A 72,089-nucleotide genomic window follows, 5' to 3' on the forward strand; every position below is an offset into this window, starting at 1 on the left:
GAGAGGTCAAATCACAGTAATGCAAACTCAGTCAGAGACATAGATTTTCACTTGCAACTTGCTTTAACATGTTTAACAGTGCATGAAATGTTGTCTAAAACAAAAAAGAATGATGCATTTTATGGCTGGATCTGGTTTTATTACATTCTGAATTGGACGTTGAAAATGAGCTTATCTCAGCCAGCAGAGAGGTCAAATCACAGTAATGCAAACTCAGTCAGAGACATAGATTTTCACTTGCAACTTGCTTTAACACGTTTAACAGTGCATGAAATGTTGTCTAAAACAAAAAAGAAGGATGCATTTTATAGCTGGATCTGGTTTTATTACATTCTGAATTGGACGTTGAAAATGAGCTTATCTCAGCCAGCAGAGAGGTCAAATCACAGTAATGCAAACTCAGTCAGAGACATAGATTTTCACTTGCAACTTGCTTTAACATGTTTAACAGTGCATGAAATGTTGTCTAAAACAAAAAAGAATGATGCATTTTATAGCTGGATCAGGTTTTATTACATTCTGAATTGGACGTTGAAAATGAGCTTATCTCAGCCAGCAGTGAGGTCAAATCACAGTAATGCAAACTCAGTCAGAGACATAGATTTTCACTTGCAACTTGCTTTAACATGTTTAACAGTGCATGAAATGTTGTCTAAAACAAAAAAGAATGATGCATTTTATGGCTGGATCTGGTTTTATTACATTCTGAATTGGACGTTGAAAATGAGCTTATCTCAGCCAGCAGAGAGGTCTAATGCAAACTCAGTCAGAAACATAGATTTTCACTTGCAACTTGCTTTAACATGTTTAACAGTGCATGAAATGTTGTCTAAAACAAAAAAGAATGATGCATTTTATAGCTGGATCTGGTTTTATTACATTCTGAATTGGACGTTGAAAATGAGCTTATCTCAGCCAGCAGAGAGGTCAAATCACAGTAATGCAAACTCAGTCAGAGACATAGATTTTCACTTGCAACTTGCTTTAACATGTTTAATAGTGCATGAAATGTTGTCTAAAACAAAAAAGAATGATGCATTTTATAGCTGGATCAGGTTTTATTACATTCTGAATTGGACGTTGAAAATGAGCTTATCTCAGCCAGCAGTGAGGTCAAATCACAGTAATGCAAACTCAGTCAGAGACATAGATTTTCACTTGCAACTTGCTTTAACATGTTTAACAGTGCATGAAATGTTGTCTAAAACAAAAAAGAATGATGCATTTTATGGCTAGATCTGGTTTTATTACATTCTGAATTGGACGTTGAAAATGAGCTTATCTCAGCCAGCAGAGAGGTCTAATGCAAACTCAGTCAGAAACATAGATTTTCACTTGCAACTTGCTTTAACATGTTTAACAGTGCATGAAATGTTGTCTAAAACAAAAAAGAATGATGCATTTTATGGCTGGATCTGGTTTTATTACATTCTGAATTGGACGTTGAAAATGAGCTTATCTCAGCCAGCAGAGAGGTCAAATCACAGTAATGCAAACTCAGTCAGAGACATAGATTTTCACTTGCAACTTGCTTTAACATGTTTAACAGTGCATGAAATGTTGTCTAAAACAAAAAAGAATGATGCATTTTATAGCTGGATCTGGTTTTATTACATTCTGAATTGGACGTTGAAAATGAGCTTATCTCAGCCAGCAGAGAGGTCAAATCACAGTAATGCAAACTCAGTCAGAGACATAGATTTTCACTTGCAACTTGCTTTAACATGTTTAACAGTGCATGAAATGTTGTCTAAAACAAAAAAGAATGATGCATTTTATGGCTGGATCTGGTTTTATTACATTCTGAATTGGACGTTGAAAATGAGCTTATCTCAGCCAGCAGATAGGTCAAATCACAGTAATGCAAACTCAGTCAGAGACATAGATTTTCACTTGCAACTTGCTTTAACATGTTTAACAGTGCATGAAATGTTGTCTAAAACAAAAAAGAATGATGCATTTTATGGCTGGATCTGTTTTTATCACTTTCTGAATTGGACGTTGAAAATGAGCTTATCTCAGCCAGCAGAGAGGTCAAATCACAGTAATGCAAACTCAGTCAGAGACATAGATTTTCACTTGCAACTTGCTTTAACATGTTTAACAGTGCATGAAATGTTGTCTAAAACAAAAAAGAATGATGCATTTTATGGCTGGATCTGGTTTTATTACATTCTGAATTGGACGTTGAAAATGAGCTTATCTCAGCCAGCAGAGAGGTCAAATCACAGTAATGCAAACTCAGTCAGAGACATAGATTTTCACTTGCAACTTGCTTTAACATGTTTAACAGTGCATGAAATGTTGTCTAAAACAAAAAAGAATGATGCGTTTTATAGCTGGATCTGGTTTTATTACATTCTGAATTGGACGTTGAAAATGAGCTTATCTCAGCCAGCAGAGAGGTCAAATAGCAGTAATGCAAACTCAGTCAGAGACATAGATTTTCACTTGCAACTTGCTTTAACATGTTTAACAGTGCATGAAATGTTGTCTAAACCAAAAAAGAATGATGCATTTTATGGCTGGATCTGGTTTTATTACATTCTGAATTGGACGTTGAAAATGAGCTTATCTCAGCCAGCAGAGAGGTCAAATCACAGTAATGCAAACTCAGTCAGAGACATAGATTTTCAATTACAACTTGCTTTAACATGTTTAACAGTGCATGAAATGTTGTCTAAAACAAAAAAGAATGATGCATTTTATGGCTGGATCTGTTTTTATCACTTTCTGAATTGGACGTTGAAAATGAGCTTATCTCAGCCAGCAGATAGGTCAAATCACAGTAATGCAAACTCAGTCAGAGACATAGATTTTCACTTGCAACTTGCTTTAACATGTTTAATAGTGCATGAAATGTTGTCTAAAACAAAAACGAATGATGCATTTTATGGCTGGATCTGGTTTTATTACATTCTGAATTGGACGTTGAAAATGAGCTTATCTCAGCCAGCAGAGAGGTCAAATCACAGTAATGCAAACTCAGTCAGAGACATAGATTTTCACTTGCAACTTGCTTTAACATGTTTAACAGTGCATGAAATGTTGTCTAAAACAAAAAAGAATGATCCATTTTATGGCTGGATCAGGTTTTATTATATTCTGAATTGGACGTTGAAAATGAGCTTATCTCAGCCAGCAGAGAGGTCAAATCACAGTAATGCAAACTCAGTCAGAGACATAGATTTTCACTTGCAACTTGCTTTAACATGTTTAACAGTGCATGAAATGTTGTCTAAAACAAAAAAGAATGATCCATTTTATGGCTGGATCTGTTTTTATCACTTTCTGAATTGGACGTTGAAAATGAGCTTATCTCAGCCAGCAGAGAGGTCAAATCACAGTAATGCAAACTCAGTCAGAGACATAGATTTTCACTTGCAACTTGCTTTAACATGTTTAACAGTGCATGAAATGTTGTCTAAAACAAAAAAGAATGATCCATTTTATAGCTGGATCTGGTTTTATTACATTCTGAATTGGACGTTGAAAATGAGCTTATCTCAGCCAGCAGAGAGGTCAAATCACAGTAATGCAAACTCAGTCAGAGACATAGATTTTCACTTGCAACTTGCTTTAACATGTTTAACAGTGCATGAAATGTTGTCTAAAACAAAAAAGAATGATGCATTTTATAGCTGGATCAGGTTTTATTACATTCTGAATTGGACGTTGAAAATGAGCTTATCTCAGCCAGCAGTGAGGTCAAATCACAGTAATGCAAACTCAGTCAGAGACATAGATTTTCACTTGCAACTTGCTTTAACATGTTTAACAGTGCATGAAATGTTGTCTAAAACAAAAAAAGAATGATGCATTTTATGGCTGGATCTGGTTTTATTACATTCTGAATTGGACGTTGAAAATGAGCTTATCTCAGCCAGCAGAGAGGTCTAATGCAAACTCAGTCAGAAACATAGATTTTCACTTGCAACTTGCTTTAACATGTTTAACAGTGCATGAAATGTTGTCTAAAACAAAAAAGAATGATGCATTTTATGGCTGGATCTGGTTTTATTACATTCTGAATTGGACGTTGAAAATGAGCTTATCTCAGCCAGCAGAGAGGTCAAATCACAGTAATGCAAACTCAGTCAGAGACATAGATTTTCACTTGCAACTTGCTTTAACATGTTTAACAGTGCATGAAATGTTTTCTAAAACAAAAAAGAATGATGCATTTTATGGCTGGATCTGGTTTTATTACATTCTGAATTGGACGTTGAAAATGAGCTTATCTCAGCCAGCAGAGAGGTCAAATCACAGTAATGCAAACTCAGTCAGAGACATAGATTTTCACTTGCAACTTGCTTTAACATGTTTAACAGTGCATGAAATGTTGTCTAAAACAAAAAAGAATGATCCATTTTATGGCTGGATCTGTTTTTATCACTTTCTGAATTGGACGTTGAAAATGAGCTTATCTCAGCCAGCAGAGAGGTCAAATCACAGTAATGCAAACTCAGTCAGAGACATAGATTTTCACTTGCAACTTGCTTTAACATGTTTAACAGTGCATGAAATGTTGTCTAAAACAAAAAAGAATGATCCATTTTATAGCTGGATCTGGTTTTATTACATTCTGAATTGGACGTTGAAAATGAGCTTATCTCAGCCAGCAGAGAGGTCAAATCACAGTAATGCAAACTCAGTCAGAGACATAGATTTTCACTTGCAACTTGCTTTAACATGTTTAACAGTGCATGAAATGTTGTCTAAAACAAAAAAGAATGATGCATTTTATAGCTGGATCAGGTTTTATTACATTCTGAATTGGACGTTGAAAATGAGCTTATCTCAGCCAGCAGTGAGGTCAAATCACAGTAATGCAAACTCAGTCAGAGACATAGATTTTCACTTGCAACTTGCTTTAACATGTTTAACAGTGCATGAAATGTTGTCTAAAACAAAAAAGAATGATGCATTTTATGGCTGGATCTGGTTTTATTACATTCTGAATTGGACGTTGAAAATGAGCTTATCTCAGCCAGCAGAGAGGTCTAATGCAAACTCAGTCAGAAACATAGATTTTCACTTGCAACTTGCTTTAACATGTTTAACAGTGCATGAAATGTTGTCTAAAACAAAAAAGAATGATGCATTTTATGGCTGGATCTGGTTTTATTACATTCTGAATTGGACGTTGAAAATGAGCTTATCTCAGCCAGCAGAGAGGTCAAATCACAGTAATGCAAACTCAGTCAGAGACATAGATTTTCACTTGCAACTTGCTTTAACATGTTTAACAGTGCATGAAATGTTTTCTAAAACAAAAAAGAATGATGCATTTTATGGCTGGATCTGGTTTTATTACATTCTGAATTGGACGTTGAAAATGAGCTTATCTCAGCCAGCAGAGAGGTCAAATCACAGTAATGCAAACTCAGTCAGAGACATAGATTTTCACTTGCAACTTGCTTTAACATGTTTAACAGTGCATGAAATGTTGTCTAAAACAAAAAAGAATGATGCATTTTATGGCTGGATCTGGTTTTATTACATTCTGAATTGGACGTTGAAAATGAGCTTATCTCAGCCAGCAGAGAGGTCAAATCACAGTAATGCAAACTCAGTCAGAGACATAGATTTTCACTTGCAACTTGCTTTAACATGTTTAACAGTGCATGAAATGTTGTCTAAAACAAAAAAGAATGATGCATTTTATAGCTGGATCTGGTTTTATTACATTCTGAATTGGACGTTGAAAATGAGCTTATCTCAGCCAGCAGAGAGGTCAAATCACAGTAATGCAAACTCAGTCAGAGACATAGATTTTCACTTGCAACTTGCTTTAACATGTTTAACAGTGCATGAAATGTTGTCTAAAACAAAAAAGAATGATGCATTTTATAGCTGGATCAGGTTTTATTACATTCTGAATTGGACGTTGAAAATGAGCTTATCTCAGCCAGCAGTGAGGTCAAATCACAGTAATGCAAACTCAGTCAGAGACATAGATTTTCACTTGCAATTTGCTTTAACATGTTTAACAGTGCATGAAATGTTGTCTAAAACAAAAAAGAATGATGCATTTTATGGCTGGATCTGGTTTTATTACATTCTGAATTGGACGTTGAAAATGAGCTTATCTCAGCCAGCAGAGAGGTCAAATCACAGTAATGCAAACTCAGTCAGAGACATAGATTTTCACTTGCAACTTGCTTTAACATGTTTAACAGTGCATGAAATGTTGTCTAAAACAAAAAAGAATGATGCATTTTATGGCTGGATCTGGTTTTATTACATTCTGAATTGGACGTTGAAAATGAGCTTATCTCAGCCAGCAGAGAGGTCAAATCACAGTAATGCAAACTCAGTCAGAGACATAGATTTTCACTTGCAACTTGCTTTAACATGTTTAACAGTGCATGAAATGTTTTCTAAAACAAAAAAGAATGATGCATTTTATGGCTGGATCTGGTTTTATTACATTCTGAATTGGACGTTGAAAATGAGCTTATCTCAGCCAGCAGAGAGGTCAAATCACAGTAATGCAAACTCAGTCAGAGACATAGATTTTCACTTGCAACTTGCTTTATAACATGTTTAACAGTGCATGAAATGTTGTCTAAAACAAAAAAGAATGATGCATTTTATGGCTGGATCTGGTTTTATTACATTCTGAATTGGACGTTGAAAATGAGCTTATCTCAGCCAGCAGAGAGGTCAAATCACAGTAATGCAAACTCAGTCAGAGACATAGATTTTCACTTGCAACTTGCTTTAACATGTTTAACAGTGCATGAAATGTTGTCTAAAACAAAAAAGAATGATGCATTTTATAGCTGGATCTGGTTTTATTACATTCTGAATTGGACGTTGAAAATGAGCTTATCTCAGCCAGCAGAGAGGTCAAATCACAGTAATGCAAACTCAGTCAGAGACATAGATTTTCACTTGCAACTTGCTTTAACATGTTTAACAGTGCATGAAATGTTGTCTAAAACAAAAAAGAATGATGCATTTTATGGCTGGATCTGGTTTTATCACTTTCTGAATTGGACGTTGAAAATGAGCTTATCTCAGCCAGCAGAGAGGTCAAATCACAGTAATGCAAACTCAGTCAGAGACATAGATTTTCACTTGCAAYTTGCTTTAACATGTTTAACAGTGCATGAAATGTTGTCTAAAACAAAAAAGAATGATGCATTTTATGGCTGGATCTGGTTTTATTACATTCTGAATTGGACGTTGAAAATGAGCTTATCTCAGCCAGCAGAGAGGTCAAATCACAGTAATGCAAACTCACTCATAGACATAGATTTTCACTTGCAACTTGCTTTAACATGTTTAACAGTGCATGAAATGTTGTCTAAAACAAAAAAGAATGATGCATTTTATGGCTGGATCTGGTTTTATTACATTCTGAATTGGACGTTGAAAATGAGCTTATCTCAGCCAGCAGAGAGGTCAAATCACAGTAATGCAAACTCAGTCAGAGACATAGATTTTCACTTGCAACTTGCTTTAACATGTTTAACAGTGCATGAAATGTTGTCTAAAACAAAAAAGAATGATGCATTTTATGGCTGGATCTGGTTTTATTACATTCTGAATTGGACGTTAAAAATGAGCTTATCTCAGCCAGCAGAGAGGTCAAATCACAGTAATGCAAACTCACTCATAGACATAGATTTTCACTTGCAACTTGCTTTAACATGTTTAACAGTGCATGAAATGTTGTCTAAAACAAAAAAGAATGATGCATTTTATGGCTGGATCTGGTTTTATTACATTCTGAATTGGACGTTGAAAATGAGCTTATCTCAGCCAGCAGAGAGGTCAAATCACAGTAATGCAAACTCAGTCAGAGACATAGATTTTCACTTGCAACTTGCTTTAACATGTTTAACAGTGCATGAAATGTTGTCTAAAACAAAAAAGAATGATGCATTTTATAGCTGGATCTGGTTTTATTACATTCTGAATTGGACGTTGAAAATGAGCTTATCTCAGCCAGCAGAGAGGTCAAATCACAGTAATGCAAACTCAGTCAGAGACATAGATTTTCACTTGCAACTTGCTTTAACATGTTTAACAGTGCATGAAATGTTGTCTAAAACAAAAAAGAATGATGCATTTTATGGCTGGATCTGGTTTTATCACTTTCTGAATTGGACGTTGAAAATGAGCTTATCTCAGCCAGCAGAGAGGTCAAATCACAGTAATGCAAACTCAGTCAGAGACATAGATTTTCACTTGCAACTTGCTTTAACATGTTTAACAGTGCATGAAATGTTGTCTAAAACAAAAAAGAATGATGCATTTTATGGCTGGATCTGGTTTTATTACATTCTGAATTGGACGTTGAAAATGAGCTTATCTCAGCCAGCAGAGAGGTCAAATCACAGTAATGCAAACTCACTCATAGACATAGATTTTCACTTGCAACTTGCTTTAACATGTTTAACAGTGCATGAAATGTTGTCTAAAAAAAAAAGAATGATGCATTTTATGGCTGGATCTGGTTTTATTACATTCTGAATTGGACGTTGAAAATGAGCTTATCTCAGCCAGCAGAGAGGTCAAATCACAGTAATGCAAACTCAGTCAGAGACATAGATTTTCACTTGCAACTTGCTTTAACATGTTTAACAGTGCATGAAATGTTGTCTAAAACAAAAAAGAATGATGCATTTTATAGCTGGATCTGGTTTTATTACATTCTGAATTGGACGTTGAAAATGAGCTTATCTCAGCCAGCAGAGAGGTCAAATCACAGTAATGCAAACTCAGTCAGAGACATAGATTTTCACTTGCAACTTGCTTTAACATGTTTAACAGTGCATGAAATGTTGTCTAAAACAAAAAAGAATGATGCATTTTATGGCTGGATCTGGTTTTATTACATTCTGAATTGGACGTTGAAAATGAGCTTATCTCAGCCAGCAGAGAGGTCAAATCACAGTAATGCAAACTCAGTCAGAGACATAGATTTTCACTTGCAACTTGCTTTAACATGTTTAACAGTGCATGAAATGTTGTCTAAAACAAAAAAGAATGATGCATTTTATAGCTGGATCTGGTTTTATTACATTCTGAATTGGACGTTGAAAATGAGCTTATCTCAGCCAGCAGAGAGGTCAAATCACAGTAATGCAAACTCAGTCAGAGACATAGATTTTCACTTGCAACTTGCTTTAACATGTTTAACAGTGCATGAAATGTTGTCTAAAACAAAAAAGAATGATGCATTTTATAGCTGGATCAGGTTTTATTACATTCTGAATTGGACGTTGAAAATGAGCTTATCTCAGCCAGCAGTGAGGTCAAATCACAGTAATGCAAACTCAGTCAGAGACATAGATTTTCACTTGCAACTTGCTTTAACATGTTTAACAGTGAATGAAATGTTGTCTAAAACAAAAAAGAATGATGCATTTTATGGCTGGATCTGGTTTTATTACATTCTGAATTGGACGTTGAAAATGAGCTTATCTCAGCCAGCAGAGAGGTCAAATCACAGTAATGCAAACTCAGTCAGAGACATAGATTTTCACTTGCAACTTGCTTTAACATGTTTAACAGTGCACGAAATGTTGTCTAAACCAAAAAAGAATGATGCATTTTATAGCTGGATCTGGTTTTATTACATTCTGAATTGGACGTTGAAAATGAGCTTATCTCAGCCAGCAGAGAGGTCAAATCACAGTAATGCAAACTCAGTCAGAGACATAGATTTTCACTTGCAACTTGCTTTAACATGTTTAACAGTGCATGAAATGTTGTCTAAAACAAAAAAGAATGATGCATTTTATGGCTGGATCTGGTTTTATTACATTCTGAATTGGACGTTGAAAATGAGCTTATCTCAGCCAGCAGAGAGGTCAAATAGCAGTAATGCAAACTCAGTCAGAGACATAGATTTTCACTTGCAACTTGCTTTAACATGTTTAACAGTGCATGAAATGTTGTCTAAACCAAAAAAGAATGATGCATTTTATAGCTGGATCTGGTTTTATTACATTCTGAATTGGACGTTGAAAATGAGCTCATCTCAGCCAGCAGAGAGGTCAAATCACAGTAATGCAAACTCAGTCAGAGACATAGATTTTCACTTACAACTTGTTTTAACATCTTTAACAGTGCATGAAATGTTGTCTAAAACAAAAAAGAATGATGCATTTTATGGCTGGATCTGTTTTTATCACTTTCTGTATTGGACGTTGAAAATGAGCTTATCTCAGCCAGCAGATAGGTCAAATCACAGTAATGCAAACTCAGTCAGAGACATAGATTTTCACTTGCAACTTGCTTTAACATGTTTAACAGTGCATGAAATGTTGTCTAAAACAAAAAAGAATGATGCATTTTATGGCTGGATCTGGTTTTATTACATTCTGAATTGGACGTTGAAAATGAGCTTATCTCAGCCAGCAGAGAGGTCAAATCACAGTAATGCAAACTCAGTCAGAGACATAGATTTTCACTTGCAACTTGCTTTAACATGTTTAACAGTGCATGAAATGTTGTCTAAAACAAAAAAGAATGATGCATTTTATAGCTGGATCTGGTTTTATCACTTTCTGAATTGGACGTTGAAAATGAGCTTATCTCAGCCAGCAGAGAGGTCAAATCACAGTAATGCAAACTCAGTCAGAGACATAGATTTTCACTTGCAACTTGCTTTAACATGTTTAACAGTGCATGAAATGTTGTCTAAAACAAAAAAGAATGATGCATTTTATGGCTGGATCTGGTTTTATTACATTCTGAATTGGACGTTGAAAATGAGCTTATCTCAGCCAGCAGAGAGGTCAAATCACAGTAATGCAAACTCACTCATAGACATAGATTTTCACTTGCAACTTGCTTTAACATGTTTAACAGTGCATGAAATGTTGTCTAAAAAAAAAAGAATGATGCATTTTATGGCTGGATCTGGTTTTATTACATTCTGAATTGGACGTTGAAAATGAGCTTATCTCAGCCAGCAGAGAGGTCAAATCACAGTAATGCAAACTCAGTCAGAGACATAGATTTTCACTTGCAACTTGCTTTAACATGTTTAACAGTGCATGAAATGTTGTCTAAAACAAAAAAGAATGATGCATTTTATAGCTGGATCTGGTTTTATTACATTCTGAATTGGACGTTGAAAATGAGCTTATCTCAGCCAGCAGAGAGGTCAAATCACAGTAATGCAAACTCAGTCAGAGACATAGATTTTCACTTGCAACTTGCTTTAACATGTTTAACAGTGCATGAAATGTTGTCTAAAACAAAAAAGAATGATGCATTTTATGGCTGGATCTGGTTTTATTACATTCTGAATTGGACGTTGAAAATGAGCTTATCTCAGCCAGCAGAGAGGTCAAATCACAGTAATGCAAACTCAGTCAGAGACATAGATTTTCACTTGCAACTTGCTTTAACATGTTTAACAGTGCATGAAATGTTGTCTAAAACAAAAAAGAATGATGCATTTTATAGCTGGATCTGGTTTTATTACATTCTGAATTGGACGTTGAAAATGAGCTTATCTCAGCCAGCAGAGAGGTCAAATCACAGTAATGCAAACTCAGTCAGAGACATAGATTTTCACTTGCAACTTGCTTTAACATGTTTAACAGTGCATGAAATGTTGTCTAAAACAAAAAAGAATGATGCATTTTATAGCTGGATCAGGTTTTATTACATTCTGAATTGGACGTTGAAAATGAGCTTATCTCAGCCAGCAGTGAGGTCAAATCACAGTAATGCAAACTCAGTCAGAGACATAGATTTTCACTTGCAACTTGCTTTAACATGTTTAACAGTGCATGAAATGTTGTCTAAAACAAAAAAGAATGATGCATTTTATGGCTGGATCTGGTTTTATTACATTCTGAATTGGACGTTGAAAATGAGCTTATCTCAGCCAGCAGAGAGGTCAAATCACAGTAATGCAAACTCAGTCAGAGACATAGATTTTCACTTGCAACTTGCTTTAACATGTTTAACAGTGCATGAAATGTTGTCTAAACCAAAAAAGAATGATGCATTTTATAGCTGGATCTGGTTTTATTACATTCTGAATTGGACGTTGAAAATGAGCTTATCTCAGCCAGCAGAGAGGTCAAATCACAGTAATGCAAACTCAGTCAGAGACATAGATTTTCACTTGCAACTTGCTTTAACATGTTTAACAGTGCATGAAATGTTGTCTAAAACAAAAAAGAATGATGCATTTTATGGCTGGATCTGGTTTTATTACATTCTGAATTGGACGTTGAAAATGAGCTTATCTCAGCCAGCAGAGAGGTCAAATAGCAGTAATGCAAACTCAGTCAGAGACATAGATTTTCACTTGCAACTTGCTTTAACATGTTTAACAGTGCATGAAATGTTGTCTAAAACAAAAAAGAATGATGCATTTTATGGCTGGATCTGGTTTTATTACATTCTGAATTGGACGTTGAAAATGAGCTTATCTCAGCCAGCAGAGAGGTCAAATCACAGTAATGCAAACTCAGTCAGAGACATAGATTTTCACTTGCAACTTGCTTTAACATGTTTAACAGTGCATGAAATGTTGTCTAAAACAAAAAAGAATGATGCATTTTATAGCTGGATCTGGTTTTATTACATTCTGAATTGGACGTTGAAAATGAGCTTATCTCAGCCAGCAGAGAGGTCAAATCACAGTAATGCAAACTCAGTCAGAGACATAGATTTTCACTTGCAACTTGCTTTAACATGTTTAACAGTGCATGAAATGTTGTCTAAAACAAAAAAGAATGATGCATTTTATGGCTGGATCTGGTTTTATTACATTCTGAATTGGACGTTGAAAATGAGCTTATCTCAGCCAGCAGAGAGGTCAAATCACAGTAATGCAAACTCAGTCAGAGACATAGATTTTCACTTGCAACTTGCTTTAACACGTTTAACAGTGCATGAAATGTTGTCTAAAACAAAAAAGAAGGATGCATTTTATAGCTGGATCTGGTTTTATTACATTCTGAATTGGACGTTGAAAATGAGCTTATCTCAGCCAGCAGAGAGGTCAAATCACAGTAATGCAAACTCAGTCAGAGACATAGATTTTCACTTGCAACTTGCTTTAACATGTTTAACAGTGCATGAAATGTTGTCTAAAACAAAAAAGAATGATGCATTTTATAGCTGGATCAGGTTTTATTACATTCTGAATTGGACGTTGAAAATGAGCTTATCTCAGCCAGCAGTGAGGTCAAATCACAGTAATGCAAACTCAGTCAGAGACATAGATTTTCACTTGCAACTTGCTTTAACATGTTTAACAGTGCATGAAATGTTGTCTAAAACAAAAAAGAATGATGCATTTTATGGCTGGATCTGGTTTTATTACATTCTGAATTGGACGTTGAAAATGAGCTTATCTCAGCCAGCAGAGAGGTCTAATGCAAACTCAGTCAGAAACATAGATTTTCACTTGCAACTTGCTTTAACATGTTTAACAGTGCATGAAATGTTGTCTAAAACAAAAAAGAATGATGCATTTTATAGCTGGATCTGGTTTTATTACATTCTGAATTGGACGTTGAAAATGAGCTTATCTCAGCCAGCAGAGAGGTCAAATCACAGTAATGCAAACTCAGTCAGAGACATAGATTTTCCCTTGCAACTTGCTTTAACATGTTTAATAGTGCATGAAATGTTGTCTAAAACAAAAAAGAATGATGCATTTTATAGCTGGATCAGGTTTTATTACATTCTGAATTGGACGTTGAAAATGAGCTTATCTCAGCCAGCAGTGAGGTCAAATCACAGTAATGCAAACTCAGTCAGAGACATAGATTTTCACTTGCAACTTGCTTTAACATGTTTAACAGTGCATGAAATGTTGTCTAAAACAAAAAAGAATGATGCATTTTATGGCTAGATCTGGTTTTATTACATTCTGAATTGGACGTTGAAAATGAGCTTATCTCAGCCAGCAGAGAGGTCTAATGCAAACTCAGTCAGAAACATAGATTTTCACTTGCAACTTGCTTTAACATGTTTAACAGTGCATGAAATGTTGTCTAAAACAAAAAAGAATGATGCATTTTATGGCTGGATCTGGTTTTATTACATTCTGAATTGGACGTTGAAAATGAGCTTATCTCAGCCAGCAGATAGGTCAAATCACAGTAATGCAAACTCAGTCAGAGACATAGATTTTCACTTGCAACTTGCTTTAACATGTTTAACAGTGCATGAAATGTTGTCTAAAACAAAAAAGAATGATGCATTTTATAGCTGGATCTGGTTTTATTACATTCTGAATTGGACGTTGAAAATGAGCTTATCTCAGCCAGCAGAGAGGTCAAATCACAGTAATGCAAACTCAGTCAGAGACATAGATTTTCACTTGCAACTTGCTTTAACATGTTTAACAGTGCATGAAATGTTGTCTAAAACAAAAAAGAATGATGCATTTTATGGCTGGATCTGGTTTTATTACATTCTGAATTGGACGTTGAAAATGAGCTTATCTCAGCCAGCAGAGAGGTCAAATCACAGTAATGCAAACTCAGTCAGAGACATAGATTTTCACTTGCAACTTGCTTTAACATGTTTAACAGTGCATGAAATGTTGTCTAAAACAAAAAAGAATGATGCATTTTATAGCTGGATCTGGTTTTATTACATTCTGAATTGGACGTTGAAAATGAGCTTATCTCAGCCAGCAGAGAGGTCTAATGCAAACTCAGTCAGAAACATAGATTTTCACTTGCAACTTGCTTTAACATGTTTAACAGTGCATGAAATGTTGTCTAAAACAAAAAAGAATGATGCATTTTATGGCTGGATCTGGTTTTATTACATTCTGAATTGGACGTTGAAAATGAGCTTATCTCAGCCAGCAGAGAGGTCAAATCACAGTAATGCAAACTCAGTCAGAGACATAGATTTTCACTTGCAACTTGCTTTAACATGTTTAACAGTGCATGAAATGTTTTCTAAAACAAAAAAGAATGATGCATTTTATGGCTGGATCTGGTTTTATTACATTCTGAATTGGACGTTGAAAATGAGCTTATCTCAGCCAGCAGAGAGGTCAAATCACAGTAATGCAAACTCAGTCAGAGACATAGATTTTCACTTGCAACTTGCTTTAACATGTTTAACAGTGCATGAAATGTTGTCTAAAACAAAAAAGAATGATGCATTTTATGGCTGGATCTGGTTTTATTACATTCTGAATTGGACGTTGAAAATGAGCTTATCTCAGCCAGCAGAGAGGTCAAATCACAGTAATGCAAACTCAGTCAGAGACATAGATTTTCACTTGCAACTTGCTTTAACATGTTTAACAGTGCATGAAATGTTGTCTAAAACAAAAAAGAATGATGCATTTTATAGCTGGATCTGGTTTTATTACATTCTGAATTGGACGTTGAAAATGAGCTTATCTCAGCCAGCAGAGAGGTCAAATCACAGTAATGCAAACTCAGTCAGAGACATAGATTTTCACTTGCAACTTGCTTTAACATGTTTAACAGTGCATGAAATGTTGTCTAAAACAAAAAAGAATGATGCATTTTATGGCTGGATCTGGTTTTATCACTTTCTGAATTGGACGTTGAAAATGAGCTTATCTCAGCCAGCAGAGAGGTCAAATCACAGTAATGCAAACTCAGTCAGAGACATAGATTTTCACTTGCAACTTGCTTTAACATGTTTAACAGTGCATGAAATGTTGTCTAAAACAAAAAAGAATGATGCATTTTATGGCTGGATCTGGTTTTATTACATTCTGAATTGGACGTTGAAAATGAGCTTATCTCAGCCAGCAGATAGGTCAAATCACAGTAATGCAAACTCACTCATAGACATAGATTTTCACTTGCAACTTGCTTTAACATGTTTAACAGTGCATGAAATGTTGTCTAAAACAAAAAAGAATGATGCATTTTATGGCTGGATCTGGTTTTATTACATTCTGAATTGGACGTTGAAAATGAGCTTATCTCAGCCAGCAGAGAGGTCAAATCACAGTAATGCAAACTCAGTCAGAGACATAGATTTTCACTTGCAACTTGCTTTAACATGTTTAACAGTGCATGAAAGGTTGTCTAAAACAAAAAAGAATGATGCATTTTATGGCTGGATCTGGTTTTATTACATTCTGAATTGGACGTTGAAAATGAGCTTATCTCAGCCAGCAGAGAGGTCAAATCACAGTAATGCAAACTCAGTCAGAGACATAGATTTTCACTTGCAACTTGCTTTAACATGTTTAACAGTGCATGAAATGTTGTCTAAAACAAAAAAGAATGATGCATTTTATGGCTGGATCTGGTTTTATTACATTCTGAATTGGACGTTGAAAATGAGCTTATCTCAGCCAGCAGATAGGTCAAATCACAGTAATGCAAACTCACTCATAGACATAGATTTTCACTTGCAACTTGCTTTAACATGTTTAACAGTGCATGAAATGTTGTCTAAAACAAAAAAGAATGATGCATTTTATGGCTGGATCTGGTTTTATTACATTCTGAATTGGACGTTGAAAATGAGCTTATCTCAGCCAGCAGAGAGGTCAAATCACAGTAATGCAAACTCAGTCAGAGACATAGATTTTCACTTGCAACTTGCTTTAACATGTTTAACAGTGCATGAAATGTTGTCTAAAACAAAAAAGAATGATGCATTTTATGGCTGGATCTGGTTTTATTACATTCTGAATTGGACGTTGAAAATGAGCTTATCTCAGCCAGCAGAGAGGTCAAATCACAGTAATGCAAACTCAGTCAGAGACATAGATTTTCACTTGCAACTTGCTTTAACATGTTTAACAGTGCATGAAATGTTGTCTAAAACAAAAAAGAATGATGCATTTTATAGCTGGATCTGGTTTTATTACATTCTRAATTGGACGTTGAAAATGAGCTTATCTCAGCCAGCAGAGAGGTCAAATCACAGTAATGCAAACTCAGTCAGAGACATAGATTTTCACTTGCAACTTGCTTTAACATGTTTAACAGTGCATGAAATGTTGTCTAAAACAAAAAAGAATGATGCATTTTATAGCTGGATCAGGTTTTATTACATTCTGAATTGGACGTTGAAAATGAGCTTATCTCAGCCAGCAGTGAGGTCAAATCACAGTAATGCAAACTCAGTCAGAGACATAGATTTTCACTTGCAACTTGCTTTAACATGTTTAACAGTGCATGAAATGTTGTCTAAAACAAAAAAGAATGATGCATTTTATGGCTGGATCTGGTTTTATTACATTCTGAATTGGACGTTGAAAATGAGCTTATCTCAGCCAGCAGAGAGGTCAAATCACAGTAATGCAAACTCAGTCAGAGACATAGATTTTCACTTGCAACTTGCTTTAACATGTTTAACAGTGCATGAAATGTTTTCTAAAACAAAAAAGAATGATGCATTTTATGGCTGGATCTGGTTTAATTACATTCTGAATTGGACGTTGAAAATGAGCTTATCTCAGCCAGCAGAGAGGTCAAATCACAGTAATGCAAACTCAGTCAGAGACATAGATTTTCACTTGCAGCTTGCTTTAACATGTTTAACAGTGCATGAAATGTTGTCTAAAACAAAAAAGAATGATGCATTTTATGGCTGGATCTGGTTTTATTACATTCTGAATTGGACGTTGAAAATGAGCTTATCTCAGCCAGCAGAGAGGTCAAATCACAGTAATGCAAACTCAGTCAGAGACATAGATTTTCACTTGCAACTTGCTTTAACATGTTTAACAGTGCATGAAATGTTGTCTAAAACAAAAAAGAATGATGCATTTTATAGCTGGATCTGGTTTTATTACATTCTGAATTGGACGTTGAAAATGAGCTTATCTCAGCCAGCAGAGAGGTCAAATCACAGTAATGCAAACTCAGTCAGAGACATAGATTTTCACTTGCAACTTGCTTTAACATGTTTAACAGTGCATGAAATGTTGTCTAAAACAAAAAAGAATGATGCATTTTATGGCTGGATCTGGTTTTATCACTTTCTGAATTGGACGTTGAAAATGAGCTTATCTCAGCCAGCAGAGAGGTCAAATCACAGTAATGCAAACTCAGTCAGAGACATAGATTTTCACTTGCAACTTGCTTTAACATGTTTAACAGTGCATGAAATGTTGTCTAAAACAAAAAAGAATGATGCATTTTATGGCTGGATCTGGTTTTATWACATTCTGAATTGGACGTTGAAAATGAGCTTATCTCAGCCAGCAGAGAGGTCAAATCACAGTAATGCAAACTCACTCAKAGACATARATTTTCACTTGCAACTTGCTTTAACATGTTTAACAGTGCATGAAATGTTGTCTAAAACAAAAAAGAATGATGCATTTTATGGCTGGATATGGTTTTATTACATTCTGAATTGGACGTTGAAAATGAGCTTATCTCAGCCAGCAGAGAGGTCAAATCACAGTAATGCAAACTCAGTCAGAGACATAGATTTTCACTTGCAACTTGCTTTAACATGTTTAACAGTGCATGAAATGTTGTCTAAAACATAAAAGAATGATGCATTTTATAGCTGGATCTGGTTTTATTACATTCTGAATTGGACGTTGAAAATGAGCTTATCTCAGCCAGCAGAGAGGTCAAATCACAGTAATGCAAACTCAGTCAGAGACATAGATTTTCACTTGCAACTTGCTTTAACATGTTTAACAGTGCATGAAATGTTGTCTAAAACAAAAAAGAATGATGCATTTTATGGCTGGATCTGGTTTTATTACATTCTGAATTGGACGTTGAAAATGAGCTTATCTCAGCCAGCAGAGAGGTCAAATCACAGTAATGCAAACTCAGTCAGAGACATAGATTTTCACTTGCAACTTGCTTTAACATGTTTAACAGTGCATGAAATGTTGTCTAAAACAAAAAAGAATGATGCATTTTATAGCTGGATCTGGTTTTATTACATTCTGAATTGGACGTTGAAAATGAGCTTATCTCAGCCAGCAGAGAGGTCAAATCACAGTAATGCAAACTCAGTCAGAGACATAGATTTTCACTTGCAACTTGATTTAACATGTTTAACAGTGCATGAAATGTTGTCTAAAACAAAAAAGAATGATGCATTTTATAGCTGGATCAGGTTTTATTACATTCTGAATTGGACGTTGAAAATGAGCTTATCTCAGCCAGCAGTGAGGTCAAATCACAGTAATGCAAACTCAGTCAGAGACATAGATTTTCACTTGCAACTTGCTTTAACATGTTTAACAGTGCATGAAATGTTGTCTAAAACAAAAAAGAATGATGCATTTTATGGCTGGATCTGGTTTTATTACATTCTGAATTGGACGTTGAAAATGAGCTTATCTCAGCCAGCAGAGAGGTCAAATCACAGTAATGCAAACTCAGTCAGAGACATAGATTTTCACTTGCAACTTGCTTTAACATGTTTAACAGTGCATGAAATGTTGTCTAAAACAAAAAAGAATGATGCATTTTATGGCTGGATCTGGTTTTATTACATTCTGAATTGGACGTTGAAAATGAGCTTATCTCAGCCAGCAGAGAGGTCAAATCACAGTAATGCAAACTCAGTCAGAGACATAGATTTTCACTTGCAACTTGCTTTAACATGTTTAACAGTGCATGAAATGTTGTCTAAAACAAAAAAGAATGATGCATTTTATGGCTGGATCTGGTTTTATTACATTCTGAATTGGACGTTGAAAATGAGCTTATCTCAGCCAGCAGAGAGGTCAAATAGCAGTAATGCAAACTCAGTCAGAGACATAGATTTTCACTTGCAACTTGCTTTAACATGTTTAACAGTGCATGAAATGTTGTCTAAACCAAAAAAGAATGATGCATTTTATAGCTGGATCTGGTTTTATTACATTCTGAATTGGAYGTTGAAAATGAGCTTATCTCAGCCAGCAGAGAGGTCAAATCACAGTAATGCAAACTCAGTCAGAGACATAGATTTTCACTTACAACTTGCTTTAACATGTTTAACAGTGCATGAAATGTTGTCTAAAACAAAAAAGAATGATGCATTTTATGGCTGGATCTGTTTTTATCACTTTCTGAATTGGACGTTGAAAATGAGCTTATCTCAGCCAGCAGATAGGTCAAATCACAGTAATGCAAACTCAGTCAGAGACATAGATTTTCACTTGCAACTTGCTTTAACATGTTTAACAGTGCATGAAATGTTGTCTAAAACAAAAAAGAATGATGCATTTTATGGCTGGATCTGGTTTTATTACATTCTGAATTGGACGTTGAAAATGAGCTTATCTCAGCCAGCAGAGAGGTCAAATCACAGTAATGCAAACTCAGTCAGAGACATAGATTTTCACTTGCAACTTGCTTTAACATGTTTAACAGTGCATGAAATGTTKTCTAAAACAAAAAAGAATGATGCATTTTATGGCTGGATCTGGTTTAATTACATTCTGAATTGGACGTTGAAAATGAGCTTATCTCAGCCAGCAGAGAGGTCAAATCACAGTAATGCAAACTCAGTCAGAGACATAGATTTTCACTTGCARCTTGCTTTAACATGTTTAACAGTGCATGAAATGTTGTCTAAAACAAAAAAGAATGATGCATTTTATGGCTGGATCTGGTTTTATTACATTCTGAATTGGACGTTGAAAATGAGCTTATCTCAGCCAGCAGAGAGGTCAAATCACAGTAATGCAAACTCAGTCAGAGACATAGATTTTCACTTGCAACTTGCTTTAACATGTTTAACAGTGCATGAAATGTTGTCTAAAACAAAAAAGAATGATGCATTTTATAGCTGGATCTGGTTTTATTACATTCTGAATTGGACGTTGAAAATGAGCTTATCTCAGCCAGCAGAGAGGTCAAATCACAGTAATGCAAACTCAGTCAGAGACATAGATTTTCACTTGCAACTTGCTTTAACATGTTTAACAGTGCATGAAATGTTGTCTAAAACAAAAAAGAATGATGCATTTTATGGCTGGATCTGGTTTTATCACTTTCTGAATTGGACGTTGAAAATGAGCTTATCTCAGCCAGCAGAGAGGTCAAATCACAGTAATGCAAACTCAGTCAGAGACATAGATTTTCACTTGCAACTTGCTTTAACATGTTTAACAGTGCATGAAATGTTGTCTAAACCAAAAAAGAATGATGCATTTTATAGCTGGATCTGGTTTTATTACATTCTGAATTGGACGTTGAAAATGAGCTTATCTCAGCCAGCAGAGAGGTCAAATCACAGTAATGCAAACTCAGTCAGAGACATAGATTTTCACTTACAACTTGCTTTAACATGTTTAACAGTGCATGAAATGTTGTCTAAAACAAAAAAGAATGATGCATTTTATGGCTGGATCTGTTTTTATCACTTTCTGTATTGGACGTTGAAAATGAGCTTATCTCAGCCAGCAGATAGGTCAAATCACAGTAATGCAAACTCAGTCAGAGACATAGATTTTCACTTGCAACTTGCTTTAACATGTTTAACAGTGCATGAAATGTTGTCTAAAACAAAAAAGAATGATGCATTTTATGGCTGGATCTGGTTTTATTACATTCTGAATTGGACGTTGAAAATGAGCTTATCTCAGCCAGCAGAGAGGTCAAATCACAGTAATGCAAACTCAGTCAGAGACATAGATTTTCACTTGCAACTTGCTTTAACATGTTTAACAGTGCATGAAATGTTGTCTAAAACAAAAAAGAATGATGCATTTTATAGCTGGATCTGGTTTTATTACATTCTGAATTGGACGTTGAAAATGAGCTTATCTCAGCCAGCAGTGAGGTCAAATCACAGTAATGCAAACTCAGTCAGAGACATAGATTTTCACTTGCAACTTGCTTTAACATGTTTAACAGTGCATGAAATGTTGTCTAAAACAAAAAAGAATGATGCATTTTATGGCTGGATCTGGTTTTATTACATTCTGAATTGGACGTTGAAAATGAGCTTATCTCAGCCAGCAGAGAGGTCTAATGCAAACTCAGTCAGAAACATAGATTTTCACTTGCAACTTGCTTTAACATGTTTAACAGTGCATGAAATGTTGTCTAAAACAAAAAAGAATGATGCATTTTATAGCTGGATCTGGTTTTATTACATTCTGAATTGGACGTTGAAAATGAGCTTATCTCAGCCAGCAGAGAGGTCAAATCACAGTAATGCAAACTCAGTCAGAGACATAGATTTTCACTTGCAACTTGCTTTAACATGTTTAATAGTGCATGAAATGTTGTCTAAAACAAAAAAGAATGATGCATTTTATAGCTGGATCAGGTTTTATTACATTCTGAATTGGACGTTGAAAATGAGCTTATCTCAGCCAGCAGTGAGGTCAAATCACAGTAATGCAAACTCAGTCAGAGACATAGATTTTCACTTGCAACTTGCTTTAACATGTTTAACAGTGCATGAAATGTTGTCTAAAACAAAAAAGAATGATGCATTTTATGGCTAGATCTGGTTTTATTACATTCTGAATTGGACGTTGAAAATGAGCTTATCTCAGCCAGCAGAGAGGTCTAATGCAAACTCAGTCAGAAACATAGATTTTCACTTGCAACTTGCTTTAACATGTTTAACAGTGCATGAAATGTTGTCTAAAACAAAAAAGAATGATGCATTTTATGGCTGGATCTGGTTTTATTACATTCTGAATTGGACGTTGAAAATGAGCTTATCTCAGCCAGCAGATAGGTCAAATCACAGTAATGCAAACTCAGTCAGAGACATACATTTTCACTTGCAACTTGCTTTAACATGTTTAACAGTGCATGAAATGTTGTCTAAAACAAAAAAGAATGATGCATTTTATAGCTGGATCTGGTTTTATTACATTCTGAATTGGACGTTGAAAATGAGCTTATCTCAGCCAGCAGAGAGGTCAAATCACAGTAATGCAAACTCAGTCAGAGACATAGATTTTCACTTGCAACTTGCTTTAACATGTTTAACAGTGCATGAAATGTTGTCTAAAACAAAAAAGAATGATGCATTTTATGGCTGGATCTGGTTTTATTACATTCTGAATTGGACGTTGAAAATGAGCTTATCTCAGCCAGCAGAGAGGTCAAATCACAGTAATGCAAACTCAGTCAGAGACATAGATTTTCACTTGCAACTTGCTTTAACATGTTTAACAGTGCATGAAATGTTGTCTAAAACAAAAAAGAATGATGCATTTTATAGCTGGATCTGGTTTTATTACATTCTGAATTGGACGTTGAAAATGAGCTTATCTCAGCCAGCAGAGAGGTCAAATCACAGTAATGCAAACTCAGTCAGAGACATAGATTTTCACTTGCAACTTGATTTAACATGTTTAACAGTGCATGAAATGTTGTCTAAAACAAAAAAGAATGATGCATTTTATAGCTGGATCAGGTTTTATTACATTCTGAATTGGACGTTGAAAATGAGCTTATCTCAGCCAGCAGTGAGGTCAAATCACAGTAATGCAAACTCAGTCAGAGACATAGATTTTCACTTGCAACTTGCTTTAACATGTTTAACAGTGCATGAAATGTTGTCTAAAACAAAAAAGAATGATGCATTTTATGGCTGGATCTGGTTTTATTACATTCTGAATTGGACGTTGAAAATGAGCTTATCTCAGCCAGCAGAGAGGTCAAATCACAGTAATGCAAACTCAGTCAGAGACATAGATTTTCACTTGCAACTTGCTTTAACATGTTTAACAGTGCATGAAATGTTGTCTAAAACAAAAAAGAATGATGCATTTTATGGCTGGATCTGGTTTTATTACATTCTGAATTGGACGTTGAAAATGAGCTTATCTCAGCCAGCAGAGAGGTCAAATCACAGTAATGCAAACTCAGTCAGAGACATAGATTTTCACTTGCAACTTGCTTTAACATGTTTAACAGTGCATGAAATGTTGTCTAAAACAAAAAAGAATGATGCATTTTATGGCTGGATCTGGTTTTATTACATTCTGAATTGGACGTTGAAAATGAGCTTATCTCAGCCAGCAGAGAGGTCAAATAGCAGTAATGCAAACTCAGTCAGAGACATAGATTTTCACTTGCAACTTGCTTTAACATGTTTAACAGTGCATGAAATGTTGTCTAAACCAAAAAAGAATGATGCATTTTATAGCTGGATCTGGTTTTATTACATTCTGAATTGGACGTTGAAAATGAGCTTATCTCAGCCAGCAGTGAGGTCAAATCACAGTAATGCAAACTCAGTCAGAGACATAGATTTTCACTTGCAACTTGCTTTAACATGTTTAACAGTGCATGAAATGTTGTCTAAAACAAAAAAGAATGATGCATTTTATGGCTGGATCTGGTTTTATTACATTCTGAATTGGACGTTGAAAATGAGCTTATCTCAGCCAGCAGTGAGGTCAAATCACAGTAATGCAAACTCAGTCAGAGACATAGATTTTCACTTGCAACTTGCTTTAACATGTTTAACAGTGCATGAAATGTTGTCTAAAACAAAAAAGAATGATGCATTTTATGGCTAGATCTGGTTTTATTACATTCTGAATTGGACGTTGAAAATGAGCTTATCTCAGCCAGCAGAGAGGTCTAATGCAAACTCAGTCAGAAACATAGATTTTCACTTGCAACTTGCTTTAACATGTTTAACAGTGCATGAAATGTTGTCTAAAACAAAAAAGAATGATGCATTTTATGGCTGGATCTGGTTTTATTACATTCTGAATTGGACGTTGAAAATGAGCTTATCTCAGCCAGCAGATAGGTCAAATCACAGTAATGCAAACTCAGTCAGAGACATAGATTTTCACTTGCAACTTGCTTTAACATGTTTAACAGTGCATGAAATGTTGTCTAAAACAAAAAAGAATGATGCATTTTATAGCTGGATCTGGTTTTATTACATTCTGAATTGGACGTTGAAAATGAGCTTATCTCAGCCAGCAGAGAGGTCAAATCACAGTAATGCAAACTCAGTCAGAGACATAGATTTTCACTTGCAACTTGCTTTAACATGTTTAACAGTGCATGAAATGTTGTCTAAAACAAAAAAGAATGATGCATTTTATGGCTGGATCTGGTTTTATTACATTCTGAATTGGACGTTGAAAATGAGCTTATCTCAGCCAGCAGAGAGGTCAAATCACAGTAATGCAAACTCAGTCAGAGACATAGATTTTCACTTGCAACTTGCTTTAACATGTTTAACAGTGCATGAAATGTTGTCTAAAACAAAAAAGAATGATGCATTTTATAGCTGGATCTGGTTTTATTACATTCTGAATTGGACGTTGAAAATGAGCTTATCTCAGCCAGCAGAGAGGTCAAATCACAGTAATGCAAACTCAGTCAGAGACATAGATTTTCACTTGCAACTTGATTTAACATGTTTAACAGTGCATGAAATGTTGTCTAAAACAAAAAAGAATGATGCATTTTATAGCTGGATCAGGTTTTATTACATTCTGAATTGGACGTTGAAAATGAGCTTATCTCAGCCAGCAGTGAGGTCAAATCACAGTAATGCAAACTCAGTCAGAGACATAGATTTTCACTTGCAACTTGCTTTAACATGTTTAACAGTGCATGAAATGTTGTCTAAAACAAAAAAGAATGATGCATTTTATGGCTGGATCTGGTTTTATTACATTCTGAATTGGACGTTGAAAATGAGCTTATCTCAGCCAGCAGAGAGGTCAAATCACAGTAATGCAAACTCAGTCAGAGACATAGATTTTCACTTGCAACTTGCTTTAACATGTTTAACAGTGCATGAAATGTTGTCTAAAACAAAAAAGAATGATGCATTTTATGGCTGGATCTGGTTTTATTACATTCTGAATTGGACGTTGAAAATGAGCTTATCTCAGCCAGCAGAGAGGTCAAATCACAGTAATGCAAACTCAGTCAGAGACATAGATTTTCACTTGCAACTTGCTTTAACATGTTTAACAGTGCATGAAATGTTGTCTAAAACAAAAAAGAATGATGCATTTTATGGCTGGATCTGGTTTTATTACATTCTGAATTGGACGTTGAAAATGAGCTTATCTCAGCCAGCAGAGAGGTCAAATAGCAGTAATGCAAACTCAGTCAGAGACATAGATTTTCACTTGCAACTTGCTTTAACATGTTTAACAGTGCATGAAATGTTGTCTAAACCAAAAAAGAATGATGCATTTTATAGCTGGATCTGGTTTTATTACATTCTGAATTGGACGTTGAAAATGAGCTTATCTCAGCCAGCAGTGAGGTCAAATCACAGTAATGCAAACTCAGTCAGAGACATAGATTTTCACTTGCAACTTGCTTTAACATGTTTAACAGTGCATGAAATGTTGTCTAAAACAAAAAAGAATGATGCATTTTATGGCTGGATCTGGTTTTATTACATTCTGAATTGGACGTTGAAAATGAGCTTATCTCAGCCAGCAGAGAGGTCAAATCACAGTAATGCAAACTCAGTCAGAGACATAGATTTTCACTTGCAACTTGCTTTAACATGTTTAACAGTGCATGAAATGTTGTCTAAAACAAAAAAGAATGATGCATTTTATGGCTGGATCTGGTTTTATTACATTCTGAATTGGACGTTGAAAATGAGCTTATCTCAGCCAGCAGAGAGGTCAAATCACAGTAATGCAAACTCAGTCAGAGACATAGATTTTCACTTGCAACTTGCTTTAACATGTTTAACAGTGCATGAAATGTTGTCTAAAACAAAAAAGAATGATGCATTTTATGGCTGGATCTGGTTTTATTACATTCTGAATTGGACGTTGAAAATGAGCTTATCTCAGCCAGCAGAGAGGTCAAATCACAGTAATGCAAACTCAGTCAGAGACATAGATTTTCACTTGCAACTTGCTTTAACATGTTTAACAGTGCATGAAATGTTGTCTAAAACAAAAAAGAATGATGCATTTCATGGCTGGATCTGGTTTTATTACATTCTGAATTGGACGTTGAAAATGAGCTTATCTCAGCCAGCAGAGAGGTCAAATCACAGTAATGCAAACTCAGTCAGAGACATAGATTTTCACTTGCAACTTGCTTTAACACGTTTAACAGTGCATGAAATGTTGTCTAAAACAAAAAAGAAGGATGCATTTTATAGCTGGATCTGGTTTTATTACATTCTGAATTGGACGTTGAAAATGAGCTTATCTCAGCCAGCAGAGAGGTCAAATCACAGTAATGCAAACTCAGTCAGAGACATAGATTTTCACTTGCAACTTGCTTTAACATGTTTAACAGTGCATGAAATGTTGTCTAAAACAAAAAAGAATGATGCATTTTATAGCTGGATCAGGTTTTATTACATTCTGAATTGGACGTTGAAAATGAGCTTATCTCAGCCAGCAGTGAGGTCAAATCACAGTAATGCAAACTCAGTCAGAGACATAGATTTTCACTTGCAACTTGCTTTAACATGTTTAACAGTGCATGAAATGTTGTCTAAAACAAAAAAGAATGATGCATTTTATGGCTGGATCTGGTTTTATTACATTCTGAATTGGACGTTGAAAATGAGCTTATCTCAGCCAGCAGAGAGGTCTAATGCAAACTCAGTCAGAAACATAGATTTTCACTTGCAACTTGCTTTAACATGTTTAACAGTGCATGAAATGTTGTCTAAAACAAAAAAGAATGATGCATTTTATAGCTGGATCTGGTTTTATTACATTCTGAATTGGACGTTGAAAATGAGCTTATCTCAGCCAGCAGAGAGGTCAAATCACAGTAATGCAAACTCAGTCAGAGACATAGATTTTCACTTGCAACTTGCTTTAACATGTTTAATAGTGCATGAAATGTTGTCTAAAACAAAAAAGAATGATGCATTTTATAGCTGGATCAGGTTTTATTACATTCTGAATTGGACGTTGAAAATGAGCTTATCTCAGCCAGCAGTGAGGTCAAATCACAGTAATGCAAACTCAGTCAGAGACATAGATTTTCACTTGCAACTTGCTTTAACATGTTTAACAGTGCATGAAATGTTGTCTAAAACAAAAAAGAATGATGCATTTTATGGCTAGATCTGGTTTTATTACATTCTGAATTGGACGTTGAAAATGAGCTTATCTCAGCCAGCAGAGAGGTCTAATGCAAACTCAGACAGAAACATAGATTTTCACTTGCAACTTGCTTTAACATGTTTAACAGTGCATGAAATGTTGTCTAAAACAAAAAAGAATGATGCATTTTATGGCTGGATCTGGTTTTATTACATTCTGAATTGGACGTTGAAAATGAGCTTATCTCAGCCAGCAGAGAGGTCAAATCACAGTAATGCAAACTCAGTCAGAGACATAGATTTTCACTTGCAACTTGCTTTAACATGTTTAACAGTGCATGAAATGTTGTCTAAAACAAAAAAGAATGATGCATTTTATAGCTGGATCTGGTTTTATTACATTCTGAATTGGACGTTGAAAATGAGCTTATCTCAGCCAGCAGAGAGGTCAAATCACAGTAATGCAAACTCAGTCAGAGACATAGATTTTCACTTGCAACTTGCTTTAACATGTTTAATAGTGCATGAAATGTTGTCTAAAACAAAAAAGAATGATGCATTTTATGGCTGGATCTGGTTTTATTACATTCTGAATTGGACGTTGAAAATGAGCTTATCTCAGCCAGCAGAGAGGTCAAATAGCAGTAATGCAAACTCAGTCAGAGACATAGATTTTCACTTGCAACTTGCTTTAACATGTTTAACAGTGCATGAAATGTTGTCTAAAACAAAAAAGAATGATGCATTTTATAGCTGGATCTGGTTTTATTACATTCTGAATTGGACGTTGAAAATGAGCTTATCTCAGCCAGCAGAGAGGTCAAATCACAGTAATGCAAACTCAGTCAGAGACATAGATTTTCACTTACAACTTGCTTTAACATGTTTAACAGTGCATGAAATGTTGTCTAAAACAAAAAAGAATGATGCATTTTATGGCTGGATCTGTTTTTATCACTTTCTGTATTGGACGTTGAAAATGAGCTTATCTCAGCCAGCAGATAGGTCAAATCACAGTAATGCAAACTCAGTCAGAGACATAGATTTTCACTTGCAACTTGCTTTAACATGTTTAACAGTGCATGAAATGTTGTCTAAAACAAAAAAGAATGATGCATTTTATGGCTGGATCTGGTTTTATTACATTCTGAATTGGACGTTGAAAATGAGCTTATCTCAGCCAGCAGAGAGGTCAAATCACAGTAATGCAAACTCAGTCAGAGACATAGATTTTCACTTGCAACTTGCTTTAACATGTTTAACAGTGCATGAAATGTTGTCTAAAACAAAAAAGAATGATGCATTTTATAGCTGGATCTGGTTTTATTACATTCTGAATTGGACGTTGAAAATGAGCTTATCTCAGCCAGCAGAGAGGTCAAATCACAGTAATGCAAACTCAGTCAGAGACATAGATTTTCACTTGCAACTTGCTTTAACATGTTTAACAGTGCATGAAATGTTGTCTAAAACAAAAAAGAATGATGCATTTTATGGCTGGATCTGTTTTTATYACTTTCTGWATTGGACGTTGAAAATGAGCTTATCTCAGCCAGCAGAKAGGTCAAATCACAGTAATGCAAACTCAGTCAGAGACATAGATTTTCACTTGCAACTTGCTTTAACATGTTTAACAGTGCATGAAATGTTGTCTAAAACAAAAAAGAATGATGCATTTTATGGCTGGATCTGGTTTTATTACATTCTGAATTGGACGTTGAAAATGAGCTTATCTCAGCCAGCAGAGAGGTCAAATCACAGTAATGCAAACTCAGTCAGAGACATAGATTTTCACTTGCAACTTGCTTTAACATGTTTAACAGTGCATGAAATGTTGTCTAAAACAAAAAAGAATGATGCATTTTATAGCTGGATCTGGTTTTATTACATTCTGAATTGGACGTTGAAAATGAGCTTATCTCAGCCAGCAGAGAGGTCAAATCACAGTAATGCAAACTCAGTCAGAGACATAGATTTTCACTTGCAACTTGCTTTAACATGTTTAACAGTGCATGAAATGTTGTCTAAAACAAAAAAGAATGATGCATTTTATGGCTGGATCTGGTTTTATCACTTTCTGAATTGGACGTTGAAAATGAGCTTATCTCAGCCAGCAGAGAGGTCAAATCACAGTAATGCAAACTCAGTCAGAGACATAGATTTTCACTTGCAACTTGCTTTAACATGTTTAACAGTGCATGAAATGTTGTCTAAAACAAAAAAGAATGATGCATTTTATGGCTGGATCTGGTTTTATTACATTCTGAATTGGACGTTGAAAATGAGCTTATCTCAGCCAGCAGAGAGGTCAAATCACAGTAATGCAAACTCACTCATAGACATAGATTTTCACTTGCAACTTGCTTTAACATGTTTAACAGTGCATGAAATGTTGTCTAAAACAAAAAAGAATGATGCATTTTATGGCTGGATCTGGTTTTATTACATTCTGAATTGGACGTTGAAAATGAGCTTATCTCAGCCAGCAGAGAGGTCAAATCACAGTAATGCAAACTCAGTCAGAGACATAGATTTTCACTTGCAACTTGCTTTAACATGTTTAACAGTGCATGAAATGTTGTCTAAAACAAAAAAGAATGATGCATTTTATAGCTGGATCTGGTTTTATTACATTCTGAATTGGACGTTGAAAATGAGCTTATCTCAGCCAGCAGAGAGGTCAAATCACAGTAATGCAAACTCAGTCAGAGACATAGATTTTCACTTGCAACTTGCTTTAACATGTTTAACAGTGCATGAAATGTTGTCTAAAACAAAAAAGAATGATGCATTTTATGGCTGGATCTGGTTTTATTACATTCTGAATTGGACGTTGAAAATGAGCTTATCTCAGCCAGCAGAGAGGTCAAATCACAGTAATGCAAACTCAGTCAGAGACATAGATTTTCACTTGCAACTTGCTTTAACATGTTTAACAGTGCATGAAATGTTGTCTAAAACAAAAAAGAATGATGCATTTTATAGCTGGATCTGGTTTTATTACATTCTGAATTGGACGTTGAAAATGAGCTTATCTCAGCCAGCAGAGAGGTCAAATCACAGTAATGCAAACTCAGTCAGAGACATAGATTTTCACTTGCAACTTGCTTTAACATGTTTAACAGTGCATGAAATGTTGTCTAAAACAAAAAAGAATGATGCATTTTATAGCTGGATCTGGTTTTATTACATTCTGAATTGGACGTTGAAAATGAGCTTATCTCAGCCAGCAGAGAGGTCAAATCACAGTAATGCAAACTCAGTCAGAGACATAGATTTTCACTTGCAACTTGCTTTAACATGTTTAACAGTGCATGAAATGTTGTCTAAAACAAAAAAGAATGATGCATTTTATGGCTGGATCTGGTTTTATTACATTCTGAATTGGACGTTGAAAATGAGCTTATCTCAGCCAGCAGAGAGGTCAAATCACAGTAATGCAAACTCAGTCAGAGACATAGATTTTCACTTGCAACTTGCTTTAACATGTTTAACAGTGCATGAAATGTTGTCTAAAACAAAAAAGAATGATACATTTTATAGCTGGATCTGGTTTTATTACATTCTGAATTGGACGTTGAAAATGAGCTTATCTCAGCCAGCAGAGAGGTCAAATCACAGTAATGCAAACTCAGTCAGAGACATAGATTTTCACTTGCAACTTGATTTAACATGTTTAACAGTGCATGAAATGTTGTCTAAAACAAAAAAGAATGATGCATTTTATAGCTGGATCAGGTTTTATTACATTCTGAATTGGACGTTGAAAATGAGCTTATCTCAGCCAGCAGTGAGGTCAAATCACAGTAATGCAAACTCAGTCAGAGACATAGATTTTCACTTGCAACTTGCTTTAACATGTTTAACAGTGCATGAAATGTTGTCTAAAACAAAAAAGAATGATGCATTTTATGGCTGGATCTGGTTTTATTACATTCTGAATTGGACGTTGAAAATGAGCTTATCTCAGCCAGCAGAGAGGTCAAATCACAGTAATGCAAACTCAGTCAGAGACATAGATTTTCACTTGCAACTTGCTTTAACATGTTTAACAGTGCATGAAATGTTGTCTAAAACAAAAAAGAATGATGCATTTTATGGCTGGATCTGGTTTTATTACATTCTGAATTGGACGTTGAAAATGAGCTTATCTCAGCCAGCAGAGAGGTCAAATCACAGTAATGCAAACTCAGTCAGAGACATAGATTTTCACTTGCAACTTGCTTTAACATGTTTAACAGTGCATGAAATGTTGTCTAAAACAAAAAAGAATGATGCATTTTATGGCTGGATCTGGTTTTATTACATTCTGAATTGGACGTTGAAAATGAGCTTATCTCAGCCAGCAGAGAGGTCAAATAGCAGTAATGCAAACTCAGTCAGAGACATAGATTTTCACTTGCAACTTGCTTTAACATGTTTAACAGTGCATGAAATGTTGTCTAAACCAAAAAAGAATGATGCATTTTATAGCTGGATCTGGTTTTATTACATTCTGAATTGGACGTTGAAAATGAGCTTATCTCAGCCAGCAGTGAGGTCAAATCACAGTAATGCAAACTCAGTCAGAGACATAGATTTTCACTTGCAACTTGCTTTAACATGTTTAACAGTGCATGAAATGTTGTCTAAAACAAAAAAGAATGATGCATTTTATGGCTGGATCTGGTTTTATTACATTCTGAATTGGACGTTGAAAATGAGCTTATCTCAGCCAGCAGTGAGGTCAAATCACAGTAATGCAAACTCAGTCAGAGACATAGATTTTCACTTGCAACTTGCTTTAACATGTTTAACAGTGCATGAAATGTTGTCTAAAACAAAAAAGAATGATGCATTTTATGGCTAGATCTGGTTTTATTACATTCTGAATTGGACGTTGAAAATGAGCTTATCTCAGCCAGCAGAGAGGTCTAATGCAAACTCAGTCAGAAACATAGATTTTCACTTGCAACTTGCTTTAACATGTTTAACAGTGCATGAAATGTTGTCTAAAACAAAAAAGAATGATGCATTTTATGGCTGGATCTGGTTTTATTACATTCTGAATTGGACGTTGAAAATGAGCTTATCTCAGCCAGCAGATAGGTCAAATCACAGTAATGCAAACTCAGTCAGAGACATAGATTTTCACTTGCAACTTGCTTTAACATGTTTAACAGTGCATGAAATGTTGTCTAAAACAAAAAAGAATGATGCATTTTATAGCTGGATCTGGTTTTATTACATTCTGAATTGGACGTTGAAAATGAGCTTATCTCAGCCAGCAGAGAGGTCAAATCACAGTAATGCAAACTCAGTCAGAGACATAGATTTTCACTTGCAACTTGCTTTAACATGTTTAACAGTGCATGAAATGTTGTCTAAAACAAAAAAGAATGATGCATTTTATGGCTGGATCTGGTTTTATTACATTCTGAATTGGACGTTGAAAATGAGCTTATCTCAGCCAGCAGAGAGGTCAAATCACAGTAATGCAAACTCAGTCAGAGACATAGATTTTCACTTGCAACTTGCTTTAACATGTTTAACAGTGCATGAAATGTTGTCTAAAACAAAAAAGAATGATGCATTTTATAGCTGGATCTGGTTTTATTACATTCTGAATTGGACGTTGAAAATGAGCTTATCTCAGCCAGCAGAGAGGTCAAATCACAGTAATGCAAACTCAGTCAGAGACATAGATTTTCACTTGCAACTTGMTTTAACATGTTTAACAGTGCATGAAATGTTGTCTAAAACAAAAAAGAATGATGCATTTTATAGCTGGATCAGGTTTTATTACATTCTGAATTGGACGTTGAAAATGAGCTTATCTCAGCCAGCAGTGAGGTCAAATCACAGTAATGCAAACTCAGTCAGAGACATAGATTTTCACTTGCAACTTGCTTTAACATGTTTAACAGTGCATGAAATGTTGTCTAAAACAAAAAAGAATGATGCATTTTATGGCTGGATCTGGTTTTATTACATTCTGAATTGGACGTTGAAAATGAGCTTATCTCAGCCAGCAGAGAGGTCAAATCACAGTAATGCAAACTCAGTCAGAGACATAGATTTTCACTTGCAACTTGCTTTAACATGTTTAACAGTGCATGAAATGTTGTCTAAAACAAAAAAGAATGATGCATTTTATGGCTGGATCTGGTTTTATTACATTCTGAATTGGACGTTGAAAATGAGCTTATCTCAGCCAGCAGAGAGGTCAAATCACAGTAATGCAAACTCAGTCAGAGACATAGATTTTCACTTGCAACTTGCTTTAACATGTTTAACAGTGCATGAAATGTTGTCTAAAACAAAAAAGAATGATGCATTTTATGGCTGGATCTGGTTTTATTACATTCTGAATTGGACGTTGAAAATGAGCTTATCTCAGCCAGCAGAGAGGTCAAATAGCAGTAATGCAAACTCAGTCAGAGACATAGATTTTCACTTGCAACTTGCTTTAACATGTTTAACAGTGCATGAAATGTTGTCTAAAMCAAAAAAGAATGATGCATTTTATAGCTGGATCTGGTTTTATTACATTCTGAATTGGACGTTGAAAATGAGCTTATCTCAGCCAGCAGWGAGGTCAAATCACAGTAATGCAAACTCAGTCAGAGACATAGATTTTCACTTGCAACTTGCTTTAACATGTTTAACAGTGCATGAAATGTTGTCTAAAACAAAAAAGAATGATGCATTTTATGGCTGGATCTGGTTTTATTACATTCTGAATTGGACGTTGAAAATGAGCTTATCTCAGCCAGCAGAGAGGTCAAATCACAGTAATGCAAACTCAGTCAGAGACATAGATTTTCACTTGCAACTTGCTTTAACATGTTTAACAGTGCATGAAATGTTGTCTAAAACAAAAAAGAATGATGCATTTTATGGCTGGATCTGGTTTTATTACATTCTGAATTGGACGTTGAAAATGAGCTTATCTCAGCCAGCAGAGAGGTCAAATCACAGTAATGCAAACTCAGTCAGAGACATAGATTTTCACTTGCAACTTGCTTTAACATGTTTAACAGTGCATGAAATGTTGTCTAAAACAAAAAAGAATGATGCATTTTATGGCTGGATCTGGTTTTATTACATTCTGAATTGGACGTTGAAAATGAGCTTATCTCAGCCAGCAGAGAGGTCAAATCACAGTAATGCAAACTCAGTCAGAGACATAGATTTTCACTTGCAACTTGCTTTAACATGTTTAACAGTGCATGAAATGTTGTCTAAAACAAAAAAGAATGATGCATTTYATGGCTGGATCTGGTTTTATTACATTCTGAATTGGACGTTGAAAATGAGCTTATCTCAGCCAGCAGAGAGGTCAAATCACAGTAATGCAAACTCAGTCAGAGACATAGATTTTCACTTGCAACTTGCTTTAACACGTTTAACAGTGCATGAAATGTTGTCTAAAACAAAAAAGAAKGATGCATTTTATAGCTGGATCTGGTTTTATTACATTCTGAATTGGACGTTGAAAATGAGCTTATCTCAGCCAGCAGAGAGGTCAAATCACAGTAATGCAAACTCAGTCAGAGACATAGATTTTCACTTGCAACTTGCTTTAACATGTTTAACAGTGCATGAAATGTTGTCTAAAACAAAAAAGAATGATGCATTTTATAGCTGGATCAGGTTTTATTACATTCTGAATTGGACGTTGAAAATGAGCTTATCTCAGCCAGCAGTGAGGTCAAATCACAGTAATGCAAACTCAGTCAGAGACATAGATTTTCACTTGCAACTTGCTTTAACATGTTTAACAGTGCATGAAATGTTGTCTAAAACAAAAAAGAATGATGCATTTTATGGCTGGATCTGGTTTTATTACATTCTGAATTGGACGTTGAAAATGAGCTTATCTCAGCCAGCAGAGAGGTCTAATGCAAACTCAGTCAGAAACATAGATTTTCACTTGCAACTTGCTTTAACATGTTTAACAGTGCATGAAATGTTGTCTAAAACAAAAAAGAATGATGCATTTTATAGCTGGATCTGGTTTTATTACATTCTGAATTGGACGTTGAAAATGAGCTTATCTCAGCCAGCAGAGAGGTCAAATCACAGTAATGCAAACTCAGTCAGAGACATAGATTTTCACTTGCAACTTGCTTTAACATGTTTAATAGTGCATGAAATGTTGTCTAAAACAAAAAAGAATGATGCATTTTATAGCTGGATCAGGTTTTATTACATTCTGAATTGGACGTTGAAAATGAGCTTATCTCAGCCAGCAGTGAGGTCAAATCACAGTAATGCAAACTCAGTCAGAGACATAGATTTTCACTTGCAACTTGCTTTAACATGTTTAACAGTGCATGAAATGTTGTCTAAAACAAAAAAGAATGATGCATTTTATGGCTAGATCTGGTTTTATTACATTCTGAATTGGACGTTGAAAATGAGCTTATCTCAGCCAGCAGAGAGGTCTAATGCAAACTCAGTCAGAAACATAGATTTTCACTTGCAACTTGCTTTAACATGTTTAACAGTGCATGAAATGTTGTCTAAAACAAAAAAGAATGATGCATTTTATGGCTGGATCTGGTTTTATTACATTCTGAATTGGACGTTGAAAATGAGCTTATCTCAGCCAGCAGAGAGGTCAAATCACAGTAATGCAAACTCAGTCAGAGACATAGATTTTCACTTGCAACTTGCTTTAACATGTTTAACAGTGCATGAAATGTTGTCTAAAACAAAAAAGAATGATGCATTTTATAGCTGGATCTGGTTTTATTACATTCTGAATTGGACGTTGAAAATGAGCTTATCTCAGCCAGCAGAGAGGTCAAATCACAGTAATGCAAACTCAGTCAGAGACATAGATTTTCACTTGCAACTTGCTTTAACATGTTTAATAGTGCATGAAATGTTGTCTAAAACAAAAAAGAATGATGCATTTTATGGCTGGATCTGGTTTTATTACATTCTGAATTGGACGTTGAAAATGAGCTTATCTCAGCCAGCAGAGAGGTCAAATAGCAGTAATGCAAACTCAGTCAGAGACATAGATTTTCACTTGCAACTTGCTTTAACATGTTTAACAGTGCATGAAATGTTGTCTAAAACAAAAAAGAATGATGCATTTTATAGCTGGATCTGGTTTTATTACATTCTGAATTGGACGTTGAAAATGAGCTTATCTCAGCCAGCAGAGAGGTCAAATCACAGTAATGCAAACTCAGTCAGAGACATAGATTTTCACTTACAACTTGCTTTAACATGTTTAACAGTGCATGAAATGTTGTCTAAAACAAAAAAGAATGATGCATTTTATGGCTGGATCTGTTTTTATCACTTTCTGTATTGGACGTTGAAAATGAGCTTATCTCAGCCAGCAGATAGGTCAAATCACAGTAATGCAAACTCAGTCAGAGACATAGATTTTCACTTGCAACTTGCTTTAACATGTTTAACAGTGCATGAAATGTTGTCTAAAACAAAAAAGAATGATGCATTTTATGGCTGGATCTGGTTTTATTACATTCTGAATTGGACGTTGAAAATGAGCTTATCTCAGCCAGCAGAGAGGTCAAATCACAGTAATGCAAACTCAGTCAGAGACATAGATTTTCACTTGCAACTTGCTTTAACATGTTTAACAGTGCATGAAATGTTGTCTAAAACAAAAAAGAATGATGCATTTTATAGCTGGATCTGGTTTTATTACATTCTGAATTGGACGTTGAAAATGAGCTTATCTCAGCCAGCAGAGAGGTCAAATCACAGTAATGCAAACTCAGTCAGAGACATAGATTTTCACTTGCAACTTGCTTTAACATGTTTAACAGTGCATGAAATGTTGTCTAAAACAAAAAAGAATGATGCATTTTATGGCTGGATCTGTTTTTATCACTTTCTGTATTGGACGTTGAAAATGAGCTTATCTCAGCCAGCAGAGAGGTCAAATCACAGTAATGCAAACTCAGTCAGAGACATAGATTTTCACTTGCAACTTGCTTTAACATGTTTAACAGTGCATGAAATGTTGTCTAAAACAAAAAAGAATGATGCATTTTATAGCTGGATCTGGTTTTATTACATTCTGAATTGGACGTTGAAAATGAGCTTATCTCAGCCAGCAGAGAGGTCAAATCACAGTAATGCAAACTCAGTCAGAGACATAGATTTTCACTTGCAACTTGCTTTAACATGTTTAACAGTGCATGAAATGTTGTCTAAAACAAAAAAGAATGATGCATTTTATGGCTGGATCTGGTTTTATTACATTCTGAATTGGACGTTGAAAATGAGCTTATCTCAGCCAGCAGAGAGGTCAAATCACAGTAATGCAAACTCAGTCAGAGACATAGATTTTCACTTGCAACTTGCTTTAACATGTTTAACAGTGCATGAAATGTTGTCTAAAACAAAAAAGAATGATGCATTTTATAGCTGGATCTGGTTTTATTACATTCTGAATTGGACGTTGAAAATGAGCTTATCTCAGCCAGCAGAGAGGTCAAATCACAGTAATGCAAACTCAGTCAGAGACATAGATTTTCACTTGCAACTTGCTTTAACATGTTTAACAGTGCATGAAATGTTGTCTAAAACAAAAAAGAATGATGCATTTTATAGCTGGATCAGGTTTTATTACATTCTGAATTGGACGTTGAAAATGAGCTTATCTCAGCCAGCAGTGAGGTCAAATCACAGTAATGCAAACTCAGTCAGAGACAAAGATTTTCACTTGCAACTTGCTTTAACATGTTTAACAGTGCATGAAATGTTGTCTAAAACAAAAAAGAATGATGCATTTTATGGCTGGATCTGGTTTTATTACATTCTGAATTGGACGTTGAAAATGAGCTTATCTCAGCCAGCAGAGAGGTCAAATCACAGTAATGCAAACTCAGTCAGAGACATAGATTTTCACTTGCAACTTGCTTTAACATGTTTAACAGTGCATGAAATGTTGTCTAAACCAAAAAAGAATGATGCATTTTATAGCTGGATCTGGTTTTATTACATTCTGAATTGGACGTTGAAAATGAGCTTATCTCAGCCAGCAGAGAGGTCAAATCACAGTAATGCAAACTCAGTCAGAGACATAGATTTTCACTTACAACTTGCTTTAACATGTTTAACAGTGCATGAAATGTTGTCTAAAACAAAAAAGAATGATGCATTTTATGGCTGGATCTGTTTTTATCACTTTCTGTATTGGACGTTGAAAATGAGCTTATCTCAGCCAGCAGATAGGTCAAATCACAGTAATGCAAACTCAGTCAGAGACATAGATTTTCACTTGCAACTTGCTTTAACATGTTTAACAGTGCATGAAATGTTGTCTAAAACAAAAAAGAATGATGCATTTTATGGCTGGATCTGGTTTTATTACATTCTGAATTGGACGTTGAAAATGAGCTTATCTCAGCCAGCAGAGAGGTCAAATCACAGTAATGCAAACTCAGTCAGAGACATAGATTTTCACTTGCAACTTGCTTTAACATGTTTAACAGTGCATGAAATGTTGTCTAAAACAAAAAAGAATGATGCATTTTATAGCTGGATCAGGTTTTATTACATTCTGAATTGGACGTTGAAAATGAGCTTATCTCAGCCAGCAGAGAGGTCAAATCACAGTAATGCAAACTCAGTCAGAGACATAGATTTTCACTTGCAACTTGCTTTAACATGTTTAACAGTGCATGAAATGTTGTCTAAAACAAAAAAGAATGATGCATTTTATGGCTGGATCTGGTTTTATTACATTCTGAATTGGACGTTGAAAATGAGCTTATCTCAGCCAGCAGAGAGGTCAAATCACAGTAATGCAAACTCAGTCAGAGACATAGATTTTCACTTGCAACTTGCTTTAACACGTTTAACAGTGCATGAAATGTTGTCTAAAACAAAAAAGAATGATGCATTTTATGGCTGGATCTGGTTTTATTACATTCTGAATTGGACGTTGAAAATGAGCTTATCTCAGCCAGCAGAGAGGTCTAATGCAAACTCAGTCAGAAACATAGATTTTCACTTGCAACTTGCTTTAACATGTTTAACAGTGCATGAAATGTTGTCTAAAACAAAAAAGAATGATGCATTTTATAGCTGGATCTGGTTTTATTACATTCTGAATTGGACGTTGAAAATGAGCTTATCTCAGCCAGCAGAGAGGTCAAATCACAGTAATGCAAACTCAGTCAGAGACATAGATTTTCACTTGCAACTTGCTTTAACATGTTTAATAGTGCATGAAATGTTGTCTAAAACAAAAAAGAATGATGCATTTTATAGCTGGATCAGGTTTTATTACATTCTGAATTGGACGTTGAAAATGAGCTTATCTCAGCCAGCAGTGAGGTCAAATCACAGTAATGCAAACTCAGTCAGAGACATAGATTTTCACTTGCAACTTGCTTTAACATGTTTAACAGTGCATGAAATGTTGTCTAAAACAAAAAAGAATGATGCATTTTATGGCTAGATCTGGTTTTATTACATTCTGAATTGGACGTTGAAAATGAGCTTATCTCAGCCAGCAGAGAGGTCTAATGCAAACTCAGTCAGAAACATAGATTTTCACTTGCAACTTGCTTTAACATGTTTAACAGTGCATGAAATGTTGTCTAAAACAAAAAAGAATGATGCATTTTATGGCTGGATCTGGTTTTATTACATTCTGAATTGGACGTTGAAAATGAGCTTATCTCAGCCAGCAGATAGGTCAAATCACAGTAATGCAAACTCAGTCAGAGACATAGATTTTCACTTGCAACTTGCTTTAACATGTTTAACAGTGCATGAAATGTTGTCTAAAACAAAAAAGAATGATGCATTTTATAGCTGGATCTGGTTTTATTACATTCTGAATTGGACGTTGAAAATGAGCTTATCTCAGCCAGCAGAGAGGTCAAATCACAGTAATGCAAACTCAGTCAGAGACATAGATTTTCACTTGCAACTTGCTTTAACATGTTTAACAGTGCATGAAATGTTGTCTAAAACAAAAAAGAATGATGCATTTTATGGCTGGATCTGGTTTTATTACATTCTGAATTGGACGTTGAAAATGAGCTTATCTCAGCCAGCAGAGAGGTCAAATCACAGTAATGCAAACTCAGTCAGAGACATAGATTTTCACTTGCAACTTGCTTTAACATGTTTAACAGTGCATGAAATGTTGTCTAAAACAAAAAAGAATGATGCATTTTATAGCTGGATCTGGTTTTATTACATTCTGAATTGGACGTTGAAAATGAGCTTATCTCAGCCAGCAGAGAGGTCTAATGCAAACTCAGTCAGAAACATAGATTTTCACTTGCAACTTGCTTTAACATGTTTAACAGTGCATGAAATGTTGTCTAAAACAAAAAAGAATGATGCATTTTATGGCTGGATCTGGTTTTATTACATTCTGAATTGGACGTTGAAAATGAGCTTATCTCAGCCAGCAGAGAGGTCAAATCACAGTAATGCAAACTCAGTCAGAGACATAGATTTTCACTTGCAACTTGCTTTAACATGTTTAACAGTGCATGAAATGTTTTCTAAAACAAAAAAGAATGATGCATTTTATGGCTGGATCTGGTTTTATTACATTCTGAATTGGACGTTGAAAATGAGCTTATCTCAGCCAGCAGAGAGGTCAAATCACAGTAATGCAAACTCAGTCAGAGACATAGATTTTCACTTGCAACTTGCTTTAACATGTTTAACAGTGCATGAAATGTTGTCTAAAACAAAAAAGAATGATGCATTTTATGGCTGGATCTGGTTTTATTACATTCTGAATTGGACGTTGAAAATGAGCTTATCTCAGCCAGCAGAGAGGTCAAATCACAGTAATGCAAACTCAGTCAGAGACATAGATTTTCACTTGCAACTTGCTTTAACATGTTTAACAGTGCATGAAATGTTGTCTAAAACAAAAAAGAATGATGCATTTTATAGCTGGATCTGGTTTTATTACATTCTGAATTGGACGTTGAAAATGAGCTTATCTCAGCCAGCAGAGAGGTCAAATCACAGTAATGCAAACTCAGTCAGAGACATAGATTTTCACTTATAACTTGCTTTAACATGTTTAACAGTGCATGAAATGTTGTCTAAAACAAAAAAGAATGATGCATTTTATGGCTGGATCTGGTTTTATCACTTTCTGAATTGGACGTTGAAAATGAGCTTATCTCAGCCAGCAGAGAGGTCAAATCACAGTAATGCAAACTCAGTCAGAGACATAGATTTTCACTTGCAACTTGCTTTAACATGTTTAACAGTGCATGAAATGTTGTCTAAAACAAAAAAGAATGATGCATTTTATGGCTGGATCTGGTTTTATTACATTCTGAATTGGACGTTGAAAATGAGCTTATCTCAGCCAGCAGATAGGTCAAATCACAGTAATGCAAACTCACTCATAGACATAGATTTTCACTTGCAACTTGCTTTAACATGTTTAACAGTGCATGAAATGTTGTCTAAAACAAAAAAGAATGATGCATTTTATGGCTGGATCTGGTTTTATTACATTCTGAATTGGACGTTGAAAATGAGCTTATCTCAGCCAGCAGAGAGGTCAAATCACAGTAATGCAAACTCAGTCAGAGACATAGATTTTCACTTGCAACTTGCTTTAACATGTTTAACAGTGCATGAAAGGTTGTCTAAAACAAAAAAGAATGATGCATTTTATGGCTGGATCTGGTTTTATTACATTCTGAATTGGACGTTGAAAATGAGCTTATCTCAGCCAGCAGAGAGGTCAAATCACAGTAATGCAAACTCAGTCAGAGACATAGATTTTCACTTGCAACTTGCTTTAACATGTTTAACAGTGCATGAAATGTTGTCTAAAACAAAAAAGAATGATGCATTTTATGGCTGGATCTGGTTTTATTACATTCTGAATTGGACGTTGAAAATGAGCTTATCTCAGCCAGCAGATAGGTCAAATCACAGTAATGCAAACTCACTCATAGACATAGATTTTCACTTGCAACTTGCTTTAACATGTTTAACAGTGCATGAAATGTTGTCTAAAACTGTTACGGTTAATTAAGATGGAAACACTAGGGTTAAAGCAACATTTAAAACTTATGACTCTTTATGAATGGTGGTGGCAATGGACCAGACAAACAACCAAATTATGCCAAAATAAGTGTTTATTTTACAAAGTGGATAACTGATAAACAAAGTATATACAAAATAAAGAAAACAAGAATAAATAAATGGTTGTACTAAAGGGGAGGAGGAACAAAAGTGGCGCCAAAGAAAAGAAAATAATATAACAAAACACAGCTCTATCTAGAAACCACAATCTCTATACTATCTAATAAAAGAAAGAGAAAGAAAAGTCTTCTAAACTACACTTCTAAACACAAACGTAAACAAAACTTACAATTAGTGGCGCACACTTCTAAACTAGTGTGTATAATACATTGGTATCTCCTACGTGTAGCAACATGTAGGTCACGTGACATCTACCCTGTTCCTCGAATCCCATGGATGTCGTATATCTGGTAATCAGAGGGAAAACACAATTAGAACTCTTTTAAAGATTGATTTCAGCACAAATGATTATAACACACATAGCACAAGAAACTATCACATAATCCAGCAAAACACACAGTCAACCAACATAACAAACACACAACAGTGAGCATGCAAAAAGCAAGCTAGCTTTCAACGGCACCGGCTTCCTTTTAAAGTGGGGAAGTCTGCTTGTGATTGGTCAATGATGATGTCATTGCAAATAGTAATGATGACTGGCATCTTGCTTGGCCAATAGGCAGATGAGCTGGGCGGACCTAAAGAAAATGATAGGTAGAGAAGGAGGGAGAGAGAAAAAAAAAAAATACAAACAAACACAGGCACAGATACTGAGCCGTAACACCCTGGCACTTAAAAACAAACCCCGTTTGTAACGTAAAGTTCAATGAGACTTTACACTCTAGAAAGGGCGTCTGCCATGACGTTGTCAATGCCTTTCTTATGACAAATCTCCAAGTTATAGTTCTGCACTAATAAAGACCATCTCATCAAACGTTGATTGTGATTGTACATCCTCGATAAGAACACAAGGGGATTGTGATCTGTATATACAAGCACAGGCAAGTTACTGGAGCCAACATAAACTTCAAAATGTTGTAAGGCGAACAACAAAGCAAGAGTTTCTTTCTCAATAGTAGAGTAATTAAGCTGATGCTTATTGAACTTTCGAGAAAAGTAACTTATCGGATGATCTATGCCATTTCCATCCTCTTGGATCAGTACAGCACCAGTACCAACAGCACTAGCATCAATTTCCAGTTTAAATGGTGCAGCGAAATCTGGAGCAGAAAGAACAGGTGTGCTACATAACAGAGTTTTCACACAGTCAAAAGCATTTTGACACGCATCAGACCAAGCGTATGGTGTAGAGGGACTAAGCAAAGACGTTAAAGGGTTAACTACCGTAGAGAAATTCTTGCAGAAATTTCGATAGTACCCAGCCATTCCCAAGAACCGTCGCAGTTCTCGGCGAGTGGTAGGAACTGGAAATTTCGATATAGCAACCACTTTAGCTTCTACTGGACGTACTTTTCCCTGTCCAACCTCCTTTCCAAGATATGTTACTGTGGCTTGACCAAATTCGCACTTGGCCAAGTTCAGTGTAAGAGATGCCTTTAACAGTCTTGTAAAAACTGCTTTTAACAACGAAATGTGTTCACGCCAAGTCATGGAATAGACTACCACATCATCAAGGTAAGCACTACAATTTGGTAAATCACCTAGAACTAAGTTTACAAGACGTTGAAATGTTGCAGGTGCATTTCGAAGTCCAAAGGCCATAGATGTATATTGTGCAAACGAGTCAGGTGTAACAAATGCAGAAATATCTGAAGCTTTGTCAGTAAGAGGAATTTGCCAGTAGCCTTTGAGCATGTCCAATTTTGTAACAAAACGTGCTGTGCCGACATTGTCTACACAATCTTCCATTCGTGGTAACGGGTAACTATCCGCAACAGTAACAGAGTTAACTTTTCTATAATCTGTACAAAATCTGTACGTACCATCAGGTTTTGGTACTAACAGACATGGCGAACTCCACGGACTATGACTAGGTTTTGCCAAATTATTCTCTAACAAGTAGTTTACTTCCTTGCGCATCAGTGATCGTTTATTCAAGTTTGAACGATAAGCATGCTGCTTAATAGGATGGGCTGTACCCACATCAATATCATGTTTCAACACATTTGTTTGTGTTGGAACATCGTGAAACACACCATTGAATTGAGATATTAAAGCAATAATATCTTTTCTCTGGTCACAAGACAGATGCTTCAGATATGAATTGAGATCACTTAAAATCTCTGAATTTTTCAGCCTCACACATTGTTGAGTGTGACGAAGTACTACATCATCATCAGCATCCCGATTCTCTTCAAAAGATGACTGCGTGACTGTAATAGTAGGAACAGCAGGTTCAGTGTTTGACACAAATGAGTCTTTTCCGAATGTCTCTTTTGCATGATACGCTTTAAGCATATTTATGTGACACACACGAGTTTTACGTTTCCGATCAGGCGTAAGAATAATGTAATCTGTTTCGCTGATTTTCTTTTGAACTACGTAGGGACCTGAAAAACGTGCCGAAAGTGAAGAGCCAGACACCGGTAGGAGTACTAGCACTTTATCACCCGCAGTGAATGATCGTACAACCGCTTTCTTATCATATTTACGTTTCATGCCTTTCTGTGCAGTAGTTAGTGCATCTTTAGCAAGGGTACACGCAGTGTGTAAGCGTTCACGAAATTTACTGACATAATCTAGTATGTTCGTTTCTGCACTGGAATCAACCGATTGCATTCGTTCTTTCAAGACTTTTAAAGGACCTCTTACCTGATGAGCAAAAACCAATTCGGCAGGACTGAATCCAAGAGATTCTTGTACCGTTTCTCGAGTAGCGAACAACATCAGAGGAACACCTTCATCCCAATCTTTCGTTGTACTCAGACAGTATTTTCGCAACATAGACTTTAACGTCTGATGGAAGCGTTCAAGTGCACCCTGGCTTTCAGGATGGTATGCGCTTGACACTCGATGTGTGATCGCAAGTGACTGTAAAGTCTGTTCAAAAAGTTTGGAGAGAAAATTTGTTCCCTGATCAGTCTGGATAACCTGAGGTAAACCAAAGGTAGAGAAAAACTTGATTAGTGCTTTGATGATTACAGGTGCTGTGATTTTTCTAAGAGGTATAGCCTCTGGAAATCTAGTTGCAACACACATTATTGTCAGCAAAAACTGATTACCTGACCTTGTCTTAGGCAACGGTCCAACACAATCCACAAGTATGTGCTGAAATGGTTCGCTCACTACTGGAATAGGAATCAAGGGTGCAGGTGTAATTGTTTGATTCGGCTTCCCTACTACTTGGCATGTGTGGCAAGCGCGACAATACTTCACCACATCTTTCTTTAAACCAGGCCAAAAGAAGTGCCTTAGAATCCTATCGTAAGTTTTTGTGATCCCTAAATGACCAGCAAACTGATGATCATGTGCAAGATATAACACATGCTGTCGGTAAGGAGTCGGAACAACAATTTGATACACTGCATCCCACTCCAAATCATCATCTGCACTCGGAGACCATTTTCGCATCAATAACTCTTTGTCCATGAAAAATTTACTCTTCGCCTTTTTGTTCTCAACACCTGAAACAGCAGCATTAATAAGTGACACAAGAGACTGGTCTTCTTTTTGAGCCATAGTAATTCTCTCACGAGACACAGGTAACTGTAACAGATTGTTGTCAGTCACATCAACATCAGCCTTTCCTGCCGGATTTTTCAATGAATCCTCAATAGTGAAATTTTCACCAGCCAAGAGAGGAGAGAAAAATGAGTCAGCCAATTCAACTACATTTCCCATCTTGCGTGACTGTGCGCGTGTGACTGCGCATGCGGGAAAAATTTCTGGATCTGAACAAGAGTCTAATTGGATACTCACATCTGGCTTATCTAGAACCTCCAACACAGGCGTTACCTTTCCTCCAGCCAAATCATTGCCAAGGATGAAGTCAATGCCTTTTACAGGTAGTGACGACCGTACTGCAACTCGAACAAATCCTGTACACAAATCACTTGTTAAGTGTATACGATGCAGCGGTGCTGTAATACAAGTCATCTCAATTCCTTGAACTATTACATTAGATCCACAGTAAGTGTCGCCAGACAACTGTAGTTTGTCTGCTACAATAAAAGACTGCAGCGCACCAGTGTCCCTAAGTATTTTCACTTTCACCCTTTCATCACCATTTTCTGATAAGGAAATAAATCCTTCTAAAATGAAAGGTTTGTACTTGTCATCAATGTCATTGTTTTTGTTATTGTCAGGAATCTTAAAAGCAGTGTGAGTGTTTAAAAACCCTACGCTTTTAACTTGTGATTGTTGTTTTCTTTTTAAAACCAAGCAATCGGAAATGACATGACCTTGTTTTCGGCAATAAAAACAGGCGCGTTCCTCAGGAACGGTGCTCTTTTTAGAACGACTAGGTTGAGATTGAGCAATCTGTGATTTGTCTGAACGCACAGGTGCAAAGACATTTTTGTGTGTTAAAATGAACTCATCAGCCAAAACAGCTGCATGTGAAAGAGAATTAACTTTCTGTTCATTCAAGTACACAACAACACGGTCGGGCAAGCAATTTTTAAACTCCTCTAACAACATTAGTTCTTGCAGTGACTCCATATCATCCACTTTGCTAGCTGTGCACCATTTATCAAATAGTAGCCTTTTCTCTCGCGCAAATTCAACAAAAGTCTGTGTACCATTCTTTCTACAACCCCTAAAACGCTGTCTGTAAGCTTCTGGAACTAGCTCATACGCTCTTAGAATAGCAGACTTCACACAATCATACTTTAGACTATCTTCTAAAGATAAAGTTGAGCATACCTCCTGAGCTTTACCAAGCAATTTACATTGCAATAACAATGACCAAACATCCTTAGGCCAGTGCAAAGAAGTAGCTATTCTCTCAAATGCAGTAAAGTATGAATCTACTTCTGATTCTCTGAATTGTGGTACCAAAACAATGTGCTTACCAATGTCAAAGGCGTGTGGAGCAGTATCAGTCGGAGTTGAAACATCAGTGGCAGGGGGGGGCAAGGCAGTGGCAGGGGTCGAGTTAGACGGTGGAGCAGAACAGGAGGAAATCTTCATCGCCTCCAGATCTAGTTCCCGTAGCTTGATCTGCATTTCAGCCTCAATCTCAAGTTTGCGTATTTCCAAACGCAAATTAACTTCAGCCTGCCTAGCTTGCTCTTTATCATGAGCTTCCAGTTGCAAGCGTGCCAAACGGACTTTCAGTCTCGCATCACTCCTTGAAACAGAGGACATTGGGGAGAATGGCTCAAAGGGTGGCAATCCAGCCTTTGCCTCCGCATCGACCTTAGCTTGACCCTGCAGATCCTCCTCAGCACCCACACTAAGATGTTCGACCGCCACGTCATCAAGAATTACTTTATCAACATTCTCACTCACCTTTTCCACTGGTAGCACATTTTTTTCATACAAATTCTCTAGTATGCAATCCCTTAATTCTGCCTTACGACTGTGTTTACTAACTTCAATCTGGTAGTGGTCAGCCACCAGCAACAAGTCCTGCTTTCTGCATCTGCTAATCTGCTCTACTGTTGGGTTTTTTATAAAGTTTTGTACACTAAACACTTCCATTACCTAGATAAGGCAAACTAGTATTACGATTTTTCTCTGCTTGAAATATACGCACTACTCACTCTAGCACAATTGTCACCACCAAACACAAATAATCATAACTTCCGGTCTCTAAAATTCTCTAAAGCATGTCAAATTAGTGTTTAGAGATCTCGGACGAGCCCCCAATTAAATGTTACGGTTAATTAAGATGGAAACACTAGGGTTAAAGCAACATTTAAAACTTATGACTCTTTATGAATGGTGGTGGCAATGGACCAGACAAACAACCAAATTATGCCAAAATAAGTGTTTATTTTACAAAGTGGATAACTGATAAACAAAGTATATACAAAATAAAGAAAACAAGAATAAATAAATGGTTGTACTAAAGGGGAGGAGGAACAAAAGTGGCGCCAAAGAAAAGAAAATAATATAACAAAACACAGCTCTATCTAGAAACCACAATCTCTATACTATCTAATAAAAGAAAGAGAAAGAAAAGTCTTCTAAACTACACTTCTAAACACAAACGTAAACAAAACTTACAATTAGTGGCGCACACTTCTAAACTAGTGTGTATAATACATTGGTATCTCCTACGTGTAGCAACATGTAGGTCACGTGACATCTACCCTGTTCCTCGAATCCCATGGATGTCGTATATCTGGTAATCAGAGGGAAAACACAATTAGAACTCTTTTAAAGATTGATTTCAGCACAAATGATTATAACACACATAGCACAAGAAACTATCACATAATCCAGCAAAACACACAGTCAACCAACATAACAAACACACAACAGTGAGCATGCAAAAAGCAAGCTAGCTTTCAACGGCACCGGCTTCCTTTTAAAGTGGGGAAGTCTGCTTGTGATTGGTCAATGATGATGTCATTGCAAATAGTAATGATGACTGGCATCTTGCTTGGCCAATAGGCAGATGAGCTGGGCGGACCTAAAGAAAATGATAGGTAGAGAAGGAGGGAGAGAGAAAAAAAAAAAAATACAAACAAACACAGGCACAGATACTGAGCCGTAACAAAAACAAAAAAGAATGATGCATTTTATGGCTGGATCTGGTTTTATTACATTCTGAATTGGACGTTGAAAATGAGCTTATCTCAGCCAGCAGAGAGGTCAAATCACAGTAATGCAAACTCAGTCAGAGACATAGATTTTCACTTGCAACTTGCTTTAACATGTTTAACAGTGCATGAAATGTTGTCTAAAACAAAAAAGAATGATGCATTTTATGGCTGGATCTGGTTTTATTACATTCTGAATTGGACGTTGAAAATGAGCTTATCTCAGCCAGCAGAGAGGTCAAATCACAGTAATGCAAACTCAGTCAGAGACATAGATTTTCACTTGCAACTTGCTTTAACATGTTTAACAGTGCATGAAATGTTGTCTAAAACAAAAAAGAATGATGCATTTTATAGCTGGATCTGGTTTTATCACTTTCTGAATTGGACGTTGAAAATGAGCTTATCTCAGCCAGCAGAGAGGTCAAATCACAGTAATGCAAACTCAGTCAGAGACATAGATTTTCACTTGCAACTTGCTTTAACATGTTTAACAGTGCATGAAATGTTGTCTAAAACAAAAAAGAATGATGCATTTTATGGCTGGATCTGGTTTTATAACATTCTGAATTGGACGTTGAAAATGAGCTTATCTCAGCCAGCAGAGAGGTCAAATCACAGTAATGCAAACTCACTCATAGACATAGATTTTCACTTGCAACTTGCTTTAACATGTTTAACAGTGCATGAAATGTTGTCTAAAACAAAAAAGAATGATGCATTTTATGGCTGGATATGGTTTTATTACATTCTGAATTGGACGTTGAAAATGAGCTTATCTCAGCCAGCAGAGAGGTCAAATCACAGTAATGCAAACTCAGTCAGAGACATAGATTTTCACTTGCAACTTGCTTTAACATGTTTAACAGTGCATGAAATGTTGTCTAAAACATAAAAGAATGATGCATTTTATAGCTGGATCTGGTTTTATTACATTCTGAATTGGACGTTGAAAATGAGCTTATCTCAGCCAGCAGAGAGGTCAAATCACAGTAATGCAAACTCAGTCAGAGACATAGATTTTCACTTGCAACTTGCTTTAACATGTTTAACAGTGCATGAAATGTTGTCTAAAACAAAAAAGAATGATGCATTTTATGGCTGGATCTGGTTTTATTACATTCTGAATTGGACGTTGAAAATGAGCTTATCTCAGCCAGCAGAGAGGTCAAATCACAGTAATGCAAACTCAGTCAGAGACATAGATTTTCACTTGCAACTTGCTTTAACATGTTTAACAGTGCATGAAATGTTGTCTAAAACAAAAAAGAATGATGCATTTTATAGCTGGATCTGGTTTTATTACATTCTGAATTGGACGTTGAAAATGAGCTTATCTCAGCCAGCAGAGAGGTCAAATCACAGTAATGCAAACTCAGTCAGAGACATAGATTTTCACTTGCAACTTGATTTAACATGTTTAACAGTGCATGAAATGTTGTCTAAAACAAAAAAGAATGATGCATTTTATAGCTGGATCAGGTTTTATTACATTCTGAATTGGACGTTGAAAATGAGCTTATCTCAGCCAGCAGTGAGGTCAAATCACAGTAATGCAAACTCAGTCAGAGACATAGATTTTCACTTGCAACTTGCTTTAACATGTTTAACAGTGCATGAAATGTTGTCTAAAACAAAAAAGAATGATGCATTTTATGGCTGGATCTGGTTTTATTACATTCTGAATTGGACGTTGAAAATGAGCTTATCTCAGCCAGCAGAGAGGTCAAATCACAGTAATGCAAACTCAGTCAGAGACATAGATTTTCACTTGCAACTTGCTTTAACATGTTTAACAGTGCATGAAATGTTGTCTAAAACAAAAAAGAATGATGCATTTTATGGCTGGATCTGGTTTTATTACATTCTGAATTGGACGTTGAAAATGAGCTTATCTCAGCCAGCAGAGAGGTCAAATCACAGTAATGCAAACTCAGTCAGAGACATAGATTTTCACTTGCAACTTGCTTTAACATGTTTAACAGTGCATGAAATGTTGTCTAAAACAAAAAAGAATGATGCATTTTATGGCTGGATCTGGTTTTATTACATTCTGAATTGGACGTTGAAAATGAGCTTATCTCAGCCAGCAGAGAGGTCAAATAGCAGTAATGCAAACTCAGTCAGAGACATAGATTTTCACTTGCAACTTGCTTTAACATGTTTAACAGTGCATGAAATGTTGTCTAAACCAAAAAAGAATGATGCATTTTATAGCTGGATCTGGTTTTATTACATTCTGAATTGGATGTTGAAAATGAGCTTATCTCAGCCAGCAGAGAGGTCAAATCACAGTAATGCAAACTCAGTCAGAGACATAGATTTTCACTTACAACTTGCTTTAACATGTTTAACAGTGCATGAAATGTTGTCTAAAACAAAAAAGAATGATGCATTTTATGGCTGGATCTGTTTTTATCACTTTCTGAATTGGACGTTGAAAATGAGCTTATCTCAGCCAGCAGATAGGTCAAATCACAGTAATGCAAACTCAGTCAGAGACATAGATTTTCACTTGCAACTTGCTTTAACATGTTTAACAGTGCATGAAATGTTGTCTAAAACAAAAAAGAATGATGCATTTTATGGCTGGATCTGGTTTTATTACATTCTGAATTGGACGTTGAAAATGAGCTTATCTCAGCCAGCAGAGAGGTCAAATCACAGTAATGCAAACTCAGTCAGAGACATAGATTTTCACTTGCAGCTTGCTTTAACATGTTTAACAGTGCATGAAATGTTTTCTAAAACAAAAAAGAATGATGCATTTTATAGCTGGATCTGGTTTTATTACATTCTGAATTGGACGTTGAAAATGAGCTTATCTCAGCCAGCAGAGAGGTCAAATCACAGTAATGCAAACTCAGTCAGAGACATAGATTTTCACTTGCAACTTGCTTTAACATGTTTAACAGTGCATGAAATGTTGTCTAAAACAAAAAAGAATGATGCATTTTATGGCTGGATCTGGTTTTATCACTTTCTGAATTGGACGTTGAAAATGAGCTTATCTCAGCCAGCAGAGAGGTCAAATCACAGTAATGCAAACTCAGTCAGAGACATAGATTTTCACTTGCAACTTGCTTTAACATGTTTAACAGTGCATGAAATGTTGTCTAAAACAAAAAAGAATGATGCATTTTATGGCTGGATCTGGTTTTATAACATTCTGAATTGGACGTTGAAAATGAGCTTATCTCAGCCAGCAGAGAGGTCAAATCACAGTAATGCAAACTCACTCATAGACATAGATTTTCACTTGCAACTTGCTTTAACATGTTTAACAGTGCATGAAATGTTGTCTAAAACAAAAAAGAATGATGCATTTTATGGCTGGATATGGTTTTATTACATTCTGAATTGGACGTTGAAAATGAGCTTATCTCAGCCAGCAGAGAGGTCAAATCACAGTAATGCAAACTCAGTCAGAGACATAGATTTTCACTTGCAACTTGCTTTAACATGTTTAACAGTGCATGAAATGTTGTCTAAAACATAAAAGAATGATGCATTTTATAGCTGGATCTGGTTTTATTACATTCTGAATTGGACGTTGAAAATGAGCTTATCTCAGCCAGCAGAGAGGTCAAATCACAGTAATGCAAACTCAGTCAGAGACATAGATTTTCACTTGCAACTTGCTTTAACATGTTTAACAGTGCATGAAATGTTGTCTAAAACAAAAAAGAATGATGCATTTTATGGCTGGATCTGGTTTTATTACATTCTGAATTGGACGTTGAAAATGAGCTTATCTCAGCCAGCAGAGAGGTCAAATCACAGTAATGCAAACTCAGTCAGAGACATAGATTTTCACTTGCAACTTGCTTTAACATGTTTAACAGTGCATGAAATGTTGTCTAAAACAAAAAAGAATGATGCATTTTATGGCTGGATCTGGTTTTATTACATTCTGAATTGGACGTTGAAAATGAGCTTATCTCAGCCAGCAGAGAGGTCAAATCACAGTAATGCAAACTCAGTCAGAGACATAGATTTTCACTTGCAACTTGATTTAACATGTTTAACAGTGCATGAAATGTTGTCTAAAACAAAAAAGAATGATGCATTTTATAGCTGGATCAGGTTTTATTACATTCTGAATTGGACGTTGAAAATGAGCTTATCTCAGCCAGCAGTGAGGTCAAATCACAGTAATGCAAACTCAGTCAGAGACATAGATTTTCACTTGCAACTTGCTTTAACATGTTTAACAGTGCATGAAATGTTGTCTAAAACAAAAAAGAATGATGCATTTTATGGCTGGATCTGGTTTTATTACATTCTGAATTGGACGTTGAAAATGAGCTTATCTCAGCCAGCAGAGAGGTCAAATCACAGTAATGCAAACTCAGTCAGAGACATAGATTTTCACTTGCAACTTGCTTTAACATGTTTAACAGTGCATGAAATGTTGTCTAAAACAAAAAAGAATGATGCATTTTATGGCTGGATCTGGTTTTATTACATTCTGAATTGGACGTTGAAAATGAGCTTATCTCAGCCAGCAGAGAGGTCAAATCACAGTAATGCAAACTCAGTCAGAGACATAGATTTTCACTTGCAACTTGCTTTAACATGTTTAACAGTGCATGAAATGTTGTCTAAAACAAAAAAGAATGATGCATTTTATGGCTGGATCTGGTTTTATTACATTCTGAATTGGACGTTGAAAATGAGCTTATCTCAGCCAGCAGAGAGGTCAAATAGCAGTAATGCAAACTCAGTCAGAGACATAGATTTTCACTTGCAACTTGCTTTAACATGTTTAACAGTGCATGAAATGTTGTCTAAACCAAAAAAGAATGATGCATTTTATAGCTGGATCTGGTTTTATTACATTCTGAATTGGACGTTGAAAATGAGCTTATCTCAGCCAGCAGTGAGGTCAAATCACAGTAATGCAAACTCAGTCAGAGACATAGATTTTCACTTGCAACTTGCTTTAACATGTTTAACAGTGCATGAAATGTTGTCTAAAACAAAAAAGAATGATGCATTTTATGGCTGGATCTGGTTTTATTACATTCTGAATTGGACGTTGAAAATGAGCTTATCTCAGCCAGCAGAGAGGTCAAATCACAGTAATGCAAACTCAGTCAGAGACATAGATTTTCACTTGCAACTTGCTTTAACATGTTTAACAGTGCATGAAATGTTGTCTAAAACAAAAAAGAATGATGCATTTTATGGCTGGATCTGGTTTTATTACATTCTGAATTGGACGTTGAAAATGAGCTTATCTCAGCCAGCAGAGAGGTCAAATCACAGTAATGCAAACTCAGTCAGAGACATAGATTTTCACTTGCAACTTGCTTTAACATGTTTAACAGTGCATGAAATGTTGTCTAAAACAAAAAAGAATGATGCATTTTATGGCTGGATCTGGTTTTATTACATTCTGAATTGGACGTTGAAAATGAGCTTATCTCAGCCAGCAGAGAGGTCAAATAGCAGTAATGCAAACTCAGTCAGAGACATAGATTTTCACTTGCAACTTGCTTTAACATGTTTAACAGTGCATGAAATGTTGTCTAAACCAAAAAAGAATGATGCATTTTATAGCTGGATCTGGTTTTATTACATTCTGAATTGGATGTTGAAAATGAGCTTATCTCAGCCAGCAGAGAGGTCAAATCACAGTAATGCAAACTCAGTCAGAGACATAGATTTTCACTTACAACTTGCTTTAACATGTTTAACAGTGCATGAAATGTTGTCTAAAACAAAAAAGAATGATGCATTTTATGGCTGGATCTGTTTTTATCACTTTCTGAATTGGACGTTGAAAATGAGCTTATCTCAGCCAGCAGATAGGTCAAATCACAGTAATGCAAACTCAGTCAGAGACATAGATTTTCACTTGCAACTTGCTTTAACATGTTTAACAGTGCATGAAATGTTGTCTAAAACAAAAAAGAATGATGCATTTTATGGCTGGATCTGGTTTTATTACATTCTGAATTGGACGTTGAAAATGAGCTTATCTCAGCCAGCAGAGAGGTCAAATCACAGTAATGCAAACTCAGTCAGAGACATAGATTTTCACTTGCAACTTGCTTTAACATGTTTAACAGTGCATGAAATGTTTTCTAAAACAAAAAAGAATGATGCATTTTATGGCTGGATCTGGTTTAATTACATTCTGAATTGGACGTTGAAAATGAGCTTATCTCAGCCAGCAGAGAGGTCAAATCACAGTAATGCAAACTCAGTCAGAGACATAGATTTTCACTTGCAGCTTGCTTTAACATGTTTAACAGTGCATGAAATGTTGTCTAAAACAAAAAAGAATGATGCATTTTATGGCTGGATCTGGTTTTATTACATTCTGAATTGGACGTTGAAAATGAGCTTATCTCAGCCAGCAGAGAGGTCAAATCACAGTAATGCAAACTCAGTCAGAGACATAGATTTTCACTTGCAACTTGCTTTAACATGTTTAACAGTGCATGAAATGTTGTCTAAAACAAAAAAGAATGATGCATTTTATAGCTGGATCTGGTTTTATTACATTCTGAATTGGACGTTGAAAATGAGCTTATCTCAGCCAGCAGAGAGGTCAAATCACAGTAATGCAAACTCAGTCAGAGACATAGATTTTCACTTGCAACTTGCTTTAACATGTTTAACAGTGCATGAAATGTTGTCTAAAACAAAAAAGAATGATGCATTTTATGGCTGGATCTGGTTTTATCACTTTCTGAATTGGACGTTGAAAATGAGCTTATCTCAGCCAGCAGAGAGGTCAAATCACAGTAATGCAAACTCAGTCAGAGACATAGATTTTCACTTGCAACTTGCTTTAACATGTTTAACAGTGCATGAAATGTTGTCTAAAACAAAAAAGAATGATGCATTTTATGGCTGGATCTGGTTTTATAACATTCTGAATTGGACGTTGAAAATGAGCTTATCTCAGCCAGCAGAGAGGTCAAATCACAGTAATGCAAACTCACTCATAGACATAGATTTTCACTTGCAACTTGCTTTAACATGTTTAACAGTGCATGAAATGTTGTCTAAAACAAAAAAGAATGATGCATTTTATGGCTGGATATGGTTTTATTACATTCTGAATTGGACGTTGAAAATGAGCTTATCTCAGCCAGCAGAGAGGTCAAATCACAGTAATGCAAACTCAGTCAGAGACATAGATTTTCACTTGCAACTTGCTTTAACATGTTTAACAGTGCATGAAATGTTGTCTAAAACATAAAAGAATGATGCATTTTATAGCTGGATCTGGTTTTATTACATTCTGAATTGGACGTTGAAAATGAGCTTATCTCAGCCAGCAGAGAGGTCAAATCACAGTAATGCAAACTCAGTCAGAGACATAGATTTTCACTTGCAACTTGCTTTAACATGTTTAACAGTGCATGAAATGTTGTCTAAAACAAAAAAGAATGATGCATTTTATGGCTGGATCTGGTTTTATTACATTCTGAATTGGACGTTGAAAATGAGCTTATCTCAGCCAGCAGAGAGGTCAAATCACAGTAATGCAAACTCAGTCAGAGACATAGATTTTCACTTGCAACTTGCTTTAACATGTTTAACAGTGCATGAAATGTTGTCTAAAACAAAAAAGAATGATGCATTTTATAGCTGGATCTGGTTTTATTACATTCTGAATTGGACGTTGAAAATGAGCTTATCTCAGCCAGCAGAGAGGTCAAATCACAGTAATGCAAACTCAGTCAGAGACATAGATTTTCACTTGCAACTTGATTTAACATGTTTAACAGTGCATGAAATGTTGTCTAAAACAAAAAAGAATGATGCATTTTATAGCTGGATCAGGTTTTATTACATTCTGAATTGGACGTTGAAAATGAGCTTATCTCAGCCAGCAGTGAGGTCAAATCACAGTAATGCAAACTCAGTCAGAGACATAGATTTTCACTTGCAACTTGCTTTAACATGTTTAACAGTGCATGAAATGTTGTCTAAAACAAAAAAGAATGATGCATTTTATGGCTGGATCTGGTTTTATTACATTCTGAATTGGACGTTGAAAATGAGCTTATCTCAGCCAGCAGAGAGGTCAAATCACAGTAATGCAAACTCAGTCAGAGACATAGATTTTCACTTGCAACTTGCTTTAACATGTTTAACAGTGCATGAAATGTTGTCTAAAACAAAAAAGAATGATGCATTTTATGGCTGGATCTGGTTTTATTACATTCTGAATTGGACGTTGAAAATGAGCTTATCTCAGCCAGCAGAGAGGTCAAATCACAGTAATGCAAACTCAGTCAGAGACATAGATTTTCACTTGCAACTTGCTTTAACATGTTTAACAGTGCATGAAATGTTGTCTAAAACAAAAAAGAATGATGCATTTTATGGCTGGATCTGGTTTTATTACATTCTGAATTGGACGTTGAAAATGAGCTTATCTCAGCCAGCAGAGAGGTCAAATAGCAGTAATGCAAACTCAGTCAGAGACATAGATTTTCACTTGCAACTTGCTTTAACATGTTTAACAGTGCATGAAATGTTGTCTAAACCAAAAAAGAATGATGCATTTTATAGCTGGATCTGGTTTTATTACATTCTGAATTGGACGTTGAAAATGAGCTTATCTCAGCCAGCAGAGAGGTCAAATCACAGTAATGCAAACTCAGTCAGAGACATAGATTTTCACTTACAACTTGCTTTAACATGTTTAACAGTGCATGAAATGTTGTCTAAAACAAAAAAGAATGATGCATTTTATGGCTGGATCTGTTTTTATCACTTTCTGAATTGGACGTTGAAAATGAGCTTATCTCAGCCAGCAGATAGGTCAAATCACAGTAATGCAAACTCAGTCAGAGACATAGATTTTCACTTGCAACTTGCTTTAACATGTTTAACAGTGCATGAAATGTTGTCTAAAACAAAAAAGAATGATGCATTTTATGGCTGGATCTGGTTTTATTACATTCTGAATTGGACGTTGAAAATGAGCTTATCTCAGCCAGCAGAGAGGTCAAATCACAGTAATGCAAACTCAGTCAGAGACATAGATTTTCACTTGCAACTTGCTTTAACATGTTTAACAGTGCATGAAATGTTGTCTAAAACAAAAAAGAATGATGCATTTTATAGCTGGATCTGGTTTTATTACATTCTGAATTGGACGTTGAAAATGAGCTTATCTCAGCCAGCAGAGAGGTCAAATCACAGTAATGCAAACTCAGTCAGAGACATAGATTTTCACTTGCAACTTGCTTTAACATGTTTAACAGTGCATGAAATGTTGTCTAAAACAAAAAAGAATGATGCATTTTATGGCTGGATCTGGTTTTATTACATTCTGAATTGGACGTTGAAAATGAGCTTATCTCAGCCAGCAGAGAGGTCAAATCACAGTAATGCAAACTCAGTCAGAGACATAGATTTTCACTTGCAACTTGCTTTAACATGTTTAACAGTGCATGAAATGTTGTCTAAAACAAAAAAGAATGATGCATTTTATAGCTGGATCTGGTTTTATTACATTCTGAATTGGACGTTGAAAATGAGCTTATCTCAGCCAGCAGAGAGGTCAAATCACAGTAATGCAAACTCAGTCAGAGACATAGATTTTCACTTGCAACTTGCTTTAACATGTTTAACAGTGCATGAAATGTTGTCTAAAACAAAAAAGAATGATGCATTTTATAGCTGGATCAGGTTTTATCACATTCTGAATTGGACGTTGAAAATGAGCTTATCTCAGCCAGCAGTGAGGTCAAATCACAGTAATGCAAACTCAGTCAGAGACATAGATTTTCACTTGCAACTTGCTTTAACATGTTTAACAGTGCATGAAATGTTGTCTAAAACAAAAAAGAATGATGCATTTTATGGCTGGATCTGGTTTTATTACATTCTGAATTGGACGTTGAAAATGAGCTTATCTCAGCCAGCAGAGAGGTCTAATGCAAACTCAGTCAGAAACATAGATTTTCACTTGCAACTTGCTTTAACATGTTTAACAGTGCATGAAATGTTGTCTAAAACAAAAAAGAATGATGCATTTTATAGCTGGATCTGGTTTTATTACATTCTGAATTGGACGTTGAAAATGAGCTTATCTCAGCCAGCAGAGAGGTCAAATCACAGTAATGCAAACTCAGTCAGAGACATAGATTTTCACTTGCAACTTGCTTTAACATGTTTAATAGTGCATGAAATGTTGTCTAAAACAAAAAAGAATGATGCATTTTATAGCTGGATCAGGTTTTATTACATTCTGAATTGGACGTTGAAAATGAGCTTATCTCAGCCAGCAGTGAGGTCAAATCACAGTAATGCAAACTCAGTCAGAGACATAGATTTTCACTTGCAACTTGCTTTAACATGTTTAACAGTGCATGAAATGTTGTCTAAAACAAAAAAGAATGATGCATTTTATGGCTGGATCTGGTTTTATTACATTCTGAATTGGACGTTGAAAATGAGCTTATCTCAGCCAGCAGAGAGGTCTAATGCAAACTCAGTCAGAAACATAGATTTTCACTTGCAACTTGCTTTAACATGTTTAACAGTGCATGAAATGTTGTCTAAAACAAAAAAGAATGATGCATTTTATGGCTGGATCTGGTTTTATTACATTCTGAATTGGACGTTGAAAATGAGCTTATCTCAGCCAGCAGATAGGTCAAATCACAGTAATGCAAACTCAGTCAGAGACATAGATTTTCACTTGCAACTTGCTTTAACATGTTTAACAGTGCATGAAATGTTGTCTAAAACAAAAAAGAATGATGCATTTTATGGCTGGATCTGTTTTTATCACTTTCTGAATTGGACGTTGAAAATGAGCTTATCTCAGCCAGCAGAGAGGTCAAATCACAGTAATGCAAACTCAGTCAGAGACATAGATTTTCACTGGCAACTTGCTTTAACATGTTTAACAGTGCATGAAATGTTGTCTAAAACAAAAAAGAATGATGCATTTTATGGCTGGATCTGGTTTTATTACATTCTGAATTGGACGTTGAAAATGAGCTTATCTCAGCCAGCAGAGAGGTCAAATCACAGTAATGCAAACTCAGTCAGAGACATAGATTTTCACTTGCAACTTGCTTTAACATGTTTAACAGTGCATGAAATGTTGTCTAAAACAAAAAAGAATGATGCATTTTATAGCTGGATCTGGTTTTATTACATTCTGAATTGGACGTTGAAAATGAGCTTATCTCAGCCAGCAGAGAGGTCAAATCACAGTAATGCAAACTCAGTCAGAGACATAGATTTTCACTTGCAACTTGCTTTAACATGTTTAACAGTGCATGAAATGTTGTCTAAAACAAAAAAGAATGATGCATTTTATGGCTGGATCTGTTTTTATCACTTTCTGAATTGGACGTTGAAAATGAGCTTATCTCAGCCAGCAGAGAGGTCAAATCACAGTAATGCAAACTCAGTCAGAGACATAGATTTTCACTTGCAACTTGCTTTAACATGTTTAACAGTGCATGAAATGTTGTCTAAAACAAAAAAGAATGATGCATTTTATAGCTGGATCTGGTTTTATTACATTCTGAATTGGACGTTGAAAATGAGCTTATCTCAGCCAGCAGAGAGGTCAAATCACAGTAATGCAAACTCAGTCAGAGACATAGATTTTCACTTGCAACTTGCTTTAACATGTTTAATAGTGCATGAAATGTTGTCTAAAACAAAAAAGAATGATGCATTTTATAGCTGGATCAGGTTTTATTACATTCTGAATTGGACGTTGAAAATGAGCTTATCTCAGCCAGCAGTGAGGTCAAATCACAGTAATGCAAACTCAGTCAGAGACATAGATTTTCACTTGCAACTTGCTTTAACATGTTTAACAGTGCATGAAATGTTGTCTAAAACAAAAAAGAATGATGCATTTTATGGCTGGATCTGGTTTTATTACATTCTGAATTGGACGTTGAAAATGAGCTTATCTCAGCCAGCAGAGAGGTCTAATGCAAACTCAGTCAGAAACATAGATTTTCACTTGCAACTTGCTTTAACATGTTTAACAGTGCATGAAATGTTGTCTAAAACAAAAAAGAATGATGCATTTTATGGCTGGATCTGGTTTTATTACATTCTGAATTGGACGTGAAAATGAGCTTATCTCAGCCAGCAGATAGGTCAAATCACAGTAATGCAAACTCAGTCAGAGACATAGATTTTCACTTGCAACTTGCTTTAACATGTTTAACAGTGCATGAAATGTTGTCTAAAACAAAAAAGAATGATGCATTTTATGGCTGGATCTGTTTTTATCACTTTCTGAATTGGACGTTGAAAATGAGCTTATCTCAGCCAGCAGAGAGGTCAAATCACAGTAATGCAAACTCAGTCAGAGACATAGATTTTCACTGGCAACTTGCTTTAACATGTTTAACAGTGCATGAAATGTTGTCTAAAACAAAAAAGAATGATGCATTTTATGGCTGGATCTGGTTTTATTACATTCTGAATTGGACGTTGAAAATGAGCTTATCTCAGCCAGCAGAGAGGTCAAATCACAGTAATGCAAACTCAGTCAGAGACATAGATTTTCACTTGCAACTTGCTTTAACATGTTTAACAGTGCATGAAATGTTGTCTAAAACAAAAAAGAATGATGCATTTTATAGCTGGATCTGGTTTTATTACATTCTGAATTGGACGTTGAAAATGAGCTTATCTCAGCCAGCAGAGAGGTCAAATCACAGTAATGCAAACTCAGTCAGAGACATAGATTTTCACTTGCAACTTGCTTTAACATGTTTAACAGTGCATGAAATGTTGTCTAAAACAAAAAAGAATGATGCATTTTATGGCTGGATCTGTTTTTATCACTTTCTGAATTGGACGTTGAAAATGAGCTTATCTCAGCCAGCAGATAGGTAATCACAGTAATGCAAACTCAGTCAGACACATAGATTTTCACTTGCAACTTGCTTTAACATGTTTAACAGTGCATGAAATGTTGTCTAAAACAAAAAAGAATGATGCATTTTATGGCTGGATCTGGTTTTATTACATTCTGAATTGGACGTTGAAAATGAGCTTATCTCAGCCAGCAGAGAGGTCAAATAGCAGTAATGCAAACTCAGTCAGAGACATAGATTTTCACTTGCAACTTGCTTTAACATGTTTAACAGTGCATGAAATGTTGTCTAAACCAAAAAAGAATGATGCATTTTATAGCTGGATCTGGTTTTATTACATTCTGAATTGGACGTTGAAAATGAGCTTATCTCAGCCAGCAGAGAGGTCAAATCACAGTAATGCAAACTCAGTCAGAGACATAGATTTTCACTTACAACTTGCTTTAACATGTTTAACAGTGCATGAAATGTTGTCTAAAACAAAAAAGAATGATGCATTTTATGGCTGGATCTGGTTTTATCACTTTCTGAATTGGACGTTGAAAATGAGCTTATCTCAGCCAGCAGAGAGGTCAAATCACAGTAATGCAAACTCAGTCAGAGACATAGATTTTCACTTGCAACTTGCTTTAACATGTTTAACAGTGCATGAAATGTTGTCTAAAACAAAAAAGAATGATGCATTTTATAGCTGGATCTGGTTTTATTACATTCTGAATTGGACGTTGAAAATGAGCTTATCTCAGCCAGCAGAGAGGTCAAATCACAGTAATGCAAACTCAGTCAGAGACATAGATTTTCACTTGCAACTTGCTTTAACATGTTTAACAGTGCATGAAATGTTGTCTAAAACAAAAAAGAATGATGCATTTTATGGCTGGATCTGTTTTTATCACTTTCTGAATTGGACGTTGAAAATGAGCTTATCTCAGCCAGCAGAGAGGTCAAATCACAGTAATGCAAACTCAGTCAGAGACATAGATTTTCACTTGCAACTTGCTTTAACATGTTTAACAGTGCATGAAATGTTGTCTAAAACAAAAAAGAATGATGCATTTTATGGCTGGATCTGGTTTTATAACATTCTGAATTGGACGTTGAAAATGAGCTTATCTCAGCCAGCAGAGAGGTCAAATCACAGTAATGCAAACTCACTCATAGACATAGATTTTCACTTGCAACTTGCTTTAACATGTTTAACAGTGCATGAAATGTTGTCTAAAACAAAAAAGAATGATGCATTTTATGGCTGGATCTGGTTTTATTACATTCTGAATTGGACGTTGAAAATGAGCTTATCTCAGCCAGCAGAGAGGTCAAATCACAGTAATGCAAACTCAGTCAGAGACATAGATTTTCACTTGCAACTTGCTTTAACATGTTTAACAGTGCATGAAATGTTGTCTAAAACAAAAAAGAATGATGCATTTTATAGCTGGATCTGGTTTTATTACATTCTGAATTGGACGTTGAAAATGAGCTTATCTCAGCCAGCAGAGAGGTCAAATCACAGTAATGCAAACTCAGTCAGAGACATAGATTTTCACTTGCAACTTGCTTTAACATGTTTAACAGTGCATGAAATGTTGTCTAAAACAAAAAAGAATGATGCATTTTATGGCTGGATCTGGTTTTATTACATTCTGAATTGGACGTTGAAAATGAGCTTATCTCAGCCAGCAGAGAGGTCAAATCACAGTAATGCAAACTCAGTCAGAGACATAGATTTTCACTTGCAACTTGCTTTAACATGTTTAACAGTGCATGAAATGTTGTCTAAAACAAAAAAGAATGATGCATTTTATAGCTGGATCTGGTTTTATTACATTCTGAATTGGACGTTGAAAATGAGCTTATCTCAGCCAGCAGAGAGGTCAAATCACAGTAATGCAAACTCAGTCAGAGACATAGATTTTCACTTGCAACTTGCTTTAACATGTTTAACAGTGCATGAAATGTTGTCTAAAACAAAAAAGAATGATGCATTTTATAGCTGGATCAGGTTTTATTACATTCTGAATTGGACGTTGAAAATGAGCTTATCTCAGCCAGCAGTGAGGTCAAATCACAGTAATGCAAACTCAGTCAGAGACATAGATTTTCACTTGCAACTTGCTTTAACATGTTTAACAGTGCATGAAATGTTGTCTAAAACAAAAAAGAATGATGCATTTTATGGCTGGATCTGGTTTTATTACATTCTGAATTGGACATTGAAAATGAGCTTATCTCAGCCAGCAGAGAGGTCTAATGCAAACTCAGTCAGAAACATAGATTTTCACTTGCAACTTGCTTTAACATGTTTAACAGTGCATGAAATGTTGTCTAAAACAAAAAAGAATGATGCATTTTATAGCTGGATCTGGTTTTATTACATTCTGAATTGGACGTTGAAAATGAGCTTATCTCAGCCAGCAGAGAGGTCAAATCACAGTAATGCAAACTCAGTCAGAGACATAGATTTTCACTTGCAACTTGCTTTAACATGTTTAATAGTGCATGAAATGTTGTCTAAAACAAAAAAGAATGATGCATTTTATAGCTGGATCAGGTTTTATTACATTCTGAATTGGACGTTGAAAATGAGCTTATCTCAGCCAGCAGTGAGGTCAAATCACAGTAATGCAAACTCAGTCAGAGACATAGATTTTCACTTGCAACTTGCTTTAACATGTTTAACAGTGCATGAAATGTTGTCTAAAACAAAAAAGAATGATGCATTTTATGGCTGGATCTGGTTTTATTACATTCTGAATTGGACGTTGAAAATGAGCTTATCTCAGCCAGCAGAGAGGTCTAATGCAAACTCAGTCAGAAACATAGATTTTCACTTGCAACTTGCTTTAACATGTTTAACAGTGCATGAAATGTTGTCTAAAACAAAAAAGAATGATGCATTTTATGGCTGGATCTGGTTTTATTACATTCTGAATTGGACGTTGAAAATGAGCTTATCTCAGCCAGCAGATAGGTCAAATCACAGTAATGCAAACTCAGTCAGAGACATAGATTTTCACTTGCAACTTGCTTTAACATGTTTAACAGTGCATGAAATGTTGTCTAAAACAAAAAAGAATGATGCATTTTATGGCTGGATCTGTTTTTATCACTTTCTGAATTGGACGTTGAAAATGAGCTTATCTCAGCCAGCAGAGAGGTCAAATCACAGTAATGCAAACTCAGTCAGAGACATAGATTTTCACTTGCAACTTGCTTTAACATGTTTAACAGTGCATGAAATGTTGTCTAAAACAAAAAAGAATGATGCATTTTATGGCTGGATCTGGTTTTATTACATTCTGAATTGGACGTTGAAAATGAGCTTATCTCAGCCAGCAGAGAGGTCAAATCACAGTAATGCAAACTCAGTCAGAGACATAGATTTTCACTTGCAACTTGCTTTAACATGTTTAACAGTGCATGAAATGTTGTCTAAAACAAAAAAGAATGATGCATTTTATAGCTGGATCTGGTTTTATTACATTCTGAATTGGACGTTGAAAATGAGCTTATCTCAGCCAGCAGAGAGGTCAAATCACAGTAATGCAAACTCAGTCAGAGACATAGATTTTCACTTGCAACTTGCTTTAACATGTTTAACAGTGCATGAAATGTTGTCTAAAACAAAAAAGAATGATGCATTTTATGGCTGGATCTGTTTTTATCACTTTCTGAATTGGACGTTGAAAATGAGCTTATCTCAGCCAGCAGATAGGTAATCACAGTAATGCAAACTCAGTCAGAGACATAGATTTTCACTTGCAACTTGCTTTAACATGTTTAACAGTGCATGAAATGTTGTCTAAAACAAAAAAGAATGATGCATTTTATGGCTGGATCTGGTTTTATTACATTCTGAATTGGACGTTGAAAATGAGCTTATCTCAGCCAGCAGAGAGGTCAAATAGCAGTAATGCAAACTCAGTCAGAGACATAGATTTTCACTTGCAACTTGCTTTAACATGTTTAACAGTGCATGAAATGTTGTCTAAACCAAAAAAGAATGATGCATTTTATAGCTGGATCTGGTTTTATTACATTCTGAATTGGACGTTGAAAATGAGCTTATCTCAGCCAGCAGAGAGGTCAAATCACAGTAATGCAAACTCAGTCAGAGACATAGATTTTCACTTACAACTTGCTTTAACATGTTTAACAGTGCATGAAATGTTGTCTAAAACAAAAAAGAATGATGCATTTTATAGCTGGATCTGTTTTTATCACTTTCTGAATTGGACGTTGAAAATGAGCTTATCTCAGCCAGCAGATAGGTCAAATCACAGTAATGCAAACTCAGTCAGAGACATAGATTTTCACTTGCAACTTGCTTTAACATGTTTAACAGTGCATGAAATGTTGTCTAAAACAAAAAAGAATGATGCATTTTATGGCTGGATCTGGTTTTATTACATTCTGAATTGGACGTTGAAAATGAGCTTATCTCAGCCAGCAGAGAGGTCAAATCACAGTAATGCAAACTCAGTCAGAGACATAGATTTTCACTTGCAACTTGCTTTAACATGTTTAACAGTGCATGAAATGTTGTCTAAAACAAAAAAGAATGATGCATTTTATAGCTGGATCTGGTTTTATTACATTCTGAATTGGACGTTGAAAATGAGCTTATCTCAGCCAGCAGAGAGGTCAAATCACAGTAATGCAAACTCAGTCAGAGACATAGATTTTCACTTGCAACTTGCTTTAACATGTTTAACAGTGCATGAAATGTTGTCTAAAACAAAAAAGAATGATGCATTTTATGGCTGGATCTGGTTTTATTACATTCTGAATTGGACGTTGAAAATGAGCTTATCTCAGCCAGCAGAGAGGTCAAATCACAGTAATGCAAACTCAGTCAGAGACATAGATTTTCACTTGCAACTTGCTTTAACATGTTTAACAGTGCATGAAATGTTGTCTAAAACAAAAAAGAATGATGCATTTTATAGCTGGATCTGGTTTTATTACATTCTGAATTGGACGTTGAAAATGAGCTTATCTCAGCCAGCAGAGAGGTCAAATCACAGTAATGCAAACTCAGTCAGAGACATAGATTTTCACTTGCAACTTGCTTTAACATGTTTAACAGTGCATGAAATGTTGTCTAAAACAAAAAAGAATGATGCATTTTATAGCTGGATCAGGTTTTATTACATTCTGAATTGGACGTTGAAAATGAGCTTATCTCAGCCAGCAGTGAGGTCAAATCACAGTAATGCAAACTCAGTCAGAGACATAGATTTTCACTTGCAACTTGCTTTAACATGTTTAACAGTGCATGAAATGTCTAAAACAAAAAAGAATGATGCATTTTATGGCTGGATCTGGTTTTATTACATTCTGAATTGGACGTTGAAAATGAGCTTATCTCAGCCAGCAGAGAGGTCTAATGCAAACTCAGTCAGAAACATAGATTTTCACTTGCAACTTGCTTTAACATGTTTAACAGTGCATGAAATGTTGTCTAAAACAAAAAAAAATGATGCATTTTATAGCTGGATCTGGTTTTATTACATTCTGAATTGGACGTTGAAAATGAGCTTATCTCAGCCAGCAGAGAGGTCAAATCACAGTAATGCAAACTCAGTCAGAGACATAGATTTTCACTTGCAACTTGCTTTAACATGTTTAATAGTGCATGAAATGTTGTCTAAAACAAAAAAGAATGATGCATTTTATAGCTGGATCAGGTTTTATTACATTCTGAATTGGACGTTGAAAATGAGCTTATCTCAGCCAGCAGTGAGGTCAAATCACAGTAATGCAAACTCAGTCAGAGACATAGATTTTCACTTGCAACTTGCTTTAACATGTTTAACAGTGCATGAAATGTTGTCTAAAACAAAAAAGAATGATGCATTTTATGGCTGGATCTGGTTTTATTACATTCTGAATTGGACGTTGAAAATGAGCTTATCTCAGCCAGCAGAGAGGTCTAATGCAAACTCAGTCAGAAACATAGATTTTCACTTGCAACTTGCTTTAACATGTTTAACAGTGCATGAAATGTTGTCTAAAACAAAAAAGAATGATGCATTTTATGGCTGGATCTGGTTTTATTACATTCTGAATTGGACGTTGAAAATGAGCTTATCTCAGCCAGCAGATAGGTAATCACAGTAATGCAAACTCAGTCAGAGACATAGATTTTCACTTGCAACTTGCTTTAACATGTTTAACAGTGCATGAAATGTTGTCTAAAACAAAAAAAGAATGATGCATTTTATAGCTGGATCTGGTTTTATTACATTCTGAATTGGACGTTGAAAATGAGCTTATCTCAGCCAGCAGAGAGGTCAAATCACAGTAATGCAAACTCAGTCAGAGACATAGATTTTCACTTGCAACTTGCTTTAACATGTTTAACAGTGCATGAAATGTTGTCTAAAACAAAAAAGAATGATGCATTTTATGGCTGGATCTGGTTTTATCACTTTCTGAATTGGACGTTGAAAATGAGCTTATCTCAGCCAGCAGAGAGGTCAAATCACAGTAATGCAAACTCAGTCAGAGACATAGATTTTCACTTGCAACTTGCTTTAACATGTTTAACAGTGCATGAAATGTTGTCTAAAACAAAAAAGAATGATGCATTTTATGGCTGGATCTGGTTTTATAACATTCTGAATTGGACGTTGAAAATGAGCTTATCTCAGCCAGCAGAGAGGTCAAATCACAGTAATGCAAACTCACTCATAGACATAGATTTTCACTTGCAACTTGCTTTAACATGTTTAACAGTGCATGAAATGTTGTCTAAAACAAAAAAGAATGATGCATTTTATGGCTGGATCTGGTTTTATTACATTCTGAATTGGACGTTGAAAATGAGCTTATCTCAGCCAGCAGAGAGGTCAAATCACAGTAATGCAAACTCAGTCAGAGACATAGATTTTCACTTGCAACTTGCTTTAACATGTTTAACAGTGCATGAAATGTTGTCTAAAACATAAAAGAATGATGCATTTTATAGCTGGATCTGGTTTTATTACATTCTGAATTGGACGTTGAAAATGAGCTTATCTCAGCCAGCAGAGAGGTCAAATCACAGTAATGCAAACTCAGTCAGAGACATAGATTTTCACTTGCAACTTGCTTTAACATGTTTAACAGTGCATGAAATGTTGTCTAAAACAAAAAAGAATGATGCATTTTATGGCTGGATCTGGTTTTATTACATTCTGAATTGGACGTTGAAAATGAGCTTATCTCAGCCAGCAGAGAGGTCAAATCACAGTAATGCAAACTCAGTCAGAGACATAGATTTTCACTTGCAACTTGCTTTAACATGTTTAACAGTGCATGAAATGTTGTCTAAAACAAAAAAGAATGATGCATTTTATAGCTGGATCTGGTTTTATTACATTCTGAATTGGACGTTGAAAATGAGCTTATCTCAGCCAGCAGAGAGGTCAAATCACAGTAATGCAAACTCAGTCAGAGACATAGATTTTCACTTGCATCTTGCTTTAACATGTTTAACAGTGCATGAAATGTTGTCTAAAACAAAAAAGAATGATGCATTTTATAGCTGGATCAGGTTTTATTACATTCTGAATTGGACGTTGAAAATGAGCTTATCTCAGCCAGCAGTGAGGTCAAATCACAGTAATGCAAACTCAGTCAGAGACATAGATTTTCACTTGCAACTTGCTTTAACATGTTTAACAGTGCATGAAATGTTGTCTAAAACAAAAAAGAATGATGCATTTTATGGCTGGATCTGGTTTTATTACATTCTGAATTGGACGTTGAAAATGAGCTTATCTCAGCCAGCAGAGAGGTCAAATCACAGTAATGCAAACTCAGTCAGAGACATAGATTTTCACTTGCAACTTGCTTTAACATGTTTAACAGTGCATGAAATGTTGTCTAAAACAAAAAAGAATGATGCATTTTATGGCTGGATCTGGTTTTATTACATTCTGAATTGGACGTTGAAAATGAGCTTATCTCAGCCAGCAGAGAGGTCAAATCACAGTAATGCAAACTCAGTCAGAGACATAGATTTTCACTTGCAACTTGCTTTAACATGTTTAACAGTGCATGAAATGTTGTCTAAAACAAAAAAGAATGATGCATTTTATGGCTGGATCTGGTTTTATTACATTCTGAATTGGACGTTGAAAATGAGCTTATCTCAGCCAGCAGAGAGGTCAAATAGCAGTAATGCAAACTCAGTCATAGACATAGATTTTCACTTGCAACTTGCTTTAACATGTTTAACAGTGCATGAAATGTTGTCTAAAACAAAAAAGAATGATGCATTTTATAGCTGGATCTGGTTTTATTACATTCTGAATTGGACGTTGAAAATGAGCTTATCTCAGCCAGCAGAGAGGTCAAATCACAGTAATGCAAACTCAGTCAGAGACATAGATTTTCACTTGCAACTTGCTTTAACATGTTTAACAGTGCATGAAATGTTGTCTAAAACAAAAAAGAATGATGCATTTTATAGCTGGATCAGGTTTTATTACATTCTGAATTGGACGTTGAAAATGAGCTTATCTCAGCCAGCAGTGAGGTCAAATCACAGTAATGCAAACTCAGTCAGAGACATAGATTTTCACTTGCAACTTGCTTTAACATGTTTAACAGTGCATGAAATGTTGTCTAAAACAAAAAAGAATGATGCATTTTATGGCTGGATCTGGTTTTATTACATTCTGAATTGGACATTGAAAATGAGCTTATCTCAGCCAGCAGAGAGGTCTAATGCAAACTCAGTCAGAAACATAGATTTTCACTTGCAACTTGCTTTAACATGTTTAACAGTGCATGAAATGTTGTCTAAAACAAAAAAGAATGATGCATTTTATAGCTGGATCTGGTTTTATTACATTCTGAATTGGACGTTGAAAATGAGCTTATCTCAGCCAGCAGAGAGGTCAAATCACAGTAATGCAAACTCAGTCAGAGACATAGATTTTCACTTGCAACTTGCTTTAACATGTTTAATAGTGCATGAAATGTTGTCTAAAACAAAAAAGAATGATGCATTTTATAGCTGGATCAGGTTTTATTACATTCTGAATTGGACGTTGAAAATGAGCTTATCTCAGCCAGCAGTGAGGTCAAATCACAGTAATGCAAACTCAGTCAGAGACATAGATTTTCACTTGCAACTTGCTTTAACATGTTTAACAGTGCATGAAATGTTGTCTAAAACAAAAAAGAATGATGCATTTTATGGCTGGATCTGGTTTTATTACATTCTGAATTGGACGTTGAAAATGAGCTTATCTCAGCCAGCAGAGAGGTCTAATGCAAACTCAGTCAGAAACATAGATTTTCACTTGCAACTTGCTTTAACATGTTTAACAGTGCATGAAATGTTGTCTAAAACAAAAAAGAATGATGCATTTTATGGCTGGATCTGGTTTTATTACATTCTGAATTGGACGTTGAAAATGAGCTTATCTCAGCCAGCAGATAGGTCAAATCACAGTAATGCAAACTCAGTCAGAGACATAGATTTTCACTTGCAACTTGCTTTAACATGTTTAACAGTGCATGAAATGTTGTCTAAAACAAAAAAGAATGATGCATTTTATGGCTGGATCTGTTTTTATCACTTTCTGAATTGGACGTTGAAAATGAG

Source organism: Danio rerio, chromosome 8 (genome assembly GCF_049306965.1).
Source record: "Danio rerio strain Tuebingen ecotype United States chromosome 8, GRCz12tu, whole genome shotgun sequence".
In the NCBI taxonomy this organism is placed as follows: Eukaryota; Metazoa; Chordata; class Actinopteri; order Cypriniformes; family Danionidae; genus Danio; species Danio rerio.